The sequence below is a fragment of the Lepidothrix coronata genome, unplaced genomic scaffold (genome assembly GCF_001604755.1).
Source record: "Lepidothrix coronata isolate B3197 unplaced genomic scaffold, Lepidothrix_coronata-1.0 Scaffold51, whole genome shotgun sequence".
Taxonomy (NCBI): Eukaryota; Metazoa; Chordata; class Aves; order Passeriformes; family Pipridae; genus Lepidothrix; species Lepidothrix coronata.
In genome coordinates this window covers 470,069-540,666 of record NW_016690231.1, presented here as the reverse complement: position 1 = coordinate 540,666, position 70,598 = coordinate 470,069, and the positions used below count along the sequence as shown (strand labels likewise).

The 70,598-nt window shown below is 51.3% G+C and overlaps 2 protein-coding genes across 6 annotated transcripts; both read right to left on the bottom strand.

The window, feature by feature from the left end:
* Nucleotides 1–24,415: 24,415 nt before the first annotated feature.
* Nucleotides 24,416–28,120, bottom strand: GP1BB (glycoprotein Ib platelet beta subunit). Its single transcript, XM_017815521.1, has 2 exons — nt 26,760–28,120; nt 24,416–26,070 (listed from the first exon to the last, which is right to left on the bottom strand). Exon 2 carries the CDS (start codon nt 25,897–25,899, stop codon nt 25,285–25,287), a length of 615 nt encoding a protein of 204 aa, XP_017671010.1. The 5' UTR covers nt 25,900–26,070; nt 26,760–28,120; the 3' UTR covers nt 24,416–25,284.
* A 110-nt stretch (nt 28,121–28,230) lies between these two features.
* On the bottom strand, nt 28,231–68,103 carry SEPT5 (septin 5). Of its 5 annotated transcripts, XM_017815513.1 has the most exons (13): nt 67,989–68,081; nt 67,845–67,855; nt 48,052–48,115; nt 38,929–39,025; nt 38,336–38,422; nt 37,682–37,805; nt 37,440–37,574; nt 36,658–36,775; nt 36,247–36,348; nt 35,240–35,336; nt 33,968–34,103; nt 32,067–32,169; nt 28,231–31,757 (listed from the first exon to the last, which is right to left on the bottom strand). In XM_017815513.1, the coding sequence occupies exons 3-13, from the start codon at nt 48,064–48,066 to the stop codon at nt 31,701–31,703; spliced, it is 1,071 nt and encodes a 356-aa protein (XP_017671002.1). In that variant the 5' UTR covers nt 48,067–48,115; nt 67,845–67,855; nt 67,989–68,081; the 3' UTR covers nt 28,231–31,700. The 5 variants fall into 5 exon arrangements, with proteins under 5 accessions (XP_017671002.1, XP_017671001.1, XP_017671003.1 ...); XM_017815512.1 differs by lacking the exon at nt 48,052–48,115 and having other exon boundaries at nt 67,989–68,103; XM_017815514.1 differs by lacking the exons at nt 48,052–48,115; nt 67,845–67,855; nt 67,989–68,081 and adding an exon at nt 67,334–67,354.
* Between the last annotated feature and the right edge of the window lie 2,495 nt (nt 68,104–70,598).

Genomic DNA, 70,598 nt, shown 5'->3' with positions numbered 1-70,598 from the left:
TAGCAAAGTAACATCCCTGAAAGAGAAAATGAAGTGCCACACCACGTTTTCTTTATGAAGTGCTTCATGTATTTGCCTCCAGTTGCTTTTTCATTGAAGCTAAGGATATTCAAGGGGAGAGGCACAGCGAAATCAATCTGTGTCTGGAAAAGCTGATATGCTCCTTACTTGTTGTAACCTGAAGCCATTGCCTTCTTTTTTCTCTATTTTTTTTTTAATTGCTGGTACATATTTGAGACCTGAGCCAAAACGATATAAGAAGGAATCCTGTGGTGGTTTTGCTGATTCTTTGAACAGGTCCTTTGACAGCAGTAAACACCCGTGCTGACAGCATAGTATAAGGCAATTTCAAATCAGGCCATAAAGCAGCAAAACCAGATAAGTGCTGAAAAAAAATTCCTAATGTAAGTGCACGTGGTGATCTACTAGTGCAGGGTAACCCCAGGGGCTCTGGTAACTCCTTCTGCTCAAGGAGGCTGCAGTGCTTTAAAAACACTCCTGAGCTAAACACTGCAGCACCCCACAGAAACAGGGAGGTGTCCATCTCAACCCAGCAGAGCAGTGTCCGCAGCCACCCCTGTGGGGCTGGGGACTGATCCCAGCAGGACCACAGGATGCTCATCCAGGGAGCCACTGGCAGCACTGGGACTGAACCTGCAGCCACCAGCCTCGGCCCCAGCCAGGAACACAGACCTTCCTCCACGACCAAGGAGAAAACAGGCACAGTTCCATTGACAGGCTGCTCTGAGGACAAATGCTGTGCTCAACATCCACATTAGGCTGTGATGATAAGGGCTTAATAATTTCTATACTGAATGCACAAAAAAGATTAATAATGTATTTTCCTTTAATAAATATTTAAAGCATAGTCACACAGTCATACTCAACTGCTCAATTTTATGATTTTGTTCCCAAAACCAGGACATTAAGATAGCACAACCTGGTGAGTTGTTTTTTCCTTTAAATTTGCCTCCTAATTTGTTAACCTTTAGTCTTGTTTTCAGGCTATTATTTTTTTCCTATGACAAGGAGGGTTAGAAACTGCCTTGGTTTTTGAAAGCTGAGATTCCCCCTTAATTACATGCATGGCTCTAGGAGATACACCAAATATCACATAACTTGGCATTATTTCCGTGTTTCACGTTCAAAGCACTTTGCAAAATTCAGTTAATGAATCCTGCTAGCACTGCTGTATTTGGAGTTAGTGAAAAATGATTGCTCTGAGCAGGACTTGGGATCCTGGCAAGGCTCCTTGGAGGATCAGACCCTAAGCAAGGTTTCTCAGGGTCATTGGAGGACTCATAACTGGGATTACAGTTTTGGATTCCTCCTGTTCCAAAGACACACTTCTCTTACTAAAGATATTAGCACTCAAACAGAGCCTCATCCACTCTTGAGCATCTGTTTACACAGTCCAGGTAATTTTTGATTATTTTGTTACTGACCTACCTTCCTAGCCAGCCCTGCAGTAATAAATATATACAGCATCAATAAAAACAATGCATAAGAAAAGGTTTTTTAATTTAGATACCACACACTTCTGCTAGATCTGGAAAGCAGCAAAGCAAAAAATGGAAGCTCATGTTTCCACACCTGCCTTTCTTCCTCATCCACTCACCCGAAATTTTAACAGGAGTGTTTATTTGGAGAAAGAAAAATTAAAAGCTAATAGATAAGAGATGCACTCTGGGGATTCAGAGGGCCCTGATCTAGGGACAGGGAAGGTCTCATTACACCTGGGGAGCCCTTTTTCCTTTCACTGCTAAATCCCACTCCTGGACGTCCCTTCTGGAAGGCTTTCTGAGGCTGGCAGTGTTTGCACTGCTTTGAAATGCAAGTCTCCCGGCTTTGTTTGTTTTTCAAATGGTTTGAAAGGGAGGAGCAGACGTCCTTGCCTACTAAAGCCCAGCTTTCCCAAAACACAAGCTGCTGCTCTTTGTTTGTTTCTCGTTAATTAGCTGTGTGTCTAATTAGTGACAGGTTCCCTTTGGCTTTCCTGAAACCAAAGCCGCTCCATGTCAGTAGAGGTCCATCAGGGGACTTGTCAGTGACCGAATGGTTTCCAGCTGCTGGGCCCTCCTCACGAGCACACACACACACACTCACTGACTCACTTCACCAGGCACTGGGGACAGCCCTTTATCTGCACTGAAACCCTGATTTCAGGCAGCTCCAATCTGCAGTATCCTAGCCCACACCACATCCTAATTCACTGCAGACGCAGTTTCCCAGGAGGAGAGAAAACGGGCACAGTCGCTAACTCTGCTCTTGTCCACTTCCCTTCCCAGTGTTCTGCTCTGACACTTTGGTCCAGATTCCCCTCAGTTACTGCAGTCCCACAGCACTCATTTCACTCGAGGGTGAAAACTCCTTCTCAGCTGCACAGAGCATCACTTGGCTTTCCGGGCACTCACCGTAGGATACTGTTATTGCAGTTTGTTTATTTAAACTGAGGTGAGCTTGGTCTGTTACCAGCTTTAAACTCACCTTTTTGGGAACTCACTGAAAAATCCCTTCAGCTGTCCATGCTGGTGTGAGAAAGAGGAAGGACACAGACTTGCACCATCCCAGGGGACCGCTGAGACTGTTTCTCCCCCACGCACACGCTTCCGGCTCTTCTCTGCTCACTTCCCCCCTACGGGTTTCCATCAGCAGGTCCCTAAAGAGAGAGGAGTTTATTTAATTCCCTACTGATGTCAAGTCCTGTTGGTGCCAGAATGATTGATGGGCAAGCACCATGACTGACGGGAAGATGGGCTTTCAATTAGCTGTGTGGGCCGTTTGCCTCCCCCTGCCCTCGCTCCCCACAGTCCCTCTGGGGCAGTGCCCTCCTTGCAGGGTTTCTCTTTGGACCAGTGTTCTGTAATCCCTACCCTCTCTTATAATCAGCAGCACCATTTTACACAAACAGGGCTTATTTTAAACTGGGCAAAGCTGAACATGGAACTCTCTGTCTTGGACATTAGACCCCAAAGCCCATCAACCCCAGGCCACCAGAGAAGATATTTCCCCCAAGAAAGCCACAGGGTTCACAGCATTTGACTCAAAACCTCTCTGAAGCCCAGTGTCTGCGGTAAATGGCAGATGACAGCTCCAGGGAGTCATGGAGCCAGGACAAAAAGCCTAATCTTTACTGGTTTTGACTCCTACTTTGCAATAACCACTCTAAGGCTGGACTACACACACCAACTGGGATTACTCCTACGAAACACCACCAAGTATGAAACAGATGAGAATTCACCCTATTTGGTTTCTGGAGAACATGCAATTTCTTAGCTCTTGCTCTCATTCTTGGTTAACAAATCCAACCCCTGGCACAGTCACTTCTGCAAACAGGATGGCATAAGAACATCAAAAGAGCATTTTCAATACCTCCCCTTGGCATTAACTTGAGCCTGTTAAATTGAAACACCTAAACCAGAGAGCTTCTGCAACTGTAATAAAATCAAGACAACCTTCAGCACTTAAAATGATGATGGTTAAACAAAAGCAGACTTTTCTATATGGTCTTGCATTAAACTGTGACTTTAAAAATCACTCACAGGATCCCAATGTAGAGTGCTAAACTATGTATTAGTGAATCCATGGAGTCTCTCTCCCAGAGCAAGTATCCAAAGTACAATCTGCTCTGGAAGCACCATGTCCTGGGAGGTATTTACCTTGTAAAAGGCACTTGCTATAGCAGAATCTGACTCTTGCTTAGAAGTGAAACACAATTTTCACAACCGTAATATACTAGTCTTCCCTTCCAAGTTGCTCTAGAAGTAATACAGTTTTCTAGAAATATTTTCCTGCAGCACGAAGAACAAACAGTATAATCTAAACATTGACTGCAGCCCAAAAGACTGAAACCAGTTTCCTGTGTCAGAGTTTTAGCAATAGCCAGATGTGGATGAACAGCAGGTGCCAGCAGAAACCCTCAGCTCTGAGCTCACGTGCCCTTCACCAGCCAAGTCCAAAGCATGGAGCTCAGTTACTGTCTCACTCCCCACAGGACAATCCAGGCAGTGACAACCGTGTGGAGATGAGAGAAGTCCAGGTGGTAATGAAGAACTACACTGCTGTGGGACAGTCACTCCAGCCCCAGTCCCAGCAGGCTGAGAGCTGCAGAGATGAGAGAGAGACTTGGCTGTGCTGCACTGAAGGTACAAGTATCTGAGCCCTGTTCTCCTCATCAAACAAAGCTGGTTTGAGGAACTTATACAACATTAAATCATGGCCAGAGAAAATTCGCCTGTGATTGGTTCTCTGTGCCCTGTCCCTCCATCTGCAAACATGTTCCCGGTGTGACCCATTTCCAGCAGATCTATACAGATGACATTACAAAGCTCACCATTCCCAGCTCACTGGCTCTATGTATTTCCAGCAGCACTGCTGTCTTCTGGAGTTTAAAAAGCATACTTAATTCATTTCTGGAAACACACATCTACAGTTTGTCCGGCATTTATATATAATCAACAAATTTGAGACAAACACTTCTGTAGGGCTGGTACAAAGATTCCTTACTTACACAAATTAAACAGCGTGCCAGTATCAATAGTGATTAAATACAATTACAAAATCATCTGTCATTTCCAGCAATGAGCCACATCTTCCTTCTTTTAGTCAGCCAACATAACTCAAAGTCAGTTACATTATGCTTGTACTGTTTGAGGAAGAACACTCCAGAAGACTGGAAAGAAATAGCCTCTAATAGAGATCCTTTCTCACATTTCCATGTGGAAAAAGAAACCTCAAGGCCTTCCAGCTTCTGTTGCTTTTCTAGTTCAAGCTAGAAAATGCCACAGTGCACAGAAATGAATGAAAAAGAAATCAAGCACCGGACAGATTTGGTTTGGAATTTAGGTGACATGTATGAGCAGATGCATGAGCCTTTCCTGTATGACTCATTGCTCATCCTTGGTCAGCTACAATTAGGAAAGCAATAGAGGGAATTAAAATGGGACAGAAAACCACAAGGGAACAAAAGCTGAGACATCAGTCAGCCTAACCCCAATCTCAGTTACAGCACATGAACTTGGAGTAAGTTGCTAAAATCAGTGCCATTCTTTCAGACTTACATACAGGAAACAGAGCTTAGGAGGTAGTTTTGACAATAAATCAGAAGTGCAGTATCATCATGAGTTTCACTGCAGCTGGTGCACTGCAGCACATGCCTCTGGCAGGGGGATGCCATAAACAACTGAGGCCTGACAGTCAGAACTGGTTTAGGCTCCAAAGGCTGGGCTGCTTGCTTTGGGTCACACACTGAGGGATGGCAGGGTTGTCTACACACTGCCTGCCACGTAGGCTGAAATGAAAAAGGAATCTGGCTTCACTCTCCACTGTTCATCTGTTGGGAAAATAATGTGTAGGGGAAAAAAAGAAAATATATTTCTTCTTAGCTTTCTATCAACTTCCCCTGCAATTACACATGGCTTAGATCTAGTGCAAAGGAGGGACCAGGGAGAAGGGAAAGAGGGTTGTCTTTGGAGAAGCAGCTTAGTTATGTGTTATGTGGAGCCAGATCCTACATTAAAAAGGCCATACAACCAGGAGTTCAGCAGGCCATGAAGGAAGTCAGAATTTGAGATGTAACAAAAACAAAAAAGGAACGTCTTTTTAGATACTACATGTTTTTAAAACCAGGGCAAGAAGCCTAGAAGGAATGCCATTAGTGCCAGCCACTGCAGCATGTCTGGCTTCAAAGCTGCCCTTGCAGCACTGCGTGTTTTCATCTGTGTCTGTAGAAACGAGCAGTAAACAGTTCTAGCAGAGCTGTGATGATCAGATTTGGGATGGAGTTAGGAAAAGTCAAGTGTGGGCTAAGTAGGGAGTGCTCACAGAGTCAGTGCTAACTCTTAAATTGCTTGTCTCTTAATCTAATAGTTCACATAGGGAAATGCAGAAGAGCTGCACCCTGATCCGAGGGTGTGTTCCCCATAAAACACCTCCAAGATCACCCGGAGCACGAAGCAAAGGAGAGGCAGAAGGATCTGACCCAGCCAGCAACACTTGTTTCAGCCACCAGCAGCAGACGAGCGGGGCACAGTCACGTCTGTGCAGAGGATGGGATGCAGAGAACCCGTTTGTGGAAGCAGCCCCTGGAGCCATTTCCCCAGTCTGGCGGGCTAGAATGGGCAACCGGAGGGATGATGCAGCTGGGAGACGTTTCTATCCCAGTGCCGGAGAAGCTGCCCCAGAGCAGGGATGCCCGTTCTCCTCGTCGCTGCCCAGGGAGGTGGCACAGCAAGTGCATCCCGAGGACTGTCTCCAGGCTACCGGTGCCCTCTGCCGACCAGCGGGAGGAGCACGAGCCTGACGGGACAGCGGGGGGAGAAAGACCCCAGGCCTCTACCAGCCTGTGTGGAGAGGCCTCAAACACAACGTACAGACCGTACCTTGGCATAGGAAGCTCCCTCCCTCTCCCCAGTCTGACCAGGTACCCCACACAGCCACAAATCTGCAGAGGGACAACATGGTCACTGTAAAATCGTGCACGTGCGATGACTGCAATGTCATTCTGAACCTCAGCATCCCTGCACTCCCGACCCCTCTCCAGCCAGACAAAAGTATTTAAAAAAAGTCACCAGGGTCTCTGGGTTTGTCTTCAGTGAACAGCCCCTTCAGCACGTACTGAAGTGCCTCAGCCCCTGCAGTCCTGCACCACAATGGGGCAGGGGAAGTGCAGCGGGGCCAGAAGCACTGTTTGTTCTCAGTGAAAGAAGGGATTATGTGAGTGGGGCTAAACAAGTACCCTGAAGATTCAAGTGATGTCCAGAGACAGCTGAAAACAACCTGTACTGCAGCCACTCTGATGGGATAAGATAAAGGGGCTGATGGCTTAAAGAAAAGGGCTCATTGCACAGGAGAAATGGAGGGTAAATTGCTCTTTTTATTTCCTGCTCATGTCAGCCGGTGATGAATTAGGAACAGAGATCCCTGAGGAAGAGCTCCCATGGGCTGACCAGCAGGCTGAGGATTCGGGAGGTTGAGCTCTGCAGGACACATTGGGCTGCCTTGTCCAGCAGCACCCGCCACAGCCGCCTGTGGGCTCAGGGTTTGACTGCAGGGTGGGGAAGAGGCAGGAGCTGCCTGGGCACTGCTGGTGTGTCTGGCAGGACAGCTTCCCCCCAGGGCTCAGGAGAGAGGAAGAGGGGCTCTTTCCTAAAGTGTACCAGCCTTTGAACTCTGGACCTTTCCTCTGGGGTAGGGAGAGGGCCGGTGCAGCAATATAGCAAGAACAACAGGCTCTACTCACTCTGGCCTGGCTGATCTCGATATTTCCTTTCACCATTCAGACAAAATCTAAGTTACAAAATTGGTTCTCATTTCTAGCCAAGCCCCTTTCTAACAGGGCTCCTCCAAAAAGCAGCATAAAGTAGTTTAAAACAAACAAACAAGGCATAACTTTACCACCAGGTTGTAGTGCAAATATAACCAAGACCAGAGGACATGGGGCACTTGCCAGATGTGCCTCCCTTCAGGACAGGGCTCAGCACCAAGCTTGTGCAAGACAAAGACAGTAACCCCCAAACTATACCTCTGAAGCCCAGAAATGAGATCACACATCCTACAGACGGAAAAGCTTACTGAGATTGCACTCAGATTTTTAAAAGAGTTCACGCGTTCAAAGCTTTTCTGCTTTTTCTGGCTGTATCAGCTTATCTGAAAAAGGATATTGCCTCTCCCTAGAAAACCAGCCTTCCTTGCCAAGCTTTGGGATAGCATTACGTGGAAGGAAAGAGGTGGGCTAGGTGATCCTTTCTTCCATTGGGATGGAAGAAAATAGGGACATTCGCCATTCAACAAGCTCACCTTTTTTGATTTCCACATGTGCAGCACATAGCTGCTCCACCTCATCTCAGCTGGAGTTACTGAACCAGCCACCAAGGAGTGGCTGGATGCTGGGAACGAAGACTTAGTACCTGCTCCACACAAGCCTGGGAAAGGAAGGAAGCCTTGAAGTTCCTTTGACAGCATCTTTACTCCCTTTGCTCTCCCTGGCACAAACCAAGCTAAAATGGCCTACCCGGAGCAAGGAAGGGTCTCCCCGTGCCGGATATAGTGGCTGCACAGTACCATTTATACACACATGCTGTAAATAGCTGAAAGGAAAGAGAGGGGCATATGTGTTTGTGGCAGAGCCAGCCTAGCAAGAGAAGTTGCTGTAACTGTGCCCCTGGCCTATCAGGAGTTTTTACAGGACAGAAACACTGCTCTCTTAGCACAGCTTCAGCAGGGACAGCATGTGGGTTTCACACCCCACCAGCTCAGAAGAACAAGCACACTTGCTGGCAACCCTCCAGCTCCAGCCTGTCCCATACTCAACAGCTCAGGAGCACCCACAGCACAGGGAGTTGTACAAAACCCCACAGCCACAACACTGATTCCCACACAGGAAAGGTTGAATCAACCCCTCTAGACTGACCTGCTACCCTCCACCTTACAACAGGTTTAGCTCTTGGCCACCCACAGCAGTATTACATCCTCCTTGTTTGTTAGGGTGGCACTGGAGCCCTTTCCTGCCTTGGAGCCAGCTGACCTGGTGAGAGCCCTGCCTCCTCACCTGCAGTGCCTGTGCTCTGCGTGTAAACGTGCTGCACTGGCTGCACTCACACGTCGGGTGCCAAAGGTGAGCAGTGGCCTTGGCGTGTGCCCTGCAGGCCCAGGAGGTGTGCACTGAAGGCACCAAAGGTGAGCAGTGGCCTTGGCGTGTGCCCTGCAGGCCCAGGAGGTATGCACTGAAGGCACCAAAGGTGAGCAGTGGCCTTGGCGTGTGCCCTGCAGGCCCAGGAGGTATGCACTGAAGGCACCAAAGGTGAGCAGTGGCCTTGGCGTGTGCCCTGCAGGCCCAGGAGGTATGCACTGAAGGCACCTGCTCTCAGGCTGTGGGAATGGCCCTGCAGGGCTCCATCAGAGCAGGCGATGACAGTCGCACTTACCCAGGGACCACGGCACACAAGGCGCTTTAACCAAGGGGGCACCAAGGAAAAGCACCTCCTCTTGCTTAACCTCTGCCACCCACAGCAAGTTAAGGGTGTTTCCTGACCTAGAACAACCAGTGCTGGTGGCAAAAGCTTGGTTTGTTGTCACAGAGCAAAGGCCAGAGCTTGCAATAAACTCTGCTTTATAAAGCACTTTCCTGCGTGTTTTCCCTTTGGTGGCACTGCAGCATCTCCCCTTCCCAGGTGCCCTCTCCTGGACCAGACCTCAATTAACTCACAGCCTGAGGCTATAAATCAAGTCAATAAAAGGGGCTGTAAAATAAACACGAACAGGTCTTCCCCCTTCCATTCAAATGTACTGAAGTGGCAAAGCCTTTTTCCAAGTGGAGCTTAGACACCGTGTGCTTCACTGGCCTCACAAGAGGGGATCCAATGTGCTCACACTCTAATACAGGTGACCTGGTCACTGGGATGCAGGCAGCACTGAGAAGTGCCCCATGGCTTGGAGGTCAGCCTCAGGTCACTCATTCAGAGTTTCCATGGGGTGGACAGGTCTAATTTACAGCTCACAAGAGCTGGAAAAGATTTTGGAGATGGAGGTTAAATAAGCAATGTTGTTGGGTTTTATTAAAAGGCCAGGCCTAGCAGAACATAAAAGCATACATTTCATCCAACAGACCTACCTGACACCTCAAATAAGGAAGAAAAGTAGATCTTCAGCCTCTGAGCCAAAGTCTGCTCCAAGGGATGCCCATGAGGTCAGTAAAGTTGGCTGCGTGACACTATCAACACAAAGGACTAAATTCTGCTGTCAAAGCAGCAGCCACGAGAACTGGGACCTTTTCTAAAAATTTGTGGAGGAAGAGAACAGAGGATCTATAAACCATTGTTATTTGTAGTGCTCCAGTGTCTAAAGCTTCCAGCAGGAAACAGGGCCACAGCGTGTCAGGTGCTGTGAGCCACAGTGAGAGAAACACCCTCCTCTGACCCAGTGAACCCCTGTCGGCAAGTGGGGTTAAGGAGACAGAGCAAGGAGAGCAGGGCTTTAGCCTGGTTCTCCTGATCCACCCACGGCCCTGCATACCCTCACTGGGCAATGGAGCAGGATAACCCCTCCAAAGGAACAGGCTTTCAAAGTAAGATGACCCGGTTTAGGGAAAGTTCTGCCTTTCAACCAACTCTCCGTGCTGCCCAGCAGCACAGCAGCCTCACTCCATCTTGTATACAGAAGAGAAACCAGCTTTACTACCCCGAATCACTGCCAGCTCCCTCCATGCTCCAGAGCCTGCATCAAGCCTTTTTATAGCCTTAAAAGCCATATGGAACCTTGAAAGCCGTTAAACACCTTCCTGGGTCAAAACCAGCAAAGTAATAGTAACTCCCCAAATCTTTGCACTACCACGCCCTTTGGAAATTTTCCATCTCCCTTGTAGCTCATAAACCAGCCCCAGGGAGTGTCTAACTCAGACACAGACTGCTTGCTAGGACCTAAATCCTCAGCACATTACCATAAGGAAATGGATGAGGCAACTGTAGCCTGTTTTCATTAGCAGAGGGTCTAAAGCCTGTTCAGAACTGAGCTGCTCCTTGCACTAGGGAGTGAGTAAGCACGTGTGCCCACACTCGTAGTGGAACAAGAAGGGTTAAAATCTTTGAGTTTGTCCTTTTGTGGCCACTCTTTCTGTGTTGATTGTAGGTTTGCAAAGAAGTGTTCATTCAGAGAAGCAGGTGAGACATCTTTAGAGCCATGAGATGGATCAGAAGATATAGAAAAAAGGAGTTCAAGAGAGGAGGAAAAAGCTGAAGGAGACTGAAGCCTTCCTTCAGGTCTTTGTCCCTCTTCTATAAATGGGGAACTATGACAATGCTCCTGTAGTTTGTCCAGTTAATTATAGAACAATACCAGGACCGGGCTGTGATGGATTGGTGATTTACAAGATAGGATGTGAGAACCAGAGAATGGTAATTACACGGCGCTTCCACACTGCCCATACAACTGCCTGTTTGCCTAACACAAAGGATCCCTCAGATAAGCACCAGTGCCACACAGCCTGGGTAAACACCGGAGCTGGGCTTCACTCAGCCTCCAGGGGATGCCCCTTGTCCTGGAGAGGCACCAAGGGAGAAGGTGCAGCACTGGCAACTGCTCACCTTCACTTCAGGGCCTGGGTGCCCAGGACAGAGATAAGAATCACTGAAGCAAGGCCACAGACAGGGGACAATGGCCAGGCTTGGGCCACACAGCCATCCATCACTGGGGAGACAAAGCTGTTGTCAGCAGGGGCGGCCACATCCTCTAGGCATGTCACTTGTCAGGTGAGTTGGACGACAAACACGTCAAGGCTGACAAGGCCCTCCAGGGAGATGCCAAGAAAAGAAAGGCCATACAGGGATTGTTGCTACCCCACACCAGTGCCAGGAAAGACCACACTGCTCCATATATTCCTTCCAGGTGACAAAAAGCATAAATCTCTTGATACTATGTTTGATTTTTCTTAATTGAAAGATTTCTCCAGTAATTGAGGATGCAGCACTTTTCCTCGGCACAAGGGAGTATTGCAACTGCACAAATTAAAGCCCTTCACATAATCTGGCCAAAAAATCTAGGCTCAGAATACTCAGGGAAATTTTTTCCCTCTTTTCTTAATGATGTGAGCCTTTCCCTAGTTAAGGTCTCTGCGTACCCATACAAGAATCCCCACCTGCCTACAGCTCAGCCTGCACATTCCAACTCCGTGGTTGGCAACTAAGAGACCCACGTGTGCTCCAGGTACTCCCTCACACAACAGAGGAACATGGGAGAGCACTGACAGCTGGACAGAGGGGTTGCAAGGGGAGGGAGCTGTAAGGTGGTATACACATCTCCTTCACACTTCATGCACATCCCACATCATTACTTAAGGCTTGCCTGAGGAATAGGTTTTTTTGATGAGCCCCTTCAGTGATTACTTTTATTTCAGACTAACACAGTAGCTCAGTTTGACTTCATGACCCACTCGAGCCTAATTGCTCAACAGTCCCTTGCATGAGTACCTTCTATATATGTAGTTCCACCAAATCATCCACCTTGAGGGAACAAGCAAATTTCCATCAGGTCTGGCTTCCACATGAAAGTGATACAAGGAACAGCCTTTCCAAATTCACTACTGGCCAGAAGACAGGAATGAAACACATGTTTCTGATCATTTCAGAAGCTCCAAAAGGAGTCTGATTCAGAGAATGGGCAAGAGTTCGAAGGGGAAGAGGGAAAAAAACCACATGTCCTGTTTGAAGTATAGGGTCTCATTTTTTTATTAAGCCGTCTTAGCCACTCTTAACACATGCACATGAAGTGTCAGCCCAGGGCAACGTGCAGAGTAGTTCATGGTGCACATATTAGAAGCTGAGACATCCCAGAGCTTGGAACTGCTGAATTCAGCAACATGGACTGAGCTAATTTTAAAGAAATGTTAAAGTGGAGATGAAGGTCTGAACTGAGACTCACAAATACCAAAGCTTACAGTGGGGTACATCTCAAATTATAACCTGCCCTCTCTCCTTTCTTTCTCCTCACTGCAGCTCCTGGGACTTTCCTTCCCTGTGTCATGTTTGGTGACTTTTTGCTTATTTTTCTGCAGTCGGGAGAGATGCCACAAACCTGGAGCTGGGCCCTTCCACCCATTAATCAAAAGGTACAAGTGCTCTGCAGGGAGACAAAACCTCTGTGTGTTTTCTCTGATATTTCTGGAGCACGGCATGGAGGGCAGGGGGGCTGGGCCAAGGACCCCTAGTTAGATTAACATTTTATTCAGAGACCTATTAATCAAAGTCAGAAGTGGCATGAAGCAGCACCAAGGGAGAAAAATAGCTGGACAATCAAGGCCCTTTCAAAAAAAAAAAAAAAACAACCAACCACACAACAAAAAAACCCTCTCAGCTTGTCCTGATTTACTGCAACTCACAGAACTAGATGGGAGGGGGGGCATTTGCAGCCTCTATCCAAACAGGAGCAGACCATACAGGTAAATTCTGGCTTTTGTCACATTAAGCAAACAACTCTCTGTACCCTGCCCCTAGCACCAGTCAAAAAGGTCCCTATCTTTCTTTCTCCAGAGCATAACACGCTTTCATGCAAGCTTATACTTTTTAATTATTATTTTTGGAAGACTACACAATTAGACTTCTTCTTACAAGGAAAGACAGGCACAGTTAACGGGAACAGGTCTGGCCAGTGCTCTGCAGGGCCTTTTGGGGAGGAGACCAATGACGTTATAGAGCCTGATACCCACAGGAGTCAGGCATGTATGTGCTGGAGACTGAACAACCCCGTGTTTGTTCCCCCAGCACCAGCACTGACTCATCACAGGATGAAGCACAGTGACACAGGGCCTGCAAACACAAAGATGCACTGGGCATAGGGCAAAAGGGGTACTTTGTTTTAAGATAAAGATCAGCCAGGGAAGAATTCAACAGTTTGCCCCAAGAACTCAGCCACTGAAGCCCCACATGTTTCAGTGAGAGTCCAGTCAATCCTTGACCTCTGTGTCCACAGGTTGCTGGAGAGCAGTACCTATGGAAATCAAGGCACAGGAGGGTCCCTGCGGCCCAAAAGGGTGATGGCATCAAGAATGTTATTCTGTAGGGGCTTGGCCAGTGGTACCACATAAATTAAACAGATCCCAGAGGAAAACCTTGTGCTTTCCTCTGAAAGTAGGGCAAGCCTCCTGGAGGAGAGAGGACAAGGACTAAGCTGGACAGAAACATTATGACCAGTCATGCCAAGCAGTTCCTGGGAAACTATGCCAGCTGCCTTATACAAAGACAACTCTGCCACAAGGAAAGAGAGACTTGGCTCTTTCTCAGAGGAGATGGGAAAAACTGTACGTGTGCATTGTCTGCCCAGGAACAGCCAAGGCATCTCCAGCAGCTTTGGGTTGGTTTTCTCTCATGGCACGTTCCTGGCAGCTGCTGACAGAAAGGAACCTTAGGGAACTTGATCCTTTCTCTCTTCCTCAGGCTTCTGCCCCCTCCAATCCCAGAACACAAGTATATGGAGGAAGAAACAGATTCTTCCCGTACTGATACACAAGACGCCAGGCAAAGAGAGGCTTGTGGAATGCACAGCCCAATGGATCTTGTTTCCCAGAATGACTGGCCTGGCCTTAGCTGAAGGTTAATTAACTCTGGCAGCTCAGGGCTGGAAAATGTCCACTTCATGCATTGGAGTGCCTGGCCACGGGTGAAGAGAGGGCCAGGCAAACCATAGGGGCAAAGGTCCATCTGCAGACACGTATGAAAAGCTTGGCTGGGCTCGTGCCTGGGTCCGACGGGAGGAACACAAGAAAGATTCAGCCAACTGCTGCAGCCAGAGCAGGGTCTTGTGGGTGCAAAAGGAGAACAACAAAACCACAAAAGAGCTGGAAAAACACAGCCATGCCAGGCGTAGGTGGAGACACGTTATCTTATGGGGCAGGCATGCACTCTGCCCTCCCTCCTCTGAGCATCACAACTGCCTCGCACCTCAGCTCCAGGAGAAATGGCTGAGGGCTCGAAGGGGCTTGGAGGTACATCCCTCAGGGGGTGCTGGGGTTCACAAGCAGGGAAGCAGAGTGCATCACTGCAGCATAGCAGAAAGAAATGAAGTTATTCCAAGGCCACGCAGACCTGATGAAAGCAGGATTTGGCTTCCCTTGGACACTGAAAGAGGACACTGTCCTGTATCTCTGTGCACACTTGAGAGAAGCGTGTTTGAGGCTGGAAACCTCTGTTCCCATTGCTACTTCTACGCCTTGACAGTCTGCAGGATACACTTCATGCTCAACAAGACCAAAGTCAGAAAGATCTCTTCCCAGTGTAGCAGCTCCCAATGGCACCACACATCAAAAAATGCCCTTGTTCCCTGTCATTCCTGCAGCACTGAGGATCTGAGTATTTTGACAAGACTCATGGTAGCATTTAACAAGACTTCTGTAAGGTGGCAGCAGCTGCCCACCTAAGTCCAGGGTCTGGAGACAGACACTGCTCCCAAGACCCTGGACCAGCCTTGTAACATCAACTCTTCCAGCCTCTGACTTACTAAAACCTAGAGGGAACTTGGTGATTAACTTATCCATGAAGAACAGGAGAATGTGGTTCCCTCTCCTCCACTGTGCAAGTTATTGAGAAGAAAGCAAGGAAGATCTATTTGCAAGACAGACACCTTGGGCTGTGCATCCTTCCCTCCTACTTCCCAGCAAGCTGGTGTGAGATACAGGGGTGGTTCTGTCCCAGCTTTGCTGCTGACCTGTTCTGGGATAGCAGGCTCTCTTTCCCTGCTTCAGTTCCTCTGTCTTTGCAATAGATGTAGCAACTGGGATCCAGCTTGGCAAAGCCCTCCAAGGTCTGCTGATGAGAAGTATCCCCGAGAAAGACAGCCTTATTTTACTAATTGTGTTCCTCCCACTTCCTAAAACAGGATGTTCATAGCAAGGAAGGTAAAGGATGAACAGTGGCTGGAGCTATTTTAAAGTGCCCAACCATCCAAAAGGTAAGAGACCAAATTCTCTGTGCTGTGTTAGGATGGAACAAGGAGCAACCAGGGAGCTCACAAATCTGCTTGGGAAAGCCTCTGTGTAGCAAAAGGATGGCGAGAAATTAACAGAGAATTTCTGTGATTCCTTGGCTTGCTACTCAAGATAAGTATCATAGCCTTAAATATTTGAGGGAAATACTAAACCTAAACAAACTAAAGTAAGGTTCAAACTGAATTGTTTGCAAAGAATAGGGAAGGAAAAGAGAAGGAATAGAGGCCAGGAGGCATTGGACAAGCCAAGGAAAACATTTTGAGAAGACCATGCCACTTAGTGCAGTCAAATGTATTTCAAAAGCAAAGAAATAGTTTTTCAGAAGTTATTGCATAGCCAAGCTGTAGGCAGGAGGTATTACATTGCCCCTGCTTTGAACCAGACACATCCTCTCCTTCTGCCCAGCATTTTTCACTCACAAATCTCAAAGCACTTACAGATGTTCAAACTTAGCATACTTCCGAGATTAACTTAATAGATTAAGTTTCTTGATAACTCTACTCAATCAAATAGACTTCAGCTCACAAAGTCCCTCGAAAGCTGCTTTGCTGTGAAGCTTCAGGGTGCCTCATGGCACCCACAAGTTCTACTGCTTTTCTCTCCATTCCAAGCTTAAGTACAGCAGCGCCAATGTATTTTATGTTTTATTTTATGTACAGTTTGGCACACACTGACTTGGGTACAGCGACTCCAATAGAAGAGCCTCCCTTTCCTGCTGTGCTGGACTCTGAACCAGGGCTGGATTAGCCAGGAAGGTAGGAGGGTAGGGCAGGAGGAGCAGAAAGTCAAGACAGGCAAGGAAATCCTGGCATTCCTCTCTGAGCCTGAAACCAGATCCTCCCTCCTCTGTTATTCTTGCCACTCGTTCTCCATCTGTAGGAATTGCTGAGGAGACAACTAGGCCAGCTCAGTAGGCAACTGCTGCTTCAGCATTTGTAAATACTCAGTAATCAGCCCAGATCGACCTCCTTGTTGCCAGGAAACTGCCCCTCAGGTCTAGCCCTTTTTTCTGCTCACTCCTGGTCATGTGCATAGACTTCAATCTCTTCATCCTGAGGGCTGTTTGCTGTCACATTGCTTTGAGACTGGTAGCACTGGTGCTAAACTCTGCAGTGAGGTTCTTCCTCCCTAGCCGAGCAAGGAAACCTCTTCCAGGCAGCTCACAACAGGGAAAGCTTCCACACGCCTGCCAGGGACCTCTTCAGCTTTTTAGTGCTCAGCTCAGACCTTCCTTGCTCAGGGAAGCCAAGGGGAAACTGCCAAGTGAACAGCCCATCTCATTCCATATGAGGAACATGGGGAAATCCACTCATGGCCCAAGGATCAGGAGAACTGCTTCAGAGAAGGGTACAAGACAGTGCCCCAGGCTGTAGTAAGTTATCCCTTCTAATGGGCAGTCATTAAAACCAGGGCACAGTTAACACCATGCTCTGCTGGCTCTGACAGCAGGAAGGAGAGCAGTTCCACACAACCTCTCAGCTTCACAGGCCTCTTGTCCTGGCACAGCCTTCCATCTCCACACCAGCCTACACCACGCTGCAGGTGACACCGCAGAGGGACGCGGGGACCTGGCAGGGTGCAGCGCTGACTGTGCAGACCCGGGCCCAGCATCACAGCCCACATGCCTCCCTCACCCAGCACAGCCCCAGGAGGCATCACCCAGCAGCTCTGGGGCTGCAGCTGCTCACAGCAGGCAGGGAGCCGAGGCCCTTGGCTGCACTAGTGCCAGGCCATGTCTGTGCTGGAGCAGCCATCGGGATTCCTGCCTGCTCCCTTCCCTTCCATGCAAAAGGCTGCCTTCTGCCCTGCCCTCCTACCCCAGCAGAAGCTCCTGTTTGATATGCACTCCAGCTGCTTCCCAACAGAGGAGATGTTCCCTCTCTGACTGACACTTCCTTTGAAATAAGAGAAACACAGCAGGCGCTGGACTCCCAGTGTGTCAACATGTGCAGCTCAGCTCAGCACCTCCAGGGTCCTGGGAGCCCTTCCAAGACCTGCTGGATCACTGTGGTTAATCAACTCTCAGCCTCTGAACAATAAAACTCTTCTGCTTTCCAGGGGAGAAACCCCAAATGCTGTCAGCCCTGGACTGCTTCCATCAGGTGGATCCCCTCACACAGCAAAGCAAAATCAAAGCTGTATCTTAGCCAGGATCCAGCCTCTTGCAGGAGGATTTACACCACAAAAGCTTGTGGGACCATGACCATAAGCCACCTCTTCTCAGCAGCCCCCGAGGCCATGAGGTCACTGGTAGTCCCACTAACAAAGATCATTTACCCCATCCTCCTGTTCACTCCGTCTCATCTCACACAATGAAAGACACTTCAGCAGACAGACCCTCTTCACTGTGCAAGATACAAAGCTAGTTCACAAAACCATTCCGTGAACTATGCTTTTAATATGAAATCCCCAACTTGGCAAGACCAAGGAACAGTTGGTATAAGAATCTATTTTTAAAACATGGATTAAAAAAACATATAAATCAGTGGACTTGTTTAGATGTCTGTTTTCCAGTTAACAAATACTGAAGCTCCAAGTTTTGGATTAGAGTTATTTTTCATTTAGAAAGTTGTGTGTTGCTAGTAGGCAGGAGGATAAGCATGAAGATGAATGCACCAGTTGTATGCTCTGAGTTTCAGCTGAACCATTTCCAAGATAGATTTTTTTTTTCCTCTAAGATGGGAAACATCCGAGATAATTTCCCATCCCACATGGATTTCACAATTTCCCATCCCTGGGAACGCAAAGTGCCTAGCACATGGGGCCCCGCAGACATCTACAGATAAAGGCAAGGGAAGGTAGGAATGCTGGAAACTCACAGACAAACAGGGATTGAAATTACATGCTAATTTTTCCACAGCTAATTACGCACTGGAACAAGTTTAGGGAACACAGTGCCTGACTTTCACCCCAATTTCCTCTCATTTTGACAAGACTCAGATGCTTTCTGTGGTTTCAGAAATACTTGCCTTACTGTACATAACTAATGTTACACTACCAAGACATGCATAATCCAGTGCCCTTGCCCCAGAGCTAAGCCTTCCTGCCCTGGATCTCCTTAAAGCAATTCCCCTTGGCAGTGTGTGTGCACAGCCCAGCACACACTCCAAAGGCTCCTTCAGGGAACCCTGGCTTTACTGAAGTCAAGGCACAACAGAGCAGCCCCAGGATTTCACTCCACTGCCTTCAGGTTTCACACATTTTCAGCAGTTGTGTCTCTAAATCGCTTTTTCCCTGCACACCTGAAACAGAAAGCAGGGCTTGGATTATTGCCCCCCCCAGAGCTGACTGTCCCAGAGCATGAACACCACCACAGAGCTCGAACCACGCTGCACGAACGCGGAGCCTTCTCTGAGATCCACACAGGAAAATACACCTCGGGACAGCTTTTCAAGTTACAGACAATGCAAGTCCCTCTCTCTCTACCTTTACCTGATGTAAGCATCACTCTTTACTGCTCTCCATGTGCCTGCCTCACTCAACACAGAAACAGAGAACATTACAGACTTTTTTGCTCAGGCCAAACTCAGCAATGGACAACACTACCTGAAGTGCTGTAGGAAACCACAAGGGACTGCACACGGAAATTCACGTGCAGCACTTGGAGGGAGTTTCCTTTCGTTTAGGGGTAGGCAGCACAGAAATGACAATGTTGCTTCTTGCACTCTTGCAAGTCTCAGGTAAAAAGGAAAAGAAGTAAAGGGATCATTAAAATAAGATCATAAAAATCACTATTCTTGACGGATAGTGGCAAGAAGGAATGACAGGAGAGGAAGTAATCAAGAACACCAACGTCTTGCTTTCAAAGCCTCCCGCACTGATCATCAAAATAATCAGTGTGGTGGTTTTGGTGCAGCTCTGCCACCAGAGAACTAAACATGGGAAAGCAGCAAGCCGTGTTTTATGCACAACTTGAGAAATGCTGACAGCAGTGACAAGGGTGGGGGAGAGCAGGTACCAAGAGAACAGGCAGCAGCCCCCAGCAGAGCTGAGGACAAGGCCAGAAGGACACCACCAGTTTGGTTTGAAGGGAGCAGCCAGCCCAGGGCAGAGGCTTTGGAGTGGACCTGGAGAGAAGTGTTACAAGGCAGAAGAACATGTCCAGCTGTGCAGGGAAACTGCCCTTTGCTTTGTAGGTTTTAATGTGGACAAACTCCCTGCGGCACATGGGGATTTATGGAAACTAAATATGAAGCCCAAGTCCCACTGACTGTCATTTTGTCTCATGTCCCCACAGAACAAAGACTTCATCTTTTACCTCCCTTCTCTCTCTCTGCAGGAATCCAGGCTGACCTAATAGGAAGATTCACCTGAGAAAGGTACAAAACAGCCTGGGGAAAAGCCTTCATTTCACCAGCAGGTTCATTCACAGAGATCACAACACAGCACATAAGGGGGCCATTGTTTCTGGAATAAAATCTCCATTTGAGCTCTCTTCTTTGGCCATGATCAATGGAAGGGAATTAAAGTCTCATCCTGGGAAAAAAAACATTTTGCTAACACTGTGTTGAAAGATCAGGTAATGGAGATGCAGAGCAAATGTGGGCACCCACAGCAACCCTTGGTGAGCTTGAGAATGCCGGAGGTAAAAGGACCTGGTGAAAAAAGCTCCCCAAACAGAGGCACAGCCCTTATCGTATCCCATGAGAGACAAGCAAGCCAAGGGCTATGATTCCTAACAGGAGATGTTGGTGTTTCACAGTACTTGGATCCAGATTTCAGCTCCCCACAGCTCCTCCCAGTGCAGAGGCATTTAAATCCCCTGGGTGCTTACACAGCTGCCTGTTCAGCCTCTGCATTTTCTGTCCCATGGACACACAGAGCCAACCCCAGTAACTTTGAGCTGTTCTGCACCTCTGTCCTACCTACCCCGGGGTATTCTCAGAACACTCACCTCCCACCCGTCCTCCAGGCACCTTCCCACCTCCAAGAGGCACGTCAGTGGAAACCCACTGCTCTCACTGCTCAGTGATTATGAGCAAGGGCATTTTCCACCACCTGCCAAAGGATGGATTTCCACCCTCCAAAGATCATCAGACAGAGAACCAACACTATTTCCATCACAGCCATAGCACCATAATGGCCACCTTCCTCTTCCTCTCTGTTTTAGTCTGATGCTTTGGAACAAGAAGAAAGAACTGTTTAAACTAGTAGTTACAGGTTCAAAAAGCAATGTTGCAATGTCTGCTGTTTGGGCAGCTAAGTCTGGAGCATCCCTGTCAGCCTCTGGGCAGACACACATCACACTTGCCTTCATCTTGTCCCAAGCCCACATCTCACTTTGATTTTACAAGTACAAGCAGGAGATTCAAAGCGATTTGCTGCCCTCTCCCGAGCACGCCCCGGTGACAGCGCGGCAGAGGCTCTGCAGACAGACTGTCCTCTGGTGAGCACAGCTGTTCCCCTGCAAAAGGAATGGCATTGATGGGGCACCACACAGCTGTGCCAGGGCAGATTAGAAATGATCATCAGCTGTTACAGACAGGAAAGGAGATCAGCTACACAGCCTGAACCATCAGGTATCCACAGAGAGCATTCCTGGCATTTTGGTTTCATAACTCAGGTTAATCCTCCTCTGTGGAAATACAAAGAAATACCTCCCAGCATATTCTGTCCTCCATAGTCACAAACATTTCAGAGCAGAAGCAGACCATGAGACATATAAAGAAACAGAAAAAAAACATTACTTGTAGATTTAAGAGAGTGATTTAAGGTGGGTTTTTTGGACTAAACCCACTTAAATCTTTTATGTCCACCAGCAGTGCTCTATCCTGTCCTCCCAGGGAGTACAGAGCTTTATCTAGACATTCAGTATGTACACACATACCATCTTCAGAACAAACCTTAACGCTGCAACCTGCTGCTTTCGAGGCACTTCTCCAAGACAACTAATCATTTGCAGAAATCTGTTAAATTAGACTGTGGTCTCTGTTAAAGCCCTCCAAAACCAGGCCTATGAGTCTGGGCCTCTGTTTTTATATGGAAACATACAAAAAACAATGTAAAAGTCACTTCTAAAAATTCCTAAAATAGTTCTCTCATGTACCCCAGGACAGACAAGATGTCCCATGCTGTGGAATCAACACTGCTTTTCTTGGCACTCTCTCTGGGATGCTCTGCAATGGATGATAAGAAGTTGTTCTCTACATGTACAAATGTGATTATTTTCACCACACTCACAAGGGTGCAGAACCTGTGAAAGTGTATATAAAACAACAGGGGTGGGTTCCCAGGGTGGGACCCAGGCAATCTGTAAGCAAGCACCTGCAGCAATCTTGAAGCAAAACAGAACCACTGTCACCACACAGTACAGGGACTCACAAACAGGTTCTCAGTTGGATTATGGGCTAAAATTCTCTAAGCTCCAATATCAGCTTGCTCTGCTTTCAAGCCTTCTTTTACTCTGCAAAACATACAGAAGTCACCATGAAGATAACTGAGAAACAAGGCATTTGAGAGAAGAAAGAATCAGTGTGCCTTTCCCAATGTCATCTACCAACCATTTGGTCCTTCACTTAGGAAGTGCTGACCTGCTTTTTAGACACCTCACGTTTGGAGCTCTGCATCATGAAGGCTGCAAACACTTTGGTCTGGTCTCTCAGGGTTTTTTAACCTGGTAACTCTGAGAGAAAGGAGCTGTTTGGAAGCATCTGAACCCTTGGCAATGCAGCAGCCTGTCCAGCAGGCATGGCAGCCCAATCCTGCACACCCAGGGGTTGGATTGGCGTTGATACTGGAAAGTTATTTCCAAAGCCTGCTTAATAGCTTGCATTTATCTTTGTCATATTTCACTTCTACTTCCCCTTTGAAGCCTCTGTGCAGCCTTGGACAGTCCCTCCCTTCAGAAAGAAAACCGGTTCTCCCTTTAGAGGCATCCCAGCAGATCCTCCACTGGCCAGCAGAGCAGGAAAGCATCTGTGACATGCAGCTTCCTGAGCCAGGAGAAGCCAAGCCATGCAGGCTCTAGATTTATGGATTAGACATGCTGCCATGGCACACAAATCACTCTGTGCTCAGTGCAATTCATTAGCACGTTGCTATGGCTGGTCGCATTCCCCACATTTTGGCAAACGATGCCAAAAAGGCTTTTTACCTTTCACGTGCCAAGACTGAACAACGCAGAGTCAGGACCCCTTCCTGCCTCCTCCCCGGGGAAGTGAAACCAAAGTCAGCAGTTGTTCTGTCTGTGGGCAAACTGAGCCCTGAGGGTTTTCCAGCACCCCACAGCAGTGCTGACAGGCTGAGCAGCCACAGGGCTGGGATTGTGCCTGCTCCCAGTCCAGCCTGTCCTGGCACTGTCAATACTGCCCATGGCCACCAACAACACCCTCCAACCCGGGGACATTCAGCTGAAAATCCGCAGGCAAGCCCAGGGAATCATTCTGCCACACCAGCAAAGCACTGGGAAAGAAAAGGCCTGTTACCTGCCTTCCATGTAAAGAACTTCAACAACAGGCATAAACCACTAAAATAACAGTATAATTGACCTAAAGGAATAAGGAGGAAGGGGTGAAAGGAAGACAGGGTTTTTGCTACTTCCTTACACTGCTGCATTTTGATTCTGGGAAAAAGACAACGGGGGAGGAACAAGCAAGAAAACTGGCTTTCCATTCCTATGAAAAGGTTGTTCCTCGGGTAGGGGAAAAATAATTTTAAAAAAAAATCAACAGTACTTAAAAATCAGGGATTTGAGAGTGCTGGGGGCCTCATGGAGCAGCAGTGTGGACCTCTCCACAGAGCAGGCTCTTGGTGGAGCCGTGTCCCCCCTCAGAGATCATGGTCCTGGGGACACCGTGGGGGATACGGATACATTGTCTAAGGTCCAGCAAGGTGCAAACCTCCGAAGAAAACACAAATCTGAGCTGGACCCCATTTTCTTGAGTGCCAGTGCTACACTCAGGCCAACACCGCAGGGGTCAGTGCTGGAGGGACACGGGCAGAGCAAGGAAACGGCAGAAAGAGACCCCCGGGGCGGAGCCCCGTGTCACTCACCTCAGCCAGGCTGGCCCGGCGCTCACAGCGTGGGGAAGGTCCCCTCAGCCCCCGACACCGCCGCCGGGGAGGGGCCGCACCCGCACGAGGGCTCCATCGGTCCGTCCGTCCGTCCGTCCGTCCGTCCGTCCGTCCGTCCGTGAGGGGCCGCACCCTCACAGGGGCTCCGCCCGCCCGAGCCCTGCGGCCTTTCGCTGCAGCACCTGGGGCGGGCGGGCTCGCGCGGCCCCCGAGCCCAGCTGGAGCCTGAGGCACAGACACCACAGGGCTCCCTTTGACCTCAGAGGGCCCCGGAGCGGCTCCTTCGCCCCTCACGGGCCCTCACGGCCCGTCACAGCCCTCACGGGCCCTCATGGCCCCTCACGGCCCGTCACAGCCCTCACGGGCCCTCACGGCCCCTCACGGCTCTCACGCCCCTCACGCCCTCGTGCCGCAGGCGCGGCCGGGCAGGGCCGCGCGGGCCCTTCCGGAGCGCGAGGCGGCCGCGGCTGCTCCGGCGCTGCCCCGTGTCCAGTCACTGCCCCCGTGTCCAGTCACTGTCCCGTGTCCAGTCACTGTCCCCGGCCAAGGAGCTCTTTGTTTGTGACCTGAGGCTCCTGGAAGGGACAAGAACCCCCGCGACTGGGGCTGAAGACCGAGGGAATGGGGCATTCACCTGCTGGTCACTCCACAGCCGCGCTGGCCCCACCAAATGCCTTCTCCTTTCCAGCCGAATCATTAAACCATAAGCAGCCACTCGGAAGCCCTTGAAAAAACTCCCCATTTCCCTGGGCCGTGGTGGAACAGCAGCTGCCAAAGCTTAACCCGACAGAGCACTCGGCAACAGCTCCACGTGCCCCGGGGTTTGCTTTGCCTGGCACGGTCTGAGCGTGAGGAACTCTGGAGGCACAACAGCATGCAAGATACCCAGTGTAGAATAGAGAAATAAGCTATTTACACCAACAGGCGTCATTATTTTATTTCATTTTTGCTTCATTTCAAAAATAATTAAGGGACACTATAACCAGCAGTAGGCACATCAGTGGGGTTTGCAGTTTGAGTCTCTAAAGACCAGATCTCTCATGCCAAGTGCTGTTACAGGCACAGCCAGAGCGAGCCACTGGTCTCAACAACTCTTGGCTTCAGGATGAATATCTCAAAAGCATTCAGGGCCCCAGTCTCACTTAGCTGAAGTCAGTATTAAAACTGTAAAAAGATTAAAAGGAATGCAAACAGGATAAAATAGGTGGGCTTCTAAACATTCCCTCCCTCCCTCAGAAGAAGAACATTGGAAAAGATGTATCAAGCAAGAAGAAATTTTCTTTTTCTTTTACTGATGGGGAAACCAAGGCAGGAGAAGACTAAGTCACTTGGCCAAAGATTCTAAGGCAGTCTGTGGTAACACGAGAAAACTGTATTTCTGCATTGTCTTAGTCCAGTACCTTAACTGTTCACTGCCCACCTCTGTCCTCACCTGACCCAACACAACCAGAAGCATCGTGGGAAGTGTGGCTGAAATACTGTAGCATAGGAGGGATCAAGCTCTGTAGCCTTTAGGACCTTGTGAGCCATTTGAGTCAGTTCTGGTCACTGTAGTTTATGATTTCTTTAATCTACCAAACCAGAGCCACGTCCAGCTCAGCAAAGCAATCAACATCATGCTAAAGAGTTCAAAGCATTAAAAAACCCACAAGATTGGTTCTTTAGGAACACAGGCAAGTGTCTGATAGTTCAAGTCCTGCTTTGGACTGCAGTCAGGATCAGATGTCTGCTCTGGGTATCACAAACCACAGGAGCTTGGCACATCATCCCCCCAGAGGAGGAGGGTCTTCAGTCTTGGGATGTTAATCATTGTTGTAGGGGTTTCTTGAAGAAGATACCCAAGGGTCAACCTGCTGGTGCAGTTCTCGGGTGGTGCTCCGGGCTTCAGCGGTCATCCTCCGAAATTTCTGCAGGTAAACAATGATGAAGATAACCAAGATACCCTGGAGGAAAAGGAGGATGAAGAGACAGAGCTGAGAGAGGAGAGCCAGGCTGCAGTACCAGTACTGGCACGTGGAGTTGACCTCGTCCTCTGTCAGGTAGGCAATGACCCGGTGCTGCAGGTGCCTCGGGGAGCTGCACCTCACATCCCGGTACAGGGTGCGGTTCTGCTGCCACTGCAGCCAGGAGCGCAGGTACAGGATGTCACAGGTGCATTCCCAAGGGTTGCCCTGCAGGTACACTACCTGCAGGCTCTTCAGGTTGTCAAAGAGCCCATTGGGAATAGAGGTGAGCCTGTTGTAACCAAGGTGGATAATTTCAGCTGAAGGACGGAAGGCAACGGGCAGGTTTGCTACAGTGAGGTCTTTTGAGGTGCAGTCAATAATGGTGGTGGTACACTTGCATGGCACAGGGCAGGTGGGTATCACGAGCGGGAGGAAGCCAAGCAGGGACAAGAAGAGAATTCCCCTGTTCATCTTCACCTGCAAACACTTTCCTGGTGAGACTGAATGAGGTGAAGACCAGGCAAGTAGACACCACACACTCTAGGACTGACACCACAGCCCCAGGTCTTTTGTTGGTTTGTTCTGAGGATGAGTTCCTAAAGTTGGGTGAATTTGGTGTCCTTCACAGGAGGTGCGAGAGCTCTGAAAAGAACAAAGTTAAAAGAGATGTGCAAAATCTTGGTCTCTCTTTACAGGAGAGAGAATGTTCCTGGTCTTCCAACCCTGTATTTGAGGAGGGATATGAACACATAGCTACTGGGAGGCTTAGCTGCAGCCATCAAATACATTTTCACTAGTCCTCCAAAGTGTACAAGAGCTGCTTCTATTTTCAGCATTAGTGGAGGTGAATTACTAGAGTAGCCAATAAAATTTCCGTCAAGGAATCAAAAACTAAAATATGAAACAGCTCCTGCCTTATCATAGCTCTGAATTACACCTGTAAGCAAAGCTTTGTTCATGCAAACTGTAAGAGGAGATTCAGAAATAAATTTACTGTTACCACAAGTGAAAAATAGCCTTTCCAGCTTTGGAAAGAAGTGATAAACAGCCCTTGGCCACAGAAAGGGTACTGATCACTGAGGGTGGAGGTCAGTGGAGTTTTCCATGGTAGTTTTGCTCCAGCAGGTGAATAATCTCCTTCTGGAGCTGTGACTGTGCTGCAAGACATGAGTCAATGAGCTGTCTTTACATTACAGCCTCGTGCCACTGCTGAGCACATGAGCTGCTATAATTCTTCAGGAGAACAACTACACAGACCTGCAACAAGGCAGTGCTTCCCTGTGCTGTCAGGCAAAGACAAAAAAAAGAACAGAAGGTAACTGTTGACTTACCAGAGTAGTACAATCCTTGCTTTCTCGCTGGCTTTACAGGACAAGAGGAAGGTCTTCAGGCAGCCCAGCCAGTGCAGAGTGTGCCCTGCAGAGCCGAGCTCCCGGATAATGCCCTCCCAGCTGGCTGGCAAGATAAGGGTCCTGCTCATCCCTGGGACCTCCCACACGAGGCCTCCCCCACGTCTGCTGCGTGTCAGGGAAGCTGATGCTCCTCTGAGCAAGTCTTCCACAGCACAGGAGCTGGCACTGCCCACGAGAACACGTTTGCTGGGATGCTGATGGTACTGATAACTGTGATTCTGGGCCTGGCACAGACACTGCACAGTCTCATGGCACAGCAACTCAAAATGCACCTCAACCTGCAAGGTGGCATTACTGGTTTGTACCACACTCCCTGAGCACTGTGGCCTTTGGTTTCCCATCTCATCAGGAAAGCTGCACTTGGCAGAGGGGTGAGAACTAGCACTTTTTCAGGTGCTGACCCTTGAGTTTCCCTTAAACAGGGACACAAATCTATTCCTACTTAGTAGTGAAAGATCTGCTGATAGAAATGAGAAAGACTGACCATGTGCTTTATTCAGAAGCTGCATTACACAAATATTTGAACAGGTAAGTCCAAGGGTCAAAATACATTTAGGTAGAATCTTGCGTTCTCATGGCCATCACACCTTCACAGACAATTTTGTGCCACCAGCCTGACCAGGCATTCACTGTGCTCCTCAGGCTAAAGCCACCAGAATTATGTTGTGAAACTGTTGCCCCACCGAGCACAACTCTGTTACCTTGTCCTGTGCACATCACACAGAGCAGAAATGATGAATGCCCTGAATGTGGTCATGTTGAGGAGAACTGAGGGTGAAAACAATGGCAGGATTTGGCCCTAGGGAAAATTTTTGATGCTCTAAAGAAAACAATTAAGCTTTAAATTTCTATAAAGTTGGGGCAGATCATTCCACTATGGTGGGCAGGCAGAGTGGGAAAGAGATCTTAGGCTAACAAACCAACCCAGTTTTTCCTGCAGGGCACTCTTTCCACTCGGGAGCAGCTCGACTACTGCAGGTTGGGTTTGCTCAGCAGACCTACCTCGTCTCATGCCTTTGGGTGCTCCGTTTATTCCCAGGCAGGCGTTCAGAGCTGACCCAGAGCCAGGCCCGCTGTGCTCTGCAGGCAGCACAGACCTGGCAACGCTCCTCTGGCTACTTACAAACTGCAGTGCCTGGACTGGATCCTGCCCAGCTGCCCAGTGCTGAGTTAGACACCACTCCTAAGGGAAGCCTGAAGACAGAAGAACTTCAAGATCAGCTTGCTAGCTTCTGGCACAGCCAGGCCAGAAATCCCATGCAGGAAGTCCTGCCTGGAGCCTGTTCTGACAGAATTAGATAAAAGGAGAAACGGGGTGAATTTTGCTCTCTCCTGCCAACAATGCATCACCAGTGCTGCTGAAGAGGGCTGAAAATCAAACAGAAAGAGGTTGGTTTTTTGAATGTATTTATTTCACTGATCAATTCAGGTAGTAAACATTAATAATAATAACAATAATCATTTAATAAAATGGATACGTTTTAAAAGGTTTCATTTTTCTTTGTTCACAATGACAAAATGTTCAAACAGAAATTTACAAAAAAATATAATTATAATAACCCAAGAGATGGACAGGAAACAAAGAGCCTAGGAATGGAGCAGGGGGTGAGGAAGGTGTGTGGCAGGAGCAAGCCAGCGTTACAGCACAGCGGAGTCTGTGAGGAGGAGCAGGGAATGCCATAGCAGAGCACGAGGAGGGGGATCCCTCCCTGGAGAGGAGCATGCAGGAGGCTGCAGGGACTGCACAGGACCAGCACAGCAGCGGCACACGAGGACATCACGCCCTGGCTCCATCCCAGGCAGGCACAGGGCTGAGGGGGACCCAGAGCCCACTGCAGCCTGGGGCACCCTGAGAGTGGGACACCACCCCTGCAGCCCCCACACAGCAGGACAGAGCTGGGCAGAGGCACGGGAGTGTGCCTGGGGAGCAGGGATCGCATTGAGGCTGGGGAGGGTTGCGTGAGGGGAGGTGTTAAATTACTTTCCTATCCACACTTCTCGCTGCCAGAGCCAAACAGCCAAGCCACACGTGTTCAGGAGTCTCTTCTCTGCTTACTGGGTGACTTGATGCCACAGTACCCCTTTCCTAAACAGATGCCACCTTCCAGGCACCTCCCTGGTGTCCCCCAAAATCAGTCTGTAATCCCTTTCCAAGCAGCCCTCAAACTCTGGCCCTCTGTAGGGAGCCTCCTACACGGAGATGTGATGTCAGTGGTACCGCTGCCCCTCTGCAGAAGCCATCTCTGGTGCCTCACTCCTGTGTGCTTTTTCCTAAATGCAACTTGAACCATCTTTGCCAGCTGGTAGCCAAAGACTTCAGCTCTCTGTAGAGGACAGACTTGTGACTATCAACTTGATGTAGGAGCCACATGCACTGAGCTGATGGAGACTTCCTCACCCAGAGGGACAGGGGCAGATCCACCCTCAGCAACCCTGCCTGCCTGTGACCTGTGTACCTGTGCTCTCACCAGCACACAGCACCTCTGTGCATAGCCCAGCATAAGAGCTGGCAGCTGCTCTATGTCCTTGCTAAAGGGAAAAAGTCTCCTTTATCTTCTAGGAATAAATCTGTTTGAAGGAGGAACATCTCCAGCTGGACAGGGCTCATTTGCAACAGAACATCCTCCTCACTAACAAGACTAGTGCAAGAAAAGAGGGGACAGGTACTTGAAGGTGTTCCCTGTTACACTAGCACAGAAAGCTGAGAACTGAGCAGACTTGCAGCTTTGGCTAGAAGCAAACCAGCTCCAGAAAAGCTGGAAGGAAGGTTTCCAGCCACTCCACTGCTCAAGTAAGCACACTGCACAAAGAACAGTTTGTTTCCTCCTTAGGCACCTTGGTCCTGCATGTTATTGAAGCCAAGCTGAATCCTTCTGCTCTCCTAGGCTGGCACTGCTACTTTTGAGCCCAAAATAGGGGAGAATGAAAAAAACCAACATTGTTAGACACTGCTCTTGCCCAGGTTGCACAGTTCTGCCAAAGGGCTTCCACCCTCACTCTGTCCTTCCACAGGGTGCCAGGGTCTGTCCCCTGCCCCTACAGCCCATGGCTAAGCAGAGGCTCTGTACAGTGAATAACTGGAACCAGCCAACCTACTCACCACCTCGACAAGCCCTGACCAGGACTCTAAAGCCCCATGGAGGAATCAGACAAATGCAGTGCCTAAGAACAGAATTTAGGGCCTGGCTATTCCTGGCCAACACTGCGCTTCCTACCCAGGGAGATCTACTGGGGAGATCCAGAGATGGAGGAGCAGATACAAAAGAGGAAAGGGGAGAGAGGAATCAGCCAAGGAGCAGAAGGGTCCAGCCCATGGGAGCACTCCCTGGAGTCAGAGAGAAGAGCCAAGTGTCTCTCCTCAGCAGCCCTGATTCCTTTGAGCGTGGCAGTGTTGCTGCTGAGCCCTGCCCTGTCAGGCACATCACACTCCAGGGCTCTGCTCTGGCTGGACTAGAGTTAAAAATACTGCAGGAAGCAAGAACAAGACAGGAGCTGCTGCTCAAAGAGTGCTCTTATCTCTGCCCAGCAGATCCACCAGCCTTCCCAGCATTAAGACAGGAAGAGCCTTGGACTAGGGAGGGGGAGAAGGGCTGAGTCCCAGGGGAAGGGCAGGGGAGCAAGTGCCAAGTCTGGTGGGCTGTGCTGAGCTCCAGGCAGTGACAATCCTACTCTTGCCACACTGATGGAACACCTGCCTGGACAGGCAGCCTGCAGATCTCAAGTACAAGCCTACAAAAACTGCCCCTTCCCCCAGGAGAAGCTCAGAGCCAGCAGTGTGCTCTGCAAAGCCTGGGGACAGGACACAGGTCTGCATTTGGGGTTGGGTTTCAGCCCTAGAGTTTCTACTCCAAAGCAGTCCTGGCCAAGCACTCTGGCTGCCACGGTGCTTTTCAGAGCAGACACTGAAGACACACTGCAGCTGGATGACCAGAGCTAAACCAAGAGATACCTCACCCAGCTACTGCAGGGCCCTGGGGTTCATCTACCAACACCTCCAGCCTGCCAAGGAAGGAAACCATGGCAGTGAAGGTGCTCACTCCCATCAAGTCCTTGCAGGGAATAAACAACTTATCCTCTCTGCCAGAAAGATATAACTGAGAGTCAGAGAAGCATTTTCTTCTAACCAGCCTTGAGAGACTCAGTCCCTTGCTGCTCAGTGCAAATATCCTGGAGCTTCTTGATAGGAAGAACAAAACCAACCAACTAAACAAAAAAACCATAAAAACCTAGACAGGAAACCAGGCAACCATCAGTACTCCCGAGCAGGTCAGTGCACAGAGGAACCCCCAGCCCAGCTCTCTGGGCCAGAGCTGCCCCCAGCCTGAGACACCTGAGCAGGTCACACTCACAGGAGGGTCCAGCTGCCTTTACAGTGCTGGCCCCAGACAAGGGCAACAGGGACAGGGGCACAGCACCTCACTTGGGAGTAAACATTTACGTGCATTGACACAGAGAGTCTTTAAGTTTGTACACCAGAGAAACCAGGACTTTAAATACCAAAGCATTCCTAAACAAGAGATTAGTACATGGGAAAGGAGGATCTTTTTCTTTTCTTTTTTTTAGGATGCCTTAGAGACTTACCAGGCTAGTTTCTTTAAAAAAAAAAAAAAGAAAGAAAAAAAAGAAACAAAAGAATATTAAGAAAGAAAGAAATACACTTCAGTAAACTGTTAAGTGAACAGCCTCCTCCACAATCCAGCTGGCCGAAAAGCCAACATTGCTGCTAATAAATTAGAGGGTGCGGGTGCAGCTCTTGCCCACGAGTCTCTATACAACAGGAAACCTTTTCTAAACGTTCACAGCTCTTGCCAGGTCTTGTGGTCACTGGGGGATTCCCTCTGCCCTCCGGGTACCTGCCTCTCACTGATCCTGCATCTGCTGCTGCATCTTCTGCAGCATCTCTTGCATCCGCCGTAACTGCACGAGACAGAGGAGAGAGTCAGAAAGGGACCTGCTGATCCTCGCTGGGGCAGCCCTTGGAGCTGGCAAGGGATCCCTCAGGGAGCATGAACTCCTGCTTGAGCACAGAGGCACCTGTACCTGGGGTGGAATGTGGCCACATCTCCCTGACAGGAAGCTGCAGCTTTCCCACCCTGCCCCCAGGAGCCCAGGACAGGGGGAGGCAGGAGGGGGAAGGCTCAGGACAGCCTCTATGGGGCAGCCCTGGAGGAACACCTGAGACTCCAGCTCCAGCACCAAGGAGGTACAGGCAGAAACGGGTCTCACCTCCTCATCCTTCATCTTGATCAGCTTCTCTGTCTCAGTGTCTGGTGTTGGCAGAGGCAGGATAGGAATGGGGCTCTCTATCCTGTTGTCCTGGGTCAGCTTGCTGGAGAGACGGAGAGAGGCAGAGTCAGTCGTGGTTCAGGCTGGCTGGCTTTGGTGTCACCACACGGGGACTGTCACTGCCCGTGGCAGACCAGCCAGCAATGCACCAGCATTCACCCAGCCAGGTGGAAGGGTTGGGGGCAATCCAGCCCAAAGCTGTGGGATGCACTTGGATACAAAATGTGACCAAAGTCAATGACAGTTTTCAAAATACAAGTGTGTGGGTAGCTAACAGAAAATCCAAACCAGGCTTACACTGAAAGCAAACACAGAAGAGGCTGATATTTCCAACCACCTTTTGTAATTGCATTGGCAAGCTGAGCAGAGATATTAGGAGACAATTTATCCAGCCTCTTTTGGCTCTTCTGTCCGTGTGCCTACACATACATGCAGCATCAACACAAACCATCAGCATCCCTCCTGCACCACGTGCTCACCGTGAGCCTTTTTTTTCCAGGAAGATAAAACCAGAGGAACAGTTTGATTGCTGCAGGTCTAGTAACAAAGCCTGCCCTCCTATTCAGGAGGTGGGAGGCAAGAAACAGCAGCGTTGCTGTGAGGGCTGGGGGTGCACACAAGTGCAGGCAGGGGACAGAGAAAGCAGGTGACTTTCTTCCAGAAGTCAGAGGAGCTCTCAGTAGGTGAGGAGGGGATGACAGCAGCCACTGACATCTGGGCTGAAACTGGAACTTCGAGATGTCACTTGCAGGCGTTCACCACTTGGAGTCACCGCTGCCTCACTACTGAGACAATTCCAGCCCTGGAGCTTGGGGTCTGCTCCCAAAAGGACTCTCTAGAAAGGGCCCTGCTCTGGTTTTATGAGACTTGTTCACTGGCATGGAACTAACCATGGCGTGAGAAATGGTACCAAACTGAAGCTCCTCCTGAGCTTAGCAATTGCTTCTGCATCATGCTCTTCTTTTAATAGACACGCAGCCCACCTAAACAGCAGCTGTGACACTGCTCACGCAGCTCTAGCATTTAACACAGTTATTTTGGGACTCCATGCACTCACTGCTGAAACAAACAGGCCTGTCTGCTATGCAAAAGGACTGGGATACGCTGCGTGTCCAGAGGATGTGCCAACCTGCACGTCGGCACAGCCCAGACTGCTCCCTGCTGGGGCACAGCCACTGCTGCCCTGACACGGGGCAGCACAGACACCCAGCCAGGGCTGGGCCTCAACAGAGGAGCCAAGACCTGCTTGAATCTCAGCTCTGTCACTAGTATATCAGTCATAGAAGGGAGAAGGAAAAACAGAGGTCTCAAATGAGAAACCCATTTGTGTTCTCCCTTCTGTTTTCTGATCATTGTCATTAAAACCATGGAGAATCAAATGCAATGGGAAGACAATGCAGAGAAATCTTTGGAGACGTGTTGTCTTACTAATTGCCTGAGCTTTGTTGTCTGAGAAACAGCAGCATCCCAAGGGTCATGCTGTCATCTGGACAGAACTGCAGACGGCAGAACACCTTCCTCTTCAGCAACGCACACAACTATCAGTCACCAGACACGGTTTATCCCATTTTATCAGGCTGGATGTATTTCACCCACTGCCAGAAACAGGTCTCCAAAATAATCTTTAGGCCTGTTTCCCAATATCTGCATGGGGAATCCTCAGACAGTAAAATGGGTTCTCAGCAGCATTCCCACCACAGGTTCAAGGCTGTGGGAAACACGCTCGGATTTGCTACTTTAGTTCCCAGTGCCAGTGCCCAGGCTGCAGCCCAGCGTGTCCCCAGCAGACCCACAGCAATAAGCTGTTGTGAGACATCCCTCCCAGCGCAGGGGGGACCCACCTGGTCATCTGCTGGATGCACTGAGCTCGATAGTTCTCGTAGTGGACGTCGCAGGTGACGTCCTTCAGGTCGTGCATGTGTGTCCGGATCAGCATGTTCCGCAGCTTCACGAAGTCGCAGTGAGCCTGGTTCTCCACTGCACAACCAACCAGGGGAGAGTGTTTCACACCTCACCAGCTTATTCCAGGAAGCCCTGGCACCCAGGCTGGACTAAATCCCCACCCCAGGGCTCCTTCCTCATCCTCCCTCCCCCTCCACTGCCCAGCACAGCCTCCGTGATGCTCTGCAGTTCCCAATGCTGAGGCCAGGCTGCTGAAGACACTGTGCTCCCAGGACTTTTTCTGGGTAACAGGATTAATTAAGCATGAGAGAGGATCCCAGGTACATGCGATGTCGCTGTTATGACCAGAGTGAGCGCAGCTGGTGCTGGAGGCAATTGCTTGTCTCATCAGAATTCAGGACTTATCAAAAGGCCCCTGTAGACAAAATCAGCCCCTGAGGGGCAAAGCCAAGAGCAGGATGGAGAGCTGAAAGAGCTGCTGCTGCCGTGGGGAGCCTGGCTCCAGACAGCACTGTGCTGCCATGTGATCTCCACCTCTCTGCAGGGCTGGGGGAAGCCAGCTGTGCCAGGCACGGGCAGTCACAGAGCTGATCCTACTGTCAAATGCCAGCATCCCAACAGGCCCTGTGCCCTCTGGAGCCAGCAAGGGACCAGAGCCAGCAGCTGGGCAGCCAGCACCACCAGCCAAGAGTGCACACACAAGCTTTTGGGATCTAAAGCTGCAAGGCCTAAAAGCAACAAACCAGCATGGAGGAGTCAGCAACAGCAGCAAAAGCCATTCCAGGACTTTTTGAAATTTCTCCCTTTAGAACAGAAGAAAGGGAGTTGTCTCCAGCCCAGCAACTCCAGTCCTTACAGGAGAGGCAGCAGAGGAAGGAGTGCAGGAGGGTTTAGCATTGTTTGGCTGAAGGCAACAGCTTCTCCCTGGAAACTAAATGGGCAATACCTCCCCCCTTAATAAGAAGCCAAATCCTAGTGCATAATAAAGCCCAGGCATTCTTCCATTCACACTGGAGCCTCTCTTCTTCAGTCTGTCGTGGTAGGGTTATTACTTCACTCCCAGTAACAGACCTCCTGAGCCAGTCCCGGTGCCTCTGCCTCATGTCCCCTGCCCCGTGCCAAAGGTGGCACAGACAGTGCAGCTCTCCCTTGCCATCCCTGTTGTAAGTGCCCCCCTCCTCACAGTGCCAGCCCCCAGGCTGCAGGCTCACCTTCCACAATGCCCCAGGGGTAGAGCCGTCCCCGGACTCGCTGGCCCTTGGCCTCCACCACGGTGTTGCTGCCGATGACGGCGAAGGGAGCGCTCTCCTGGAACAGAGGCACCGCTGAGCCCTCCCCCGGCTGCCCACGGACCCTCCTCCAGGGGCAGGCCCAGGCACCGCGGAGCAGGAGGAGGAAGGTGCTAGTAGGAAAGGACACCCACACGTGCCACTGAGCAGGACACCACCACTCAGCTGGCAGAGAAAATCCCAAGGCACTGGGATCTACAGGCAGCCTGACTCCCAGCTGGACTCAGCTCTCCTGGGGGAAGCTGTGTCTCTGCAGGTGCCTCCATCCCTTCTCTAAGGGAAGCTCTACAAGGAAGCCAGAGCAAAGAGGCTGGGACTCCGAGCAAGAGGGACAATGTGGGACAAGAGCTTGTCCAGGCAGGAAGGTACAGGCTGTGCTCCTCTCTGCTCAGAAGGGAGTCAGAGCCCATTGCCGCCCTCTGACAGGAGAAACAAGGCCATACTCCCTGCACTCACAGGGCTGGCTCGGCCTGGGAGGGGGTCAGGACTGGGCTGCTGGGGCCTCCAGACATGCCTGTAGGATCATGTGTTCCCCCATGCAACTTATGTGTCACAGTGGTGTCTGTTCACTAGCAAACCCCTCCTCGCTGATGGCATCACTCATAGGTGCTTAGAAACAGGTGCTTAGAAATGCTGCACAACCCAGCCTTTATCTTAAATATACAGGCTGGGGTAGATGGAGGAAAGGCTGACTGACACTGCCTGGAGGGACAGCAGAAGTGCCATGTCTTCATGCCACACTGGACTTCATGGCACCAGCAAGGACATCAGCACCTTCTCCAGGCCACCCCCCACATGAGCCAAGGCTGTTCCCTGGGTATCCGTAGCACTGGCCTTTGGCACACACAGGGCAGCTCTGGCTCCTTCTGGAGCAACCCACATATCCATGGAGCCTGACTTCCCAGTCCTCTGCTGAGCAGGTTCCTTACCTTCAGCTCTCTGTCTTGCTGCTTGAACTCTTCATCTTCATCGGAGTCACACTCAGGAAACTGGTACACTTTAATGCCAAATTTGTCAATCTCCTCCCGGATCTGTGTCCAGGCAAGACAAAAACAAAAGGATTTAGAAGTGAACAATACAGAAATACTGGGTTTATTCTGTTTGTGCTACCATGGGTTTGCTATAGCCTATGGATGGCAAAAGGATTTGATGTTTCTTCTCGAGTTGGCCTCTCTGCTGACACCACCTCCCTTCTCACAGCACAGCACTGCTGCAGCTACATGTGCAGGTACTGTCTGTGTATATATGTACCTATACACACAAACAAGCTATACATAGATATCTATCTCCCCTCCCTCCTCAGCCCATTGGATGCACCCTGTAGAGAAAGAGCATCTCACCCTCTCCTTTAGCTTCCGGATCTCGGAAGGGATCAGGCAGTCGGCTTTGGCAATCAGGGGCACAATGTTGACCTTCTCGTGCAGAGCCTTCATGAACTCAACATCCACAGGCCTCAGCCTGCAGCAGGGATGAGGAGAGACACAGTTAGGAAGGACACACTGGGCAGCTCCCCCTGCAGCCCCTCTCACCCCCCAGCACAAAGGACAGCAGTGACACAAGGGCTGCAGCAGCACTGGGACAGCCTCAGCCAGGGCTGTACCTTCAGGAAAGCTGTCTCCAGTTTTAGCTGCTGAACATCTCACAGAGACACATGCTGGGTATTGGCTCCCTTGAAGGCCAAACACTGCCCAGGCCACAGCCTGGGGTCTCACTCCAGCTGTCCTGTGCCACGGGCAGCCGGCACGGCCCCTCCAGCTGCTGCGGGTGAGGCTGACACGTGAGCCAGCACGGGGCAGGGACCCAGGGCAGCTTAAAACTCCCTTTCCTATGCATCACTCAGGCTCAGCCAGATAGGAACACACAGGTCTGTGTGGCATTGTTTCTTCTGATTTCCAGAACAGGCTGTAAGGCCTGAGGGAGATCTGCTCTGCCTGATCACAGGCAGCCTGTCATGCCAGCGAGGCGGAGTGGTGTGATGCTCGGCCGAGGGAGAGCATCCAGACAGTTCTTCTCCTGTGCCAACAGCCCTGCCAGTGGACAAGCTACTGTAGGGCAATCCTGGGGCACAGGGGTCTTCCCTCTGGACTGAGTCACCCTCCAGGCCTGGAGTGTGGGCTCTCACCCGTGCCCGAAGGGAGAGATGAAGTAGAGGCAGCAGTGCACGCGGTTGTCCTGGATGTTCTTCCGGTTCAGGCCACTCTCATCACGGAAATACTGCTCAAACTGCTGGTCAATGTAGTCAGTGATGGGCTTCCAGCTGGGAAGGGCAATTCAATCCAAACAAAACCATGAGTTCAACAGAGCAGTGTCTCCTAGAGACTCTGAAGCCAAGGACTAGAAGGAAGGCAGCAGTGCCCTGCTCACCACTCAGTGTTGTTAACAGCATCTCCAAAGCCTGGTGTGTCCACTATGGTCAGCTTCAGTTTTACACCCTTCTCCTCAATGTCCACCGTGTGCTTGACGATTTCCACTGTTTGATTGATTCTCTCTTTGAACAGGAACACGTGAGTTAAAGCCAGGCAGCAACACTGGGGATCCCCTCTCACACCCAGAACAAGCCCACTCCCTCCTTATCACTGAGCACAGGGACTAACATGGGTTTCAAAAAACCCCAATCATCCTCTAAGGAGCCTCAAGGGAGTGGTACTGTGGGAGGCCAGCAGCAGGCAGGCAGACCTCTAAGTGCCTGCAGCCCAGCTGTTCTGAACATCTGGTCCAGTCACTGGGGAAGGGGAATCCCCACCACTCTCCAGCACCCAAGAACTAAAGACAAATCTCAACATCTCAACCCAAAGGGTTAGTGCTGCTTTGCAGCCTCATCTTCCCTTCACAGGATAGAAGAGGCCTACAGCCAAACCCTTTTTGCTGGAATAGCAGTGGCTCTGCAGACACAAAGGAGAGCGGAGCCACAAACAAGAGGGCTGGGATCCAGACGAGCCTGTAGCTGCTTCTGAAGCAAGGAACTAAAGTACTAGTCCTTAAGACAGTCCCACTCACCCCTCTCTGTCCCCAGCTTACCCTCTGCATTGAGGAGCTTTCTGTCTTTGTAGAGGTCTGTCAGGAACAGGCTATTCACCAGCGTGGATTTGCCCAGACCCGACTCTCCTAATTGACAGAGCGCAAAGAGGAGGAGGAAAAAGCAAGCAACATGACCCTCTAATTGACTTACAAATGAAACTCTGAATGAGGCTTTGAATCCCGAGCCAGAGGAAGTGAGAGAGACGAGCTGTCAGGAGCTATTTATTGGCATTACATTTTTCCAGCAGTGGGAGGACTTTTGCTGCAAGATGTCTCAATCCTTGTACAAATGTGATCTCCCAGCTCCCCCACCCTCCCTCTCTTTCCTTTCCCTTGGTCCCTGTCTGGCCCTGCCTTCCCCACCCAGAGCAGTCCCTGTTGGCAGAGAAGCTTGCTTGATTGGGTTGTGAGGGGTCAGGAGGGGCCTGTTCCTCCTGGGGGAGCTGCCACAGCCTGGGGAGGAAAGCAAGGCCTGAGACAAGGACCAGAACAGAGTGAGGGGAGGACTCAGGCACTATGGGAGCACCTAAGGGGAGTGAGGAGAGCTGGTTCCCTCCATGTACCCAGCCCCCTCTGCCCATGGGCAGCCTCACCTGCAACCATCAGGGTGAAGTCGAAACCCTTCTTCACGGATTTCCGGTGGACCTGGTTGGGCAGAGTGGCAAAGCCCACGTACTGCTTCTCATGGTCCTGCGGGGCAGAGGGCATGGCAGCAGGTCAGGGTGTGCCACCCCTTCTGCTCAAGCCTCACACAGCCACGGGGAGGGGGACTGGGGCAGAGCCAGGGGCTGGAGGAGAGGCCAGTCCCTGCCCTGGCTGCAGTGCGGGCACACACCTCCTCTGGGCTCAGGGACTCTGCCCTTCCCACAGGGGGGACAGGGGGACACCCCTCCCAGCCACAGCCCTGCTCAGCTGCTCTCATGGCAGCTTCCCAACACAAAGAGCACAAGGGAAAAGCACATCCCACCATTCCCAGGGGAGAGCACATCTGGGGCTGCTGCTGACACACAACCTTCCTCTCCTTGCTTCTCCTGCAGTCGAGGGCACCCTTCACAGCAGGGTCACCAAATGCCACCTCTCCCCAGGTCCTTTCTACATCCTTCCCTCCAGAGGCACATGAGGTACGTGATGGAGAGCTCTGTAATTAGCTCCCCGGGGCTTGTGCTGTTCTGAGCTGTGTCTAAAGGAGGGTGTAGTGGCTCAGCTTCTGCTTGACCTGAGAGGGGATTATTTCTTGCTGTGTCACAGCCACTCCTGGCTGAGTAAGAGGAAATCCTGAATAATCTCTTGTGTTATTTCTGAAGAGACTGAAGTTCAAGGAGCATGGGAAGCGGGAAGATGCGGAAATATTGATAACACAGCTGAGATGCTTTTGGTGAGGGTATTCCATTTAGTACTATAGGAGTGTTACCTACTGCCCAACCACCCCCAGACGCTGTCACTGAGCGCTCTCTCACAGCACAAACCCAAAGCCACCCCACAAGCCTGGCACATGCTCTGTACAAGCACACTAAGCCATTCACAAATGCTAGAGACACGACAGACTTTTCAACATTACTGAAAATAATCATACCCCTGGGATCCACACCACAAAAAATTCCACGGAGCCAGGAGTTCCTCAAACCAGCCCCAGCTCCCACTCGGCCACGGATGCCTCCAATGGGACTGTCCTCACCTGTCCTCCAAGCACAGCAGGGAAGACCTCTGTTCCTAAGCTTAACTATCTCTATTCCTGGGCCACACACTGAAAAAACCCACAAAGTACAGTCCAGTGTGCTGGGCTCGGGGCAGTTCTGACTTGCCTTTATTTCCACACTGCAAGTGGACAGTGCCACTCCTGAGCAGGTTTGATTTGGGTCTGACACTCGGTCATTCTACCCTGACAAGCAGTGACTGTGGGCTCTGGTCTCCCTCCCCTCCCTCCCTTGCTGACATAGCTGAAGCAATGCTGTTTCACCAGCACACAGTGCAGAAGGCAAGAAGAGACAGAGAAAACGAAGTTAGAGAGAATGGGGGAGAATTACAGAATGCCCCAAGTGCTCTGGCAGCTGGAATGGCTGAGCTGAAGGGCAGGGACATCCCAAAGCAGCAGTGCAGGGAGCAGCAGTGAGACCCCGGGGTGAGGAGGGTGCTGAGCTGCAGGTAGCAAAGCAACACCTGCCTGGAGGACACTGTGAACTGCCACCCAAAAGGCTCAGCAAAGGGCAAACACAAGGTGTACAAAGCAGAGCGAGAAACATGATAATGGCAAGGTCCCAAAAACAAGAAAGAAGAGGCTGCTTCCAGCCTGTGTCCCTTGGTGCCAGGGCTGTGTCCCAGCTGCTTTGCTTCCCAGTGAACACATCCATGAACATGACCAAAGGGGACATGAACAGCCCCCACCTCACACTGAAAGGTCCAGTGTTTCCCAGCAAGCACCACAGATATACAACATACTTCCCTTTGTGCTTCTCCTGCCCTGACCTTTACCAGACTTTGGAAAGACGATGCTCACCTGCTCTCTCTAGTGACCTGACACATGAAATAGTACTAGTCCTGTGCTAATAAAACCAGAGCCGAGGTGCAGGGTGTGTTTCTCCTCTTTTCTTTGGGTTTTAACCTGGATGACTAAGGGCTGGCAATGGAGACTCTGGGGCAACTCCATTTACTTCTGCCAGGTGTAACTGGCTGAACCTGATCTCTCATTTCTGTTCAGCCCAACCAAGACAACATGGATTTACCATTCCTCTGGGTGCCTCCCCACAGCTCGGAGGAATCACCACATTCCACATGAGCAAATCCCAGCTGGTGGAGGACACTGCCCTTTGCCCTTGACTCACACAGTCATTCCCCTCACAGAAAGGAAGGTCAGTGCTGAGCCCAACACCAAGAGAAGAGCTTCCCTCACTGTGGGAGGCAGCCAGAGCTGCAAGGGGAAAAGCCCTGTCCTCAGCCAAGTCTCCCTCTGAGCAGCCATGGGTGCACTGCAGAGCCCTGCTGGGGCTGATGGCCAGCGTGTCTGCCAAGGGCAAAGGCAAGAGATCCAGGGGGAACTTGAGGAGGGATCCCCTTCTTACAATAGCCCTCTCTCATGGACAGCAGTGTGGTCCCTGCACCATGGCCAGCCTTGATCCACGGTTCCTCATCAGGGCTTTGAGGTACCCGAGGTGTGCTCCTATCCCAGCCGTATTCTGGCATGTGCCACTGTCTCTGCCAGTGTGCCACCATCAACAAAGCACTTAAGGAGCCCAGGGAGCCTCCTGAGCCCAGGGTGTGCCTTGCTCAAAGCTCTACACCACTCACTACCTCCGTCAGACCCAACAAGGGCAGTATATGCAGTGCAACTGTGCATGGGACGGAGAGCACTGAAGAGAATGTAGAGCCCTGGGAGGACTACTGAAGGAGGCAGGAGGCTTTCTGGGTTGTGAAAAGCTAAAACCCATTAATCAGATGAGAGACCTGGACTGAGGGAGTTCTGGAGGCATCACTGCCCCCTCTGCGTGCTCTCAACCCTCCCAAGCCAGCTCCCCTCGCGCTGACAGAAGCCAGGACAGCTGGTCACGGCACCGCGCTTCCCTTCCAGCTCCAGCTGTCGGGAAAGGGCCCGGCCAGCCAAGCCAGCAGCACTCTGGCACAAGGAGCCCCTCTCCCCACTGCCAGCTCCATGGAGCTGCCTTTGTTCCTGCTGGCATCCCACTCCCCTGTGCCTGGAAACGTGCCCCATGTACCACAGCAGAGGCCACCGAGAGCAGTGGCCAATCTTTGGGACTCTGTCACAAATCAAAGCACCCAAGGCCGAGCAAACCACGCCCGTGCTCTCCCTCAGCACACATCCTGACAGCAACATGTCACATCCTCACATCCCCCAATACCCAGCGAGGTGGCCAGGGCTGCCGGGCAGGCAGTGCTCTCCCTGGGAGCTCAAGCCAAGCAACAAAGCCCCGGTGGGTTTGTTGGAGAAGCTATCCCGGTACCGAGGTGTGGGCAGTGCTGTCTGTAGCTCCAAGGCAGAGCACACTGCACAGCCTCCATCACTCCTGTCCTTCCCAATCCCCTCCTCACCTCTGTGGTGGAGATGCTTTTTAAAACAACCCAGGACTCATGTGACTTCTCCATTCAGCCAGGGGATAAATGGGGCCTTGCTGAGTATATTCAAAAGGGCTAAAATTAAACACGATGGGACCACAACGAATTTGAAGAATAGCCCCTATCAGGGTCTGGAGCAAACGCCAGAAATGATGGAGCTGTGCTAGGATCCTGCTGCTTCTAGCTCTGTTTCTGCAGGGGGAAGGGGCCTGCCGCTGTCCCAGCCTGCAGCACAACCTTCCAGCTCCTGCCGGGCCCCTCCTGCAGCCGCTCCCCCGGCCAGGCACGGCCCCACATCCGAACCAGCCCAGCCCAGCCCAGCCCGGAGGGAGCCGGACCCTCTGCGTCCTTTCACCGCACAGAGCCACGAGCAGCCCCGGGCATCTGCCGCGGACATCTGCGCCTCGGGCCTGGGGCTGAGCAGCCTCGGCAACTACTCGCCCACCAGCGCTCGCTGCAGAGAAGGAACGCGGGCCAGCAAAGCACGGCATTAACACGCTGTTAATTAACAAACACAAACCGGACTGCGTGTGGGCACACGGCGCTGCCTCCCGCCCTGAGCCCCCCCCAGCGCACAAACGCCATTCGCGGAGGGAATCGCTGCACCAAATAACCAAAATGTCGCACATCTCCCACATCTCCGGCTGCGCCGCTCGCCCCTCGGCCCCGCTCCCCGGGGGCTGCTCCCCTGCCTCCCGTCCCCGCCATCCCTCCCTTACCGGCGCCTTGCCGCTCCTCTGCTCCTCGGAGGGCTCATCCTGTGCCGCACACGGCTGCTCGGGCACCATCCTCCCCCCGTGTCCCGCTGCTCCCCGGGTCGCGCAGCGCTATAAATACCCCGTACCTTCAGCCGGCCCGGGTGGCTCCGCGGTGCCTGCGGCCGCGGCGACAGCAGCCGCTCCACCAGCCGCTCCTGCAGGATGATCGCGTCCATGAGCGCGGCCGGCGGGACGGACGGACAGCCACCGCGGGCCAGCCGCAGCACCCCAACCCATGTGTTCCCGGCCAGCCCTCGCCAAATCCATGCGGCAGCCCCCCCGCCCACGCGCGCACACACGCGGGGCCGGCTCGGCCGCGGGGCCGAGGCGAGGCGGAGAGGCGAGGAGCGGCAGGGGAAGGCTCCCAGGCTCCCAGGCAGCTGCCCGGGATTTCCTGCCTCCGCCTGTGCCGCGGGAGGAGCCTGCGGGAGGACAGGACAAAGGCCAGGGCGGCCGGGCCGATGTCGCCGCAGTGTCCCGCGGATGGGCCGCGCACGGGCCGGATGCGGTCCCTGCCAGAGCCCGGCTCCGCCTGACAGATGGGCTCGCTCAGCTGCGGGATTTCAGCAGAGATCCTGCCTGACGCAGCTGAGACAAAGGTTTGCTGGAGGAAACCTGCTCTCACCAAAATGTGCCGATTATGGCTGTTGGTGAAGGTCTCAGTGGTTCGGAAAGCTCCCAAAAAGCAGGGCCCAAACGTAGCCCCCAGATCCTAGTTTTCGTTGATTTGGATCTGCTTCCACACGGTGCAGGTTCATCTGTTGTCCAGACCCTATTGCAGCCTCATCTCTAAATCCAATTGGAATAGCAAATTGGATGTATTCTGGACCTTACAACCAAGCTTTGAAGACATTTCAGAACAAGGAAGTATCTGCGTGTTTGTTAAGCAGACAAACCCAGCACACCACAGAATTAATTTAAACTTCAAGTCTGGGTTCTGAACCTACCTATAAGATCTGCTTTCCACCTTTCTGTGCAGCCATAGAAACCAACTGGGGGGTAATACCACAGCATGTATAATGAAGTGACAGGAGATGACAGCACTGGTGGTGCTGGAGGAACCTGTCCCTTGCCACACAACTTCCTGAGCAACTCTCTGCTCACCAATGGGAAGGACACATTCAGCCGTACTCCTGCCCTGCTCCCAGAGCTCTCACTGCTGCTCTGGGAACTGCAGGTCTCTGGCAGTGGCTCCACAGAGCACCTGACTTGCAGGGTCTGCACTGGTCACCCTGGGGCCACAACCCAGTGTCTCCATCACGACCCCAAGTCTGGCTGGCACCAGGTTTCTGGCAGATATGCTGTGGCCCAGGGGCTGCAGTGCTCAGGCTCCATCCTCAGTGAACAACCAGGAGCATGTCACGGAAGGAAAAATCTTCAGCCTGATCCAGACAGACGCTCTTGAGCAGCACAGAGCCGGGCAACAGGACCAGGGTCCCCCAGGGATGCACCCAGCCAGGCTGGCTGAGCCGGAGAGCTGTGAAACGGCACATCCATGGCTTGGCAGGGGCAGCAGAGCCATGTAATAACAGCATTTATGTCTTTTCCTCTGAAGCGGACAAAGCTATTTTCAGAATTCCCCACAGAAGGGAAATTTTCTTCCTGGCTGTTTTCTAGGATGATGGGAAGGGCAGTTCCAGAAAAGCTCTTTGGTCAAGTTGAACAGGAGCAGCAGCAGGCAGTAAAACCACTCCCACCTTGGACCAGGGTGATGGAGGCTGAGGAACTGCAGGTATCCTCCTTGCAGGTGCAGAGCTGGGAACCTCCAGGACTCAGTTCCCACCTTCTTCTCCTGCTGCCTCCTCTCCTGCTACATGGAAAGTCAGTGCTGACTTCAGACAGATGAGTCTCATGGGCCTCACAGTCTGAACTCTGCTGCTCCATCACCAGCAGAGCTGCACACTCACCCTGAGGCTCCTGCTGACCTGATCAAAGGGAAAATGCCTTGCTGATCTAAACTCTGATGATTAATTTAACCTTGAACTTGGAAGCAAGGCTCCATGTGAGTCGCTACTGGGAGCATCAGAGCCCTGACACTTTAGCCAGGCTTCATTCCTTGATGCTCAAGGAAAAGCAAGATACCAGGCCAGAGGTGAAGAAATCCCAAAGCACAGGATTAATACCCTGTACATTCAGTGCCACAAGCACAATCCACACAGCAACTAAGATCTTGTCTTCTCTTTTACCTACCCCACAAGTCAAGCTTTAATTTCCGCTCAAGGATCACTGCTGTTTTGTCACCTAATCCCTCCAGAAATCTATCAAATTCCATTCCAAAGGTATTTGTGCTCCCTGCTTCCACTTGAAGTGCCTCGTGCTTCCCAAGAAGCACAGTGTGACTCATGCCATGCTTCCACTTCCAGCTCTCAAAAAGGACCAACGACCATAAATTGCCTCCCACTTGTTTAAACTCGTGACTCGCTCTGGAGCGAGTTCACAGCGCTCCCTACATCAGCTTCTCATCTCGGATAACCTGCAGGGTGTAACAAACCGGGCAGCCGTGGAGGCGGCTGGATCTCTGGCACAGCCCGGTCGCTGTGTGTCCCCTCCCCGGAGGAGCCGCTGCGGTACCGGCTCGTTCCACGCGAGGGAGAAGCCGGCCCGCGGCAGGGCCGTGTCCGAGCCCTTCCCCGGCCAGGGCCACGCAGAAATCCACGTGCGGCTCAAACCCGCCCCCCTCGTTGCTTCCACCTCACACAGGGTCACAGGCACGGACACCTCCGATTGTGAATGCATTCAAAACCTTAGCACAGGGCGGAGGTTTCCAAATTTAGCCTGTTCAGACAGGAGGAGAAACCAAGTGGCGCAGGAAGGTCTGCGGCAGTCTCAGCACTACCACTGCTCATCTCTCCCCCTGCTTCATTCTCCAGCTCTGCAGCACAAATCAGGCTTAAACAGAATCCCGGGCTCTCATCTCAAAGCTACAGCTGGGAAAACCAGAGAGAAGGAGAGCCCTGCCAGCCCTGGGAAGCCAGGAACAGCAACACGTGGGAGACAAACAGGTACATGTTGCTCTGTGGCACAGAAGCTGGCTGGGCTTGGAGCTGTTTGGTAGGAGAGCATGGAAGATAATGGTGATTTATCCTCTGAAGTGCAAGAGCACTGCTTCTTCCAGCTCTCAGGTTCTCCATCCAAATGACAAGAGCACCAGCAGTTTTGGAAGCTCTTGATGCATGTTAACATACACGAACAGGAAAAGGCTGGGGACAGGATCCTACAGAAGGTCCAGTTTAAGTTACAGGTAGTGGTCCCAATCCTGCGATCCTTACTCACCGAGTAGTCCCTTTGAGATAGAGACGACTGCTCACGTGAGTAAGGGATGCAGGATCGGGCCTGTCTACCCCAGAGGCTGAATCCTGACCCGGAGAGGACATCCCGGCCTCTGAGCATGGGAGACACTCCCACCTGGGCCAGCGGGAGCAAACCCAAAGGCAGCACCGGGGAAGACAATCCAGGCTGGGGCACCACCCCTGCAAACAGCACACTGAGCACTGACCTTGAGGAGCAAGGCAGGGGACAAGTAAGACAGGAAAAAGGATGCTTCACTCAATCAGGGATGCTTCTGGTTCATCCCCAGTTCACCCATCTCACTGATACTCCCAGGTCTGCAAGGTCTTTCTTAACCCAGCAGGCTCCTGAAAACAGTAGTGGGAGAATGAAAGCAAACTGTCTTGGGATGGCTCCCAACCTCTATGTGGATCTCCCAGCTACAATTAACATAACTTTAGGAGTAGCTGATGCCCACAAGAGAGGAGAATAAGCCTACTCTTAACTCTTAACTCTTAATTTTTAATTCCGTTAGTTAAGGAGGAAAAGGCAGCTCTCTAAAGCAACCTTCACTCCTGGGAAGTGCCCAAAGAGAAGAAAGCTGGCTTTAGCCCGTGTGAGTAATAACCCCAAAAAGCTCTGCAGACAAGGAGGTAGAGGCCCCTTCTCCTTCCCAGGGCGTCTCCTGTAGGTTTCCCTTCAGTGCTCAGACCCCCAGGCTCCAGCCTCCCACCGTCCCTCCCTGCTGGGCTGGCCCAGCGCAGTTCCACGGAGGAACACGAGGCACAGTCCCCTGCACGCTGAGCTGGCAGAGCCACATGAGAACCTCCACCTTCCTTCCCCACCTTGGGCTTGTGGCACCAGCCCCTCTGATCAAGACGAACCTGCTGAGAGGGAGCCAGGCACGCACCCTCCTCCCTGCACAGCCCTGCCCGTGCTGCAGGCACAGCCGGACTGGCTGCAGGGCACTGTCCCTCCCAGCCCAGCATGGGGCAGCGTTCCCAGCAAAAGCAGCCCTGTGGCTTCCAGTCTCAGGCGACTCCCCGGGATGTGCTGGACCATCTGCCATCCCAGAGGGGACCCCCGGGAGCCGCTTCCCGGCCTCACCATAAAAACCGTCCGTGCAAACGTCACTGCCCACACCGGCCTGCCCAGGGCTGGGCCCTGCGTCGGGACCAGCGTCTGTCTTTGCAGATGGATAATTAGATTCCCTTTCCATTTCCTTTCCCCTCCTGATGGTTTCTCTGGCTGGCAGTTCCCCCACAGCCCTGCACAATCCAGCAGCATTAGTCAGAGGGAAATTCTGCACCCTTCTTCCCCTGGATGTTGCTCTTGGTTCAATACAAACAGCAGAAATGAACTGTGGGATGATTTGAGTGCTTTGCTGCAGCACCATTTGTCCTTGTCAGCCTGGCAAACACAACTTGCCCCTTGCCCCTCCCACACCTGCCCCTTCTCCCCGAGTGACATAGAAATCACAGCGTGAATTCAATGACTGTTTTTGGCAATTGGAAGCAATTAGCTAATCACCAGGAATAACAATCAGCTGGGCTGGGGTTGCAGCACACCTCCATTTATGAGCAGTGGTGCAAAACACTCCTTTTGGGCAGGGCCTAAGAAGCGTACCTGATTCTCAGCCATGGTGTGAGGTGCTCTCAGAAAAAGATCATAACACCTTCCTGCAGGAAACCTGAGGAAGAGATGGAGCAGTGATAAAATTGGGGTAAATCAACACAGAGCTGTCTCTCAGAGCTCCCAGAGAAGGGAAGGGATGTGTGCCCAGATGAAGTATCCACAGAGATCCTCACTGAGCACACAAGATATCTGTCCTCCCCTGCCACTAAGCAGTGGCTTTCTGGGAAGCAGTACTGGTACCTGAAGCCCTGGTGGTTGCCCAAGCAGCCCCAGGACCTGCAGAGATGCACAGACACATCGGCTCCACCTGACAGAGGACAGCAGAGGAGTTATCCTGCTGGGATTAACAACTCCCCCACAGATCCTCCCTAACAGGAGATGTACAGACTGAGGTTTCCAGGGACAATCTGTCCATTCTGATCTCTTGTACCCGGTAACATACTGTGTTCTCCATGGGCAGTGTCCTGAGTCCATGCAGAGCACAGATCTCACAGCTCTCCGATGCCAACCCTCCAGACTCCCAGCTTCTACTCTGCACCTGGCTGCCCTCGGGAAGGGGCTGTGAAAAGCCTTTTGGAAGATTTCAGGAGCTTGCAGCTGGACTGTCTCCCCTCTGATCCGTGCCAGCCCATTGCTGGCTGCCCACCAAGAGCCGGGTGGAGCGTTACCGGCTGTGCCAGGCTCGCGGGACACAAGGCCCCAGACACTGCAGCCGTTGAGCAGTGGGTGCCTCTTCCACCACTTGCAGCCTGGCTGGGCTTCCCAGGGCCTGGCCCACGGCACACACCAGTGACTGCACTGGATCAGAGCTGCTGCTGCACAGCAGGAGCGTGGCTCGGTGTTCCCAAAGGGCATCGAAGCCCCGGCTGCCCCAGAGGTGCCCAGCACTGTGGGGGGCCCTGGGACCAGCCAGGCAGACACAGAGCCTGACACTTTGCTGCCTGAATGAAGAAGAAAAGGTAAGAGCTGCAAGGCAGCTGGGGACCAGGATTGTTCCCCACTTGCCTGCAGCTGTGCAGCCATCCAGTGTTCACACCAGCCCCTGGTACCCAGCGCAGACACCGAGGCCGTGCCGGGGGCAGACGTCAGAATAATCAAAAAGGGAATCAAGATGCTCTCCAACACCTTTCTCTCCCCTTCCCCCACTTGCTCCAGCAAACACCAGGCCTGGTTACACCTCTGCTGCACAACTTGCCACTTCCCTGTGCCCTGCAGCATGACTGGAGATTCACATTTTATTAAATACTGTTATGATGGGAGAAAACTTCAAGTCACTGAACATCTAAATCAAACTGTGCTGTCAAAGGGAATTTAAACAGTTTCTTCCATACTTAAGAGTAATAGTCAGTAACTGCTGAGTGTTGCTTCTCCTTATCAGAGGGATGCTGACCAGTATGGAAAAAATGAGACTAGTTAGTCTGAGTTTGTAGTGAAACAGAGCAAAAGATGAAGAAGTATCTGGGTAAGAGTCTCAGCAGAGAGTGTGTCGGACACCAGAGAGCATCCCATGCCCTTTCACAGTGCAGGTGTGAACTGCAAGGTCTGGAACTCAGACACGGAGACCACACGGATCATTTACCCAGACTGATGGACACTGGCAGGTCCTGATGGCTCTGTGGGACCCAGAGGAACACCCTGTCTGAGGGTGCTGTGGACACAGCGCAGCTCTCCAGGCTGGGAGGTCGGCTCAGCAGTGCTCCTGCACCAGAGGGGTGATGGCAGGCACCCCAGCACAGAGCCAGGGCCAGCCCCCCCAGCACAGCAGCCTTGTCTGCTCCAGTCCAGCCCCAAACTTCAGGAGCAGTTTTGCAGCAGTGAGAGGTTCCTCCTGACCACTGACATGGTGCCATCTGCTTCCATTTATGTGCTGGCTCACAGGAGCAGCTACAGAGCAAGTGCCCCGAAAAAGAGCCCGATGTGCCAGTGGTGCTTGTGCAGCTCTAAATGGCACAAAAGCATAAAAAGCAGAGAGTGGAGATGAAAACAGCAGCGTGTGGCATGGGAGAGTCTAGGCAGCTTCTGAACAGAATAGCAGGAGGAGGAAAGGGATGCAAACTGGGGACACCCTGTGTGGGGAGGGCTAAGGAAATGTTGGCCCTGTCTGGCAGCTGAACTGAGGGAGGACTTTGCCACCTCGGTTTACCAGTCACACCTGCCTTGGCAGGGAAAACAGTCCTCTTGCTCAACAGGAGGTTTCATACCATAAAACAGATTGCTTAATTCTTGGCAATTTGTGCTCAGCAACTACCCTTTTCCTGTGGTTGCTGCTTCCTCTCTGAGCACACATTTTTTCAGAGCCAGAAGAGACATTATGCTCCTCTCAGCCTGCCCCTGGGCCCTGCAATTCCCCTCAGAGATTCCTCCCTTTGGAAGATCTGGTGCCTGTGGTAGACTCACAGCCACAGCAGAGAGCAGCAGAACATGTACTAAGTTCTCCTTTCCTTCACAACAAAGTTTTCCTGGTCTTGCTTGGAGAGAGTGGAACTGAGTGTTCCTGGAGAACAGTGCTCTTAGGTGAGAAGGGATGGAATTCAGGACATACCACGAAAAAAACCCAGCAGCAGTTACACACTGATACTGCAGTAGCAGCAACCAACTGCACAAAACTACCACAGAACCAAAATCCTAGAGCATCCTACACAGCTCCATGGAGGGAATCCTTTCCAATATGATCTTGTCCTACTGCCTCAATCCCATCACCAGCTTCTCTGCCTGCCTGTGGTTTTGCTTATCCCACCTCCAACCACACCCCTCTGGAAAAGGTACCTCTGGATCACCTGGATCACACTCAGCCCCACACCAACACAGCACCGATGCTGCAACCAGAGACAGGAGAGCAGCCAGACCTCAGGTCTGGCTGGAAAAGAGCTTTCTCTAAAGTGTATCCTCCTGTAACTCGTGTTGTTTAGTGTAACAGCCTGAGCATAAGAGCTTCCCTCGCTTCTCCAATCTGCCTTTGCTCTGCTGTCACATACTGTCAAGCTGTCCCACTCAGCCCTGCTCTGCTGAACTCTGCCCAGGAGACACTTCTCCTCAAAGCCCCAGATACAGTGACATTGCCATCCTGGTCCATGACAGCCCTGCCCCAGTCACCCTGAGGCTGCTCCCGGGGCCTTTATGCCTTGCAGAGAGCACACAGCAGAGAGCACACAGCACCTGCACACACCCAGCTTCAGCCACACACACACAGGGCTGCTGAGCCTGCAGGCCAGGAGAGCCTCTGCACAGCCCAGCTGACCCTGGACACCAGGAGAGCCTCTGCACAGCCCAGCTGACCCTGGACACCAGGAGAGCCTCTGCACAGCCCAGCTGACCCTGGACACCAGGAGAGCCTCTGCACAGCCCAGCTGACCCTGGACACCAGGAGAGCCTCTGCACAGCCCAGCTGACCCTGGAGACCAAGAGAGCCTCTGCACAGCCCAGCTGAACTTGGGAGGCCAGGAGAGCCTCTGCACAGCCCAGCTGACCCTGGACACCAGGAGAGCCCTCTGCATGGCCCACCAGGCACAGCCAGGCTTGGGCAGGCAGGACCTGCTGCCAAGACCTCCCAGAGCAAAGGCAGAGCCCATGACCCTGCCCCAGGCTGCCAGCTCACCCAGAGTGGGGGCAGGCCCCAGGCAGTGCAGCAGGGCTGGGCACAGAGCCCCATGTCACCACCCCAGCTCCAGAGCTGACAAACCTCCCACCGAGGGCAGTGCCCGGGACAAAGCCTCCTTTGTTCCGGCACACGAGCCCGTTCCAGGCTCCCGCCGGGACACATCTTTACTGTGCCCTCCTGACTCCAGCAACAGGCAGGGCTCAGGGACAATGGCCCCCTTCTGGGATGCTGCTGGGGCTCACACACAGGAGGCCACAGATGCAGGGCACTGCCAAGGTCCTGAGCCTGCCAGGCAGCGAGCGCTGGCACCACGTGTCTGTCACCACATGCTGGCAGTGGGGAACCCCCTCAGCGGTGGGGCCTGGGAGCACCATGTTACAGCACCCAGGTACAGCCCTTTCCTCGGGCAGACACACAGGGCTGGCTCCCAGCACTGGGGCTGTTCTCTCCACCAGCACAAACAGGACACACCACACCTCCTGTCCCCTCCCTGAAGAGGCCACAACCTCTGCAGAGAGCAGCACAACAGCTCAGACATCGAAAGCAGCCCTAAATCCTGGTAATGGGGGCAGACAGGACCTCCTGGGGCTATACCCACACTTGGGAGGGTGGCAGACTGCAGGAGGGCTCGGGGCCAGAGCCCCCCCTGTCCGTGCCCAGGGCTGAGCAGAGGCACAGGGCTCTCCTGGAGCCCCAGCCCTCGCCTGCGCCCTTCAAAGAGCAGTGGAAGCTCTGGCAGTGCCTCCAAAGGCTGCTCCACCTCGGAGCTGGAGATGGATGAGGTCATCTCCAGTCTGAAATCACTTCCCTTCTCAAGCTGCTCTCAGGACTGTGCCACGGATTCAAAAGAGTGGGATGGGTGGGGAGGGAAACCCAAACCAACTGAGCATGTTCCCCATTAAGAGCTCACCACTTGATTTATTTCTGCCTCCCAGTTGACTGCCATCTGAACCCTCCAGCCTCCCTTCTTCCCCTGCAGGAACAAACCTGGCAGGAACTGTTTTAATAGCAGGGTATGGCACAAGCTGCACAGGACTACACTCGACCCCCAGCTCCCCAAATCCAAACCCAAGCAGAGCAGTGGGGAGAAATCGCCTCTTGGTGCTGTCAGATGAGCCCAGCCACACCCCTCTGCCCTGTGCCCAGCTCCACTGCCGGCCTTCCACTGCAGCAGCCCAGCTTTGTCCCCACACACAGTGTTGGGAATGGTTTGTACTGGCAGTGCAGCACGGAGCACCAGCACCACAGTCCTGTGGCTTCTACAGCCACATTCTCCTCTGTAAAAGTGGCCACACTGGTCTGGGTGGCAGCAGGATTCTCCCGCCTGGACCAGGCAGCACAAATATCTGAAGAAACACACTGAGAGAGGAAGGTGAAAATTCAGGTCACTAGCACAGGGGAATCCTATGGAAAAGAGCCTTGCAGTGGCCACACTTGGCCAGGAGAAACCAGACTGACAGTTTAGTGGCGTTATTTTAAAAACACACTGACCACAGATGAATCAGTGTCTCATTCCTGGAGGCTCTAACCCGACCACAGCACCCAACAGTGCCTCAGGCAATAATGGCCAGGACACATCACTGGCCCACAGTTCCCTCCCACAGCCAGGAGTTTTGCCCTCAGCCCAGGTTTTGCTCAGCAGAGGAAGGCATTGAGGTTTTGCATGTTTCTTCCAAGGTTCCCAGTCTGATTGCCATGGCAGATACTGGATGGGGCCATTCTGTCAGCAAATGCAGCTGCTCTGATCCTGCACTGTCTGGACCCAGCCCCAGTGCAGCCTCACTGGTGCCACAGCAGTGACTGGACCCAGCCAGCCAGAGCTGTCACATCCTGGGCTTCAGCTCTGTCCCTCTAAAGCAGAGGGGACATCCCTGCAAACACCCCCCGGCCCTGGCAGGGCCAGCAGTGCCTGTTGATCCCTTGGGGCTCTGGGGCTGGAATGCACTGAGGAAGGTCCTGCTCTGCACCTGCACCCAGACGCCCTGGAGAGCTCTGAGCCACCTTCTCTGTCCCACAAAAAACCTCACCAACACCAGCTGTAGGAAAGTCCTGCTCTCCATCAGCTTCACTCTTTTCCAGTACCCAACCTTGTGTGCAGGAATGGACAGACATTCTGTCTGCAAACAACTGTATGTGAATAATCCTGCGAGTGAGAGCAGACCTGCACTAATGCTGACACAGAGTCTTCCTATATGTTGGGGGTTTTCTCTTTTACTGTTTTTATTTTTAAATTGCTCAATATGCAGGTAAAAGCCATTCAGACTGAAAGCAAAGGCTTCGCTCAGGGCAGCTTAGGAAGAATCAGACTGTACTGTTTTTGAGGAACTCACAAATAAGATACGGGTAAACATACAAAACCACACCCTGAGTTTTCCAAAACTATAGGCTGGAAAGATTCACTGAGGGACTGTTGAATATTCTGGGCAGCAAGACCTGAGGATATGGAAGAGACGCTGTGAAAACATTACTATATTAAGAACAACATTAAGTAACCTAATTCAAGAAAAAGCTCTTCCCAGGATTTCTCTCTGCAAAGGAATTCCACAGACGTAAGGACATTGGTGCCCTGGTGAAGTCAGAAATGAAGGTTCTATTTTCCTTTTCCAGTAATACTTAGATTTAACTGTATAAACTGTTCCCCTGGGAGCAGATCCTATTTCACTGTTTATGGAAGAGCCTTAGAGTTGGACTTTAAAGGTGAAAGCACCAACTGCCCCATGCAGGGAGCCCAATCAGTACAGATGTTCTTGCTACAGCAAACAGCTGCTTCATTGCAGTTCTCTCCAATTCTTTGCCCTGCTGTCATTGGCATATCCAGAAAGAGCAGAGCCCAGGAGGACCAGGCAAGCATGGCCTCAGTTATCACCAATGCAAAAGGTGAGAGGAGACCTCCAAGAGCAAAGCCTGCTGAGTTTTCCATGCTGTGACAGGTCTGGTGAAGCAGAGACAGGTACCTGGGATGCAGCAGCATCCAACCTCAGGGCAAAGCACATCTCCTCAGCCCTGGACTGCTCACCCAGCGAGTGGCCTGCAGTCACTACACATCCCAGGGGGCACACACCCACGGCAGGGTGCAGAGCAGGGCACAAAGGCCACACAGGGCTCGTGCCCCAAAGCAAACAACTGCCAGAGAGCACAGCCAGGGTGGGAAACAGTGACCACCCAGCAGCCAGCTGCTGCCAGGAACACACAGAAGGGGCTTAAAGATGAGACTGAAGGAGGATGAAGAGGACCATTTTCAAAAGAAGCAAGGTAGGATGAGGTTAAGAGCACTACTCCACAATGAAACATCTCTGCCAAACAGAGTCCCTAAAAACAAAGCAGCATTGTAAAAGTTTCAGTTTCAATAAAGAAACCAAAGAGTTAGATGGCCATGATCTTTCACAGAGCTACAGCTCTCACTGGTTTTTTTGAGGCAAAGATGAAAGGGCCATTCAGAACGGCCTGGAACATACCTCCTGCAGTATTTTCACAGTTATTTTCCTTCACCTACCCCTTTCCTGGACCTAATCCATGGACCACGGCACATGAAAGGCAACTGTAAGCCTGGCACCAGGTATGTAAATTCCACAGCAGCAGCAGTGTCCTCATGAAAGATGGTGAGAGCTCTGCCTGCACAGCAACTCAGACCAGCCACAGGGATAGAGGGGGGAGCAGTGGCAAGGCTGCTCACCACAGCCAAATTTATAAAAATACAGGAGGTATCCAGCTCCTCTCAATTTCAAAGGACTTGGGCACTTTCATCTGTGTTAAAAGAAGGCTGGCTCTTGGTTCATGTTATTGCAAACTAAAAAATTTGCCTTCAGAATACTATATTGTACAATGGCCTTTGTGGAAAAGCTTATGTTTCATCCTATAGCCTTTCATCTCCACACCATCAACCCAGACAAGAGAAAGTGTCAGCTCCTTGGTTAATCCAGAATATAGATATAAAACAGTCTCAGGCACTGCAAGGAGGATCACTTCCTTTGGGGCAGGGACAGCCCCCAGTTCTGGGCTGGCACAGTGGGAACCTGCAGGGCTGTGGCCCAGGAGAGGCTTCACAGACCCAGCACCACACAGACACTCCAGAACCCTGCCACTGTGCCACAAGGCCACACTGAGCTTCACACTAAAAACAAGAAGATCAGAGCTGCTGTTATGATCTTCCAAAAAAAGGCACAGGGTTTAGAACACAACTCTGCCATTTTGGCAAATTTCATCACTGATAATTCAATATAAATATAAAATACTGTGGCCACACCAGGCAACCCAGTTTGACCAGGACAGGCCTGGAATACCAGTATTGTCCTGACAAAGTCTCAGGGATGGTATTTTCTGCCAAATTCAAGACTGCCATTTTGCCTCTCTCCTTGGCTTAGGAACAAACCTTAGCATCCAACTGGATTGCAGGAGACAGAGACTGAAGAACTAAATCTTGAAGAGGGTCATTAAAAGACATGCATTCAAAATCATATTGCTCCAGCCCTCCGAAAATCCTTTCCACCTTCTTCCCTGAAAAACTGAGGGAGAAAGCAACCACAAAAGGTTAGTGCCCCAAGCTGAATAACTCATGTCCTTGCATCAGGGACACAGCCCAATCACTGGGCACACTGGGTTCTCCATAACCTCTGTTCTTTGCAGATAGCACTGCTGTGACACTGGTCTTTGCTGCTATTTCAATCTTGATTTCCACTGGAAAGTTTATCCAGTCAGAGTCATCAATATACTCTCTACTTGCCCTGTAGCTACACTGTTAACAGTCCTGATCAGAAGGAACAGATAATTGTGGAATCCTCCCTCCTGTGGATTTTTCAGTGATATTGCTGATTTCATAAATCTCTTTCTGGGTTCCACCTGAAAGTAACAAAAATGGCAGAGTGCCTGAGATATAAGATGGGAGATGCTAACATAGCAGGCACTGGAATAGCAGAGTTCATGAAAATGTCACCCTTGAAATGAATATAATGGATTTCTAGAAGTCAGAGTGAAACTGGACTAAAGAAGATATTAGACAAGACAGAAAGTCATTTGAGTGTAAACGCTGTAGCTGTTGGACACACAAGGGGCAGCAACACGCAATGTTAGAAAGAACTTGGAAGCAATGGAGTGGAAAAAATTGCATTTGCTAGGCTGTGTTTTCCTAGGAGGCAACCAAAGGAAATGGAAACAGCCACGGAGGTGAGGCAGGGGAGCGAGGCAGGAGGAGGAATGCTGGGCTCAGGCAGCAGGGCAGGGGAGAGCCAGCACAGCAACCCCTGCAGTGTCAGCTCAGTGACAGCCACTCACTGCCCTCCCCGAGAACAGGGTGCACACTCAGGGGGTGCACACTCAGGTGAGGTGCACACTCAGGGGGTGCACACTCAGGGGAGGTGCACACTCAGGGGAGGTGCACACTCAGGGGAGGTGCACACTCAGGGGAGGTGCACACTCAGGGGAGGTGCACAGGCAGGGGGTGCACAGGCAGGGGGTGCACACTCAGGTGAGGTGCACACTCAGGGGGTGCACAATCAGGGGGTGCACACTCAGGGGGTGCACACTCAGGGGGTGCACACTCAGGGGAGGTGCACACTCAGGGGGTGCACACTCAGGGGAGGTGCACACTCAGGGGAGGTGCACAGGCAGGGGGTGCACACTCAGGTGAGGTGCACACTCAGGGGGGTGCACAATCAGCTGCCCACCAACAGCTCTGGGGACCCGAGCACAGCAAGTCAAACCTTCATCTGCTTTAAGAATCCCAGGATAACTCTCTCCAAGCAGAGTCCAGAACTGACACCAAATCAGAATGAGGAGAGGTTTTCCTGGGCTCCCAACCTGGGCTCTGACTTGCCAGACCAAACAGCCATCTCCTGGGATTTATTCTCTGTGTGGGATCTTGTCCCACTGCCTGTGGGACACGTGCCACCCCCTCACAGACATGCTAAATGTCACACCAGACTGGCCAGACTTGGCAAACTGAGTCCCCAAGCCCCCGAAAATCCTGGCTTAACCCAGAGACGTGGCTTTCCCCACACTTCACAGCACCCTCACATACTCCTAGAATACATGAAGTTCTTTCCCTTCTTATCATCAGTTTCAAGGGTGTAAGAAAGGAAAGAAATATCTGTAACCTGAGGATTTCCAACCTCCAGTGCTGAGGGACAGGGCAAGGATGGAGTAGGCCTGGTTTTATGTGCAAAAGGGAACATGCTCCCTCACCTGCACACCTCTGGAACAGACTAACTCCCCTGTACAAAACCAAATCAACAGTGGCAGGCCAAATTCATGGCCTAGTTTTAAGAAATTTTGATAGGACTCCTTCTTGATGTAAATCTGCCTTAAGTGGGGAAATCAGTTTTTCTTTTCAGGCTCATTTACAAACCATTGCCTTGCGAACACAAAGCAGGATCTGCTTCCTCTGCTGGAGAAAACACATGCTGGCCTATTACTGCAGAATGCCAGCCAAGAGGTGGGTGGATGCCCAAATTATTTTATTTTTTTGAAAAATAATAAAGGAAAATGATTATTTGCCATGAAGGAAAATCTGTAAACCCCTGAGGGACAAGCTCTAGGTACCCAACACACATGGATTCACTGGAGCCACGAAGGAGCTCAGCCCTCGGGCAGACACAGGGTGTCTGAGGAAGCAAGAGCAGTGTCTCATCCAGACATTTCCTGGATGTCCACTGTCATTAATGTCATGACAAGTGGGATCTGAGTCCTTCAAAATGCCCATATCTGTGCTGGGAGCTCTACCTTGCAGGGACACACCCAGTGCAGGATGCAGCACAGGAACAGCACACGGGAAGAACCATCCACACACTTCACAAAGAATCAGGAGATGGGTCATTAAGCTTTCAGACTAACAAGCCCTATTATATCCCTCATTAGCAACCCCATGCACACACTGCACTGCTGCCACATGAAGGGCAGCTCCAATAACACCATCACTTGTTTACCAAGAGAACAATTCTGCTATTGCCTGACACCTGCCCATGACAGTGCGACCACGGGAGCAGCAGGGAGATGTTTGGATGACACTGGGCATTCAGACAAGGCAGCAAACGCCTGGCACTGGCTGGAACCTCTGAGCAGCTGCTGAGGACCAGCCCCACCACCTCAAACAGAAAGGCTTTCACTGCCGTTAATGAGAGCTGCTGCAAATGATGCCATCCCCAGCTCTGAGATGGCATGCAGCCTCTGCTCGGGGGCGGGCAGGCTGCACAGAGCAGGCACTGAGGAAGGAGAGTGCTGGGCTCCACCCAGTCACTCTGGTTTACTCAAACTGCTGTGAAGTGCAGTGCTGTGAACCTGGCATGAGCCCAGTGTGGTGGGGCAGGGCAGAGGAGGCTCATCCCAGGGCCAGGAGGACACGCTCCCGCTGCACAGGGAAGGTGAGCAGGGTCCCAGACAAGTGACAGTACTGGGGTGTACAAAGCAAATACCCTTCTAACTCACTGGCCTGTCTGAGCCCTGAAGTGTCAGCCCCAGGGCTGCCAGCAGACTAGAGCTGATCCAGAGTGTTCAGCTGCTCAGTGAACCTGGAGTGCTTCCCAAGCATGTGCCTGGATTAACTACTTGGTAAAAGCACCAAGTCCTTTTCAATAACTGTCCTCTCTGATATGCACTTCCCTCATAAATACATGCTCTGCCAAGGGCTCCTTTCAAGGGGAAGAGAGCCCTTTAAAGTAAGCAGACAAAGAGGTATTAACCTGGGAGTGAGACATGAGCACTTTCCTCCCTGTGTGCTCCAGCTCGGGCTCCAGCTGCACCACAGAACCATCTGTGAGAGTTGGGGCTGCAAGAACACCCCGTGGGAGATGAGATGGGCAGCACCTCCCCGTCCCCATGACACACTCCTGCTCCTCTCAGCACTGGCAGTCACAGCAGCAAGCTCTGCTGCAGGCCAGCTGCATCATTGAATTTTAACTCCTGATGCCTTGATCCAGCCCACTGCCTGCAAAACAGCAAACACCAGCTCCTGAGCTCTGATGCCTCTTCCATTACTGTCTGATCCCAGCTGGCACCAGACCTTCTAAGCAGCAGGAACCTCTGAAAATCTATAGCATCCTAAAAGCCATAAATCTTCCTGATATTTTTTACATCAGGCCTTGGGCAGAGGGAAATTACTACTGATCCAGATGGGCATTTCCAATACTGCTTATCCACATTTCCAGGACTTCACATCACTTAATACTCAATGCAGAGACTCAGGAGAGCTTTAAACTAAACAGAAAGCACAGCCAAGGGGGCCGTGTACGTAGGGCGGGCAGACACCAGATGTCTCTGTGACTCACGTTTCACCCGAATATATAATTAATGTTGGATGTAATTTATTTGAAAATAAAAGTGGATGTAAGACTGCAGGATCTAAAGACACTACATGTGTGTACATATCACAGCAAGAACGAGTCCAGTGCGTCAGGCGGGATTAAAACAGTTCCCACACTGAGGAAAGAGCCAGGAGACATCACAAGAGGCTGAACCAAAGCGACTTGCCTGGGAAGTGATCTTAAAAATAATTGCAATACAAACTAAAGCAATAAAAGGCCTGGCCTGTGCTCTCATGTGTCTGTTCACACAGCTCCAAGCACCAGGGAAAGGCAAGGAAAAACGAAACACAGTGACTGGAGCCCTGACCACACCTGTACTGCACGAGCTTTGCCTCACAGCAAGCAGCAGGAACACCTTCAGCCCTTGGAGACTCTTTTCCCACAAGCCACCTCAGTGGATCTCTCTTTCCCCTCCCTTGCTTCTGCACTGAGAACTTCCAGAGGTCAGTGGGCCGGGCTGGCTCCTCATGGCCAGTCTCCAGGAGCCAGCACTCATCATCCTGTGGTTTATTTGCTCAGCCTGCACTCCCAGCTCCCAGTTTCCTGCCAGGAGTCATTCTGGGAGAACGGCACCAACTGCCCAGGGGAGGTCAGGCAGACACGGGCCATCCCAGCTCCACACACACCCCTGGACACACTTGGTAACAAGCTTCAAGACAAACAGGGCACTCCCAGAGATCCTGGGAAGAGCGAAGGGCTGAGCTGCACAAAGCTCAGTCTCCCCCAGCACAGGGCTGGGTCAGCCCCTGCCCTGCCCGTCCCTCTGTCCAGAGCCACAGGGTGAGCACGTGTCCTGGTACTGCATCAGCCAGTGCCACTCTGCAGAGGCAGCCTGAGCTTGAGAGCTGAGGGAAGAACTGCAGTTAACTTCTGTGAAGGGCTTCCCACCTCTGACTGACTGACAGCTACACTGGCTCACAGCCCAGAGAGCCCGGGGCGAGCCTGAACCACAGCCCAGGATCCTCCTGCCTTAGCCCTGAGCCCCCCTCAGCCCTGGCTGCCATGCAGGGCACCAGGCTGGGGCAGCCTGAGGGCTGCACAGCTCTGTCCACAAGGTTTGTGCCACCTTGAGCATCCCCACACTACCCTGCACAGCACAGCTATGTCCCTCTTCTGGAGCTCAACTTCAGCCTCAACTTCTCTTCTTCCTTTTGACTTCAGGAGAGGAAAGTTGTATTAAAGCCAGAAACTAAACAATTCTTCTCCCCCCTTGGCACTACACCCTTGCAGATGCTTGTGCAGGGTTTCACTTCCTCTTCAGCTCTTGGCCAACACTTAGCCAAGCTCTGCTCATTGGAAGCCAGTCCCTGCATCCTCCCAGCACACTCTGCTCTCACCAGCCCTGGCACTGCTGTGGTGCTGCCAGACACATGGCAGTGGCTGGGAGTGATGACCAAGGCAGGGACAGCAGTCTAGAGGTGAGTGTTAGCAGGCCCTAACAGATTTCACTGAATGCACTGGAAATACAAAACAGAAGGAATTCAGAATATCACCCCGTTCAGCCCTCAAAACAAAGAGGACTCTTACTTAAGTCAGGAGTGACAGATCTGCTCCATTTCCTGCAGCCCAGCCCCTGTGGGCAGCACCCAAATCCTCCCTCTCAGCACCCTCAGTGCCACCTCCTGCTGTTCATGCTGAGCAGTGCTACAGGAAGCCCAAGCCTTGGATGAGCAGCAGCCCACATACACCCTGATGAGGAGCACGTGTTCTGGCATCCCCTCCAGCTCCTCCGATGCACCACACACAAACCCAGCTCCTGAACACTTCTGTGGGAACAAGATGACTGCAAACCTCTTTGCAGCTCTGGGGACAATTCTCTGGGAGAAAAGGAATGTTTAACTGCAGACAAGCATTTTTCCTGTGCTTCAAGGCTAACCACACTGTAGACATACACACACACAAAATCCAGCCCTTATGGGAATTACTCCAGTATGCTATGAAACAACTTGCATATGCTTCACAAAAATCTCAACTCACACATATTAGAGATGCCACATGCTTCTTTCATGAGTATTAGAGGTTTATCCTGTGTGGTTTCACTGTATGAGGGAAATCTCTGCTTTCAGTAAGAAGGGGACAAAGCATTGGTCAGGCAAGAAAGCTCTACAGGTAAGCAATGAATGTGTCTTCCAGTTCATGCTCTGCTATCCAGGAAAGAAAAACCAAACAGAGGCCACTAACTGGAAGAGGAACAATGGGAGAGGAACCCTTTTGGCCTAGCCAAGAGGTATCTCAGCAAGAAGTGCCTCAAGGATTAAAGATGGAGCAGAGCTCTCCAGGCTTGGTCTCAGCAGCATGAGCAGTACCTGCAGCAGGTTACAGGAGCCACCACTGTGGGCAGGGGAGTGTCCCAAAAGTGCAAGGGAAACCCCATTTAAAGCTAATTTGGCAAAGCTCTAGAGAAACACAGCAGGGACCCAGCCTGGCCTGGCACAGTGAACAACCAGCTGGCTGAGGTGGAATCTCCCCTGGACTTCCAAGATGTCCATTTTACTGGGTATTTAATGAACAGCAACTTAGACTGAAACTGAAACTGGAAAACAGAGGTTCTAGAAGACACCAAACTCCACCAGTTGTTTCTCTAGACTTGCCTTTCCTCAGCTTTTCCAGGGAACTGTCATAACATAACTCCCTTACATTTATTCCTAGAACTATCAAATGAAGAACAGCATCCACATGAAGGCAGTGACATTTCTGAGAGCGTAAGTGGTTGTAAGAGACTCCTCAACTTTGAAGACTAAAAGCACCCAGGGACTGTTTCTCCTTCATTCAGATGGCAGCAACATTTTCCTCTCTGCAACTATGAGCTGCCTTTTGTGAAGCCCCAGCAGTCTGCAACTCTGCAGCTGAGCAAGCACCACAAGTGTCTCTTGGGGTTAAATGAAGGTTGTTGCTACTTCCTTAATGTCAGCAAGGATCAGGCCCTAACATCTGTCAAACTCACACATTTGGTTCATGATCCTGGAATAGCCCTGCACAACCCACACAAGAGCAGCACAATTTTGGATTTGCGCACAAGTAGCTGGGCGGGGAAATTCAAGGGACAAAAATCCCTGTGCAGGAAACACTTCCTTCTTCCTCATAAACTGCAGATTGTGACTTGCACTGAGGGCTGAACCTCTCCCCTGCCCTGCCCTCACAACCGTTTCAACCATTTGGAGCATAAATAATTGAAGAGAGACATCAGCAGCAGCAGGAGGCAGATTCTGTGCCCAGCTCTCCAGCAGTTCTGTTTCACCACCAGGTCCATGTGCTGACCTCTTTTTACAGCCCTTTTCCAAGAAGCCAAGCAGAGAAAGGGGGGGAAGAAGTGCCCAGGACGGGCTTCCCTGCCCAGCCCAGCCCAGCCCAGCCCAGCCCATCTGTGTGCCAGGGCTCCTCAGCAGGGCTGTTCAGACAGATGCACAGCAGAGACACGGGCAGGGCTGGGCCTCCTGACCTGCTGCAGTCCCACCCAGATCCCCACACGCTGTTCTGAGCACTGAGCCCTTGCCCAGCTTGGAGGGCAAAGGACAAACATTGTCTTTTGAAATGGGCCAAAAAAATTAATGAACCACATGAGGCTTTTCACAGAGAAGTAAAAGCTTCCACTCCTGTGCTACGTCTGGCCAAGATACACTGGGACATCAGAAAAACAAGCAGGGATGTGCTGCTTTAAGAGTGTTTCCAGTATTTACCTCCAGATTCTGTGACTAATTTGCTACTCCCTTTCTGGCAGGCGCATCTTGGTAGCCAGGATGCAAGACCAGGGTTGGAAAACACAGAGGTTGGAAGAGACATTAATGTGGGGAGTCAAAGAGAAACAGCCTCACCCAGGGCGAGCTATGACACAGTGAGAGACTATCCAGCTGTGGTGAAATATCCCACTAGACAGCTGCAAACATAATTTTGCTTTCTCTGAAAAAAAAAAAAAACCAACACAAAAAAACCCCCAACAAAAACTACCTCCTCACAACCACCCTGAATTGATACAGAGCGTGACAGGCAGCACAGGAACACAGATCCATACTGCTGCTCCCAATGACTCAAGGAATCACAATTATAAATAATTCATTTAACTCTGAGAAAACTGAAAAGTCAGTGACACTCTGCTCTGCTTTCAGGCTCCATGATTTTCTGCACAAGCAAGAACTTTCCTCTGGTTTAAAGACTACAAGAACTGTTATTGTAAGAAAAACACTCAGGTGAAAGACAGCAATGACTCAAAGTCATGGGGCAGGTACAAATGCTCCAAGCTGCTCCAACAGAGACTTTGGAGGGATTCTGTAAAGACCAAGCTCTGCTTCTGGTCTTTCTTGTGCAGTTGCTGTACAAGGGAACCTCGCCCTCACATGATACTTCTCATCACTTACTTCACAAAACTCAGCTAATCCATTTTCACCACACAGGTACCTACACAGACACTGAGGGTCACAGCAGATCATCCTCACCTGCTCCAGACACAGGGATCACCCCTTCTCCTGCTCCAGACACAGGGATCACCCCTTCTCCCTCCTCCCAGTCTGCTCCTGGTCACCAGCAGCTGCCTGCACGGGAGTTGTCCTCAGGGGCCAAGGGCAGTGTCTGCAGCTCCCTCAGGTGCCTCTGCACCATGCAGGGCATCACTTTTCAGGGGATAAACTTTCTTGTAAGCCCACTTGGGCTTATTTTTCCGTAAGTACAGTAGAGAAAGGAGAAGGCAGTTCAGCACATGCTAACAGGGAACTGGGGGATTTCCATCAGCCAATGTTCTCTGGTCGGCAAGGGTTGAAGGTTGACCTTAAAATGATGCACTGTGCTGGCACAGTTGCTATTTTAGATAGAAGACATCTCTGCTGTTGCAATATCTACTGTTCCAGGAAAGATGGAAATGTCTCCTTCTCTTTTTTTAATACAAAAAACCCAAAGGAGTCTGAAGTTTTTAAGATATAAACCCCAGATTCTCAAAAACTGAAACACGAAGGCAATGGATTAAGTTCTCAGTGTCTCACAATGACTGGCACTGAAACCGCTCCTCCAGTCAAACTACCTTTTGCACAGCATCTTCTCCATACACAGTACCTCCATATATGTTTTACTGACAAGGAGACCACTTCAAAATATGTTCAAGTAGAAAAAAAGGACCAAGCTCAATACAAAAGGCACAACCCTGTAATTTCAAACCCACTGAAAGAACTGGATCCACCAGATAGTCTCTGCTCCCACACCCAAACAACTTTGCAAATTGATGGGGTGGGGAGAGATCAACTTGGGAAGGAGAGGTTCCCATCCTCCTGATTTAAAAAGAAACAATTACTTCAAAGAAGAGACATGGGCCGGAATGAGCAAGAGCAGCTTCAGAGACAAGGCAAGGTAACACCCCAAACACACACACGCCGACAACCCGAGCGAGGAGGATGTTCTGTAGGAGCGTGCCAGGAGACTCCAGTTCAACTGGGTACTTGGGTGGTTTCACCTGCACTCCTCCCACAGCAGCACCTCGGGCTTTGGCAGAGCATCCACCCTCTGCCCTTGCCCTGTTTGGTTCTCAGGTCAATACTCCTGACAAATTGCAAGGTTTCCCTCACACGGGGCCCACGCACATGGGACATCAGTCACGGCTTCAGCTGCCTCCCCACGAGCACCACTCAGTGATCCAGCGGGACACAAACTGCTGGGAGAGAAACCACCCCCCCCCCCGAGAGGTGCTGAACTGAGGTAACACGGACTAAGGAGCCTGGTCTTACCAGGCAACCTGCTGCAGAGCTTCAACCAGAAACTGGATCCCCCCAGTCCAGGCTCTCAAACCACAACCCTTCCCCTTGGAAAGCTGGGTGCTCTGCACACAGAGACCAGCACCAAACCTCCATGGACTTCCACAGCACAGGAGTTCAGTGTCTGATTAATCAAATAAGAGGTCATTCCTTGAAAATCAGAGAGGTGGAGAATCTGTTATCTTTTCTTCATAAATGGTAGTAATTAGGAGCCCAACCTGCAAACCAGAGTCCCCTGGAGCCAGACAGTGCATCAGCCCTGACTGTGCTGGGAGGGAGGATGAAGACACATTCTTTGACACCACATTGTTCCATTCTTTGGACTCAGTAAGTGATGAACATTATTAAGACTTATCCAAATGCTACCCTACTTACATGCAACCTATTGTACTGCCCTCTCAGAAGCTCACTTCATTTCCCAACTATTTATAAAAAAAATCTTATATAATACATTTTGAAAAATTGGTTCAGGCAAGAATCACAGTTTTAGTACATCTTTTAAATTGTTACCTGCTGCCAGATGTGAGCAGATTGGGGAAAAAAAGCGGCACAGGAAAAGAAATCCTGCTCTTAAAGGATGCTAAATAAAGTTAAAATTAAAGTGAACGTACGAAACCACAAATTAACGGATTGCTTTGTGTTCACAGCTCGTTTTCCCTCCACCATCCACAAGGAACATGGCTGGCCCAAACCCATAATGAACTGTGCTCTGTCATGCAAGCCCAGCTCCACACTCAGTGGCAGATGCAGGGATACACCTCTGCATTTGAGGAAAGGCCTCTTCTGCCCCAGCAGAACGCTGCCCTGTCCTGCAGACACGGGCTCTTCGGGGTACAGACTCCAGCCCCCCTCGCCTATGCAGTGTGACAAGGGCCTTCAGGAGACACGATAACATCTACAACAGACTCCTCTGATCTCTACCTCACTTCTGCCCCTGGGGAATGAGCAGAACGGAGCCTTGTACCTAACCTGCTTCCCTCTTAATTTAAAAACAAATGAACTAAAGAACAGCATGTTTCTAGTGGGTCACAAAGCTTCTCCCCAGTTCACAGCTTACACTAAATGTTCTGCAATTTCAGAACACATTCTGGAGTGTTTTCCTCCAGAAATAAAGCAAGAATTAGCTGCAATACTCAGAAATAACTACAAAATACTAGCAAAACTTTAAGTAGCTTGGGAAAAATGCATCTGGTGATCCCATTATCCTATTACCCCTGGATTTACTTTGTTCTTCTCATCACTGCAATCAGCAGCTCACAAAAATGCACAAGTATCTTTTCAGTGCCCAAGTCTGCATTATATAGGGAAACATCATCTCTTGCCGTGGCCAGGTGAATGCCCAAGCTGCTGCAATGCTAGTTTGCTTTTCTGTGGCCCAGGAAGGCTGTGCAGTACCAGGGTCTCAGCAGGCAAGGTGTTTGCTTCCTATGGAATTGGAGCCTCAGAGAAAGACTGGACCCAAAGGCAAGTGTGAGCCAGGCTGGGAGTGGGTGAGCTGCTCCCCCTGCACTGCCCTGCTGTGTTACCATCGCCTCCATCCCCACCCTTGCAAGACAGAATTCTAAGCTCTTCCATCGTCATTAAAAAAACCCTCTTGCCTACATCACGATGATGGGTGCTAAGGAACACACAGGGCTCTGATAACCCCTTACCTAGGCATTCAAGATCTGCAAAAAAAGATTCCTCTTCCTTTCAAATATCCTAAATCCCTCCAAAGACCAAACAGAGAACAAAAAACCTGTCGATGTCATCTGATTGCATCACTCCTCCTCTCTCTCCGGGACTCAAAGGCATGTCTCCAAATAGCTATAAGCTTTGCAAAGCAAAACAGATGTTCCCTAACACCCAAATCCCGGCCGCCTGCGAGGTGCCGATGGGCTGCAGCACCGAGGGGCGGCAGGACCGGGGCCGTGTCTGCGCATCTGTGCTGCGGAGGGGAGAGGGATGGGAGACGTGCTCCCAATACCGAAACGCCTCCGCCAGCCCCCGCGCTGCCTTTCTCCATCCGAACCCGCTCGACACACCCAAAGGCAGCGAGAAAAAAGAAACCCAACCGGGGGGATGCGGCGGGCAAAGCCGAGCCCGGGCAAAGCCGAGCCCGGGCAAAGCCGAGCCCGGGCAGCCGCCGCATCCCGCGGAGAGCCCCGGCCGGAGCCCACCTACCTGCTTCTCCTCTGCGGGGCGGCGCGGCCAGGGCGGGATGCCCGCGGCGGGGACCGGCGGCGGGGAGAGAAAAGGAGACACGGTGAGGCGGGGGGGCCGCGCCGGGCCGCGGGAGGGACCGGCCGCGCGTCCCCGCCGCCTCACCTGCGGTCACCGCCTTGCTCCTGTACCGCGTGCCCGCGCTCATGGTGCCTCCGGGGCCGCGGCCGAGCCCGCGTGTGCGAGGGCGGCTGCGGGACCGGGCGAGGGAGCGAGAGCGGCGGGGCCGCCCCGCGAGGGGCCGCGGCCGCCCGGGGCCGCCAATCCCGGGAGCGGGGCCCGCCCCGGGACCGCCCCCGCCGGGCCACACCGGCACCGGCATCGGGGCGACAGACCCCTGCCCGGACCCGCCGGGCCACACCGGCACCGGGGCGACAGACCCCTGCCCGGACCCGCCGGGCCACACCGGCACCGGGGCGACAGACCCCTGCCCGGACCCGCCGGGCCACACCAGCACCGGCATCGTGGAGACCCCTGCCCAGAGCACCCCGGAGCCCCCTGCCCAAAGTGCCCCAGAGACCCCTGCCCAGCCCCGCCGGGCCACACCCGCACGGGGCATCGGAGCCAGAGACCCCTGCCCAGAGCACTGCCTGCTCTCGACACAAACACAACAGCCAGAAGAGGGAATACAGCGTTAAAAAAATAAATAAATACAAAACCCAAACACAAATGGAATAAATAGGAAATGCGTTTCCAGATTTAGCGCCTCGAAATACAGTGGGAAGTCCTGAATCATACTGCAACCATGCTGCGTGCAGTAGGAATGTGTGCTCTGTTTCCATTAAAAAATTTTTAGAGAGGTTATATGGAAAGTTATTTTAGGTAAAAGCTGTCAGTATAACTCTTAAAGAAAAGGCAAGAGAGAACTCAAATGAAAAGCAGCAGTTGCACATGATTTGAGAACAGCTCATAGAAACCTCAACAGCAGAGCAGACAGGAGAGGGGGATGTGAAGACTCGGGACACTCAGATCCTTCCCCTGCCTTCCACGGCTGCAGGGAGGGCTCATGTCTTCCACATTTCAAGGACAGGTAAATTATCAAACCTGAAACTCTTCCAAATACAGGACAGAATAAGCTTGGCAGGGTGATGGCTGCACAAGTGCAAGGGCACTGCCCTGCCTTGGAACAAATCTGACACCAATGCCACAGTACTAACTTTTCAAATCCTTGTAGTTATCACAGCATTTATCTTGGCATTTCTTCCACCTTCTCAATCAAAACATCCCTCAGATCTAAACAAGGAGACACTTTCAAGACCAGAGATTGGTAATCCCAGGCACATACATTTTAAAACCCCATTAGCTCATTCTGAGTTCACTTTTGGCCATTGATTCAATGCATCAGAAAAAAATAAATCACGTAATTGTCAGCACATTTTCTTGTTTTTAAACACTAGAGAGCCAGAGAGCATTAGAGACCCTGCACCATAGTTAAAGGCACCAACAGCCAATCAGCCTTTCATGAGTTGGTTTATAGTCTGCCACAGTGTTCAAAGCTAATGAAGACTGAAAGGACCACAGTCAACTCTCCTTGATCCTGCTGAACAGTCATTAAAATAGTTACATATGGGCACTTTGTCTCAGTGCTGGAAAATGTCAGCCTGGAGAAGGCCAGGGTGGAATTCCGAGGAAGTGTCTTGTCTTCCATGGCCCTGGCACTGCTGGCACCATGGGAGTGGAAATGCAAGGTCACAAAAGCAGGTTCTAGGCCATCCAGAGATCTTCAGACTAGCAAGGACTTGGCTTAACAAATATACATTCCCCCAGTAAGCTGTGAAGTATTTTAACAAAACCAAGTTCAAATGTAACTGAAAATTAACATCAGACAACATCAAAGAAGTGGTAGAAAGCATATGGGATCAGTAGCACTGCAAGCCCTTCTGGGACAATTATTAAAACAGATCTCAGATTTTGAGCCAAAATGCTCCATCTGGAATCCACAAGCCCAAAGAAGGTAAAGAGTACAACTCCTAATCAGTATCCACTGGTAAAAATCTGTTCACTAAGGCTTCCCACATGAGAATTGTGACAGTGACATTAGGCACCTTGCTTTGAAAAGAGGGAGGAAAAAACCCTCTGTTCTCAACAAAATTAAAGACTAGATGCTTTTGAAAGTGCACTTCCCCATTGTCCTAGCTGGCTTTGAAAGGTGGAGCTTTCATGTTCCCTTTGCTCAGAGCTAATCCAGCCCTAACCAAGGTCTGTAACTGCAGCCTGGGTTTCTCAGGAGGGGTGTGGCTGCTCCAACTTCCACAAGTACAAACGGACAGCACATCATTTTCTCAAGGTTGCGAAATATCATGCAAAATTCTGGAAGAAAAACAATAAGAAAGGTGCAAATAACAGCAAACTACTGATGAGATGAAGTTTCCCATTAAATCTCTCACCTTGGCCCTCTGGACAGACACACACAAATTCAAATCTTCAAAAACCTGAAGAGACTTCGTGTGAACACAAACCTGTCACTGAATTTCTTCTGTCACCTTCACGATAGCAGCCACTGAGGTAACAATGAAATGTCCAGTTTATACAGTTCAACTCCAAACAAGGCAAATATGCATCCCTGTGTGTTTGTGAATCCTATCCTGATTAAACACTCATTGCTAGACAGCAAAATTAAGGCTAATCATTACATGAGAGACACCCCAATTTAGTACAGAAGACAAAGTGTCTCAATCCCCCTATTTGCAAAGTAATTTACACTTATGCATATAT

Bases quoted from the DNA above. Each gene is read 5' to 3' on its own strand.
- GP1BB (XM_017815521.1), bottom strand. From the start codon at position 25,899: ATGAACAGGGGAATTCTCTTCTTGTCCCTGCTTGGCTTCCTCCCGCTC.
- SEPT5 (XM_017815510.1), bottom strand. From the start codon at position 43,334: ATGGACGCGATCATCCTGCAGGAGCGGCTGGTGGAGCGGCTGCTGTCG. The intron at 36,776-37,439 runs GTGAGAGCCCAC...TCCCTGCTGCAG, and splicing joins ATCTCTCCCTTCGGGCACGG to GCTGAGGCCTGTGGATGTTG. The intron at 35,337-36,246 runs GTAAGGAACCTG...CCTCTGTTCCAG, and splicing joins AGCAAGACAGAGAGCTGAAG to GAGAGCGCTCCCTTCGCCGT.